We start from the raw sequence: 72,089 nt of genomic DNA, 5'->3' as shown, positions 1-72,089 counted from the left end.
ATCAGGTTGCAAATTAAAAATAATTTTTATCTGCATCCAGCTCTGAAAAAATATTTGGCCTTCTAGCAGTGTGTGGGACTTTCTCTATTAGTCCATCTATACTGACCTCCATCAGGTTGCAAATGAAAAATAATTTTTTGTCTGCATCTAGCTCTGAAACAATATTTGGCCTTCTAGCAGTGTGTGGGACTTTCTCTATTAATCCATCTATACAGACCTCCTTCAGGTTGCAAATTAAAAATAATTTTTTGTCTGCATCTAGCTCTGAAACAATATTTGGCCTTCTAGCAGTGTGTGGGACTTTCTCTATTAATCCATCTATACAGACCTCCATCAGGTTGCAAACTGAATATAATTTTTTTCTGCATCTACCTCTGAAAAAATATTTGGGCTTCTAGCTGTGTGTGGGACTTGTTCTATTAGTCCATCTATACTGACCTCCATCAGGGTGCAAACTGAATATAATTTTTTTCTGCATCTAGCTCTGAAAAAATATTTGGCATTCTAGCAGTGTGTGGGACTTTCTCTATTAGTCCATCTATACTGACCTCCATCAGGTTGCAAACTGAATATATATTTTTTCTGCATCTACCTCTGAAAAAATATTGGGCTTCTAGCTGTGTGTGGGACTTGTTCTATTAATCCATCTATACAGACCTCCATCAGGTTGCAAACTGAATATAATTTTTTTCTGCATCTACCTCTGAAAAAATATTTGGGCTTCTAGCTGTGTGTGGGACTTGTTCTAATAGTCCATCTATACTGACCTCCATCAGGTTGCAAACTGAAAATAATTTTTTGTCTGCATCTAGCTCTGAAAAAATATTTGGCCTTCTAGCAGTGTGTGGGACTTTCTCTATTAGTCCATCTATACTGACCTCCATCAGGTTGCAAATTAAAAATAATTTTTATCTGCATCTACCTCTGAAAAAATATTTGGGCTTCTAGCTGTGTGTGGGACTTGTTCTATTAGTCCATCTATACTGACCTCCATCAGGTTGCAAACTGAATATAATTTTTTTCTGCATCTAGCTCTGAGAAAATATTTGGCCTTCTAGCAGTGTGTGGGACTTTCTCTATTAGTCCATCTATACTGACCTCCATCAGGTTGCAAATTAAAAATAATTTTTATCTGCATCTACCTCTGAAAAAATATTTGGGCTTCTAGCTGTGTGTGGGACTTGTTCTATTAGTCCATCTATACTGACCTCCATCAGGTTGCAAACTGAATATAATTTTTTTCTGCATCTACATCTGAAAAAATATTTGGCCTTCTAGCAGTGTGTGGGACTTTCTCTATTAGTCCATCTATACTGACCTCCATCAGGTTGCAAACCGAATATATTTTTTTTCTGCATCTACCTCTGAAAAAATATTTGGGCTTCTAGCTGTGTGTGGGACTTTCTCTATTAGTCCATCTATACTGACCTCCATCAGGTTGCAAATTGAATATAATTTTTTTCTGCATCTAACCCAGCCAATAGTTTTGGCCTAATACCACAGTTTGGCCACTCAGCTCTGCTCGGTTCCCATCCATTGTTTTTTTGTGCAAACAACTCCAGAGTTGTGAATTAGTTAACCACCAAAATGAGTGGAAAAAGGCCTGCTGCTGGTGGAAAGGGGAATAGGCGTGTTGGGAAGGGGAAAAAAGGTTGTGTCCGTGGGGTAGGTGTTAAAGCAACAGTAACATCTGCAGAAGAAAGACCATCTTCCAGCCAAACTAAAATGTCTACTTCTTTTAGCGGACAATGTGATAAGATCCCTTTCTTACGGCCACGCCAATCGCTACAAATTCCAGATGAGGCACAAAAACATCAGGTGCTTCAACGGATATCAAGTGCTCCTTTAAGTGGGCTCTCCTCCACATCAACTTCAACATCACAAATACTCCAGTCCTCAAAGGTGTCACCCCAATCGCACTTGCTTCCTCACAGCTCCCAAATCTCCAGCTGCCCGTCTGAGTATGAGGTAGAACAGATGGTTGATTCTGCAGAGCTGTTTACTCATACTATAGCCTGGGAATCAGAGGTCGACTCCAGCGCTTCTGTGAATCCAGACGAGGAAATGATCTGCACTGATGCCCAGAATCTTTATGAATCGGATCCAGGACCAGACGCAGAAGGTTCTGACCATAATGTAGACCCTCATTCCCAAACTGTAACTCCTGTTGGTGGAGACAATGAGGAAGACGATGATGAGACTCAAATACCTGATTGGAGCGACAACTTTAGTTTTTTGTCAGGGCAGGAACAGGTTGGCTCTGAGGACGACGGGTGTGATAACGCACAGGGTGATGATGATGAGGTTGGAGATCCCACTTACTGTCAACCCACAGTCAGCCAAGAGATGAGGTCAGCAGAGGAGGTGGAGGAAGATGCTAGTGACGACGAGGTCAGGTTGCGCCTTCCTGGACAGAGACGTAGTACTGGAAGCACGTCAACAACTGCATCCTCAAACACAACTCTGCCTCTCACCACAAGTCGTGGTGGCTCTTCAGGTCGCATGTGTGCTAAGCCTTGCATAGCCTGGGCATTTTTTCAGATTGATAAAGATGACCCAACTCGTGTTATCTGTAACATTTGTCAGCAAAAGCTAAGTAGAGGCCAAAAAATATATAGTTTGAGTACTTCATGCATGAACCGGCACATGGACATGAAGCATAAGTTGCAGTGGGAAGCTCAGTGTGCTACAATGCGGCCTAGCCGGCCGGGCCAACCACCGTCTGCCATATCTTGTGCATCCGCGGCCTCTTCATCCTCTGTGACTGGGGGGACAGCAGTCACACCTGTTTTGGGGCGCAGACCTGCCACCTCTTTACCCGCAACAGCCAGCGTGATTGGCAGGTCATCATTTTCTTTGGAGGTGGTAACACCAGCTGGTGTTGAGCGCTGTCCGACATCGATAGCACCACCTTTGGATCAAGGCAACCTAACATGTCCGCCTGCATCTTCCTCACAGACCGGCAGTTTGCCAGGGACACCCTTATCAACCCCGTCTAAGCACAATAGCCAGCCCTCGGTCCCTCAGATGTGGACAAGTAAAAGACCATTTCCTCCTAGCCATGAGAAAGCTAAGAGGTTGAATTTCACCATCTGCAAGCTCTTGGCTACAGAAATGCTGCCTTTCCGCCTGGTGGACACAGAGGATTTTCGAGACCTTATGTCTGTCGCAGTGCCCCAGTACCAGATGCCCAGTCGGCACTACTTCTCAAAGAAAGGTGTGCCTGCGCTCCACCAGCATGTCGCACACAACATCACCGCTTCTTTGAGAAACTCTGTGTGTGACAGGGTGCATTTCACCACAGACACTTGGACGAGTAGGAATGGACAGGGGCGTTACATGTCGCTGACTGGGCACTGGGTAACTATGGTGACAGCAGGACAAGGGGCTGCTGTCCAAGTCTTGCCGTCCCCACGAGTTGTGCGTCAATCCTCTTTATGTCAAAGTTCCTCCACTGCTTCTGCCTCCTCAACCTCCTCTCGGTCTTCCACCTGCACCCAAAGCCTGTCTGGTCATGCCACAAGCTTTCTAACTGCGCAGAAGGGATCCTGCACACCTCCTTACTATGCTGGCAGTAGGGCTCAACGTCATCAGGCGGTTTTTACTTTGAAATGTCTGGGAAATGTGAGTCACACAGCTGAGGAGTTGTGGTCAGCTCTGGAGAACCAATTTCATGAATGGTTGTCTCCACTGGACCTGAAACCAGGGAAGGCCATGTGCGACAATGCTGCAAACCTAGGTGCGGCCCTTCGCCGGGGCAATGTCACACACGTGCCTTGTATGGCTCACGTGTTGAAACTGGTTGTCCAGCAATTTTTAGCCCACTATCCCAGACTAGATGGCCTTCTGCAGAGGGCACGGTCGCTGTGTGCTCACTTCCGCCGTTCGCATCCCGCAGCTCAGCGACTTACATCCCTACAGAATTCGTTGGGCCTGCCACTTCACCGGCTAAAATGCGATGTGCCTACCCGGTGGAATTCAACTCTGCACATGTTGCAGCGACTGTGGCAGCACCGACAAGCCCTGGTGCAATACGTTCTGACGTATAGCCTGGGCCAACGAGATCCGGAGGTGGGGCAAATCACGCTGGAGGAGTGGTCTCAGATCAGGGACCTATGCACCCTTCTGCACAGTTTTGAAATGGCGACGAAGATGTTTAGTGCTGACGATGCCATTATCAGCATGACTATTCCGGTGATTTACATGCTGGAGCACATGTTAAATAGAATTCGGAGTCAGGTGGTGGCACAAGAGGAGGTGGAGGAAGTAGAGGAGGAGGAGTTGTATGCGGAAGGGCTAACATCTGCAAGGTCCAGAAGGTCGGCAGCACCAAGGCGGCAGGCATGTGAGGGTGGGGGAGATGGATTTGACGCGCCCCCTGGGCCATGTTGTTAGGGATACCCGGAGCCGGATCAGATGGGGGTTGTAGTGTCCGAGTGGCTGTGACCCGGTCCGTGCCCAGGGTGTCAAGCTCAGTGTGTGGCAGTCCTACAGATGTTATTAGAGTTCTTTGTGTCGACTACGCCACCCGTTGATTTGCGGTCAAAACGGCCGCCGCTGCAGCAGGGTCCACTGAGGCTGATGATGTGAGTGCAGCTTAGGTAGTATAACCCCCAACGGGAGGGGTATAGCCTCAGGGGGTCAGCCGTGGAGGATGGTGGTTGTGAAGGTGCAGCAAGGAGACTCAGAGGCATAAAATGCAGTTCCAGGGTTTTACTTACTGGTGTTGCTCGGGTCACTGTGTACAGCAGTGACCACCCAAGCCGTGCTGCGTCCACCAGGTCCTGGACTCGGTCAACTCCCAGGCAACTCCGGAGTGTGGTCCTGAGCTCCTTTCTGTCTCTCCCTTCTTCTGGCCGTTCCCACCAGGGATCCACCTAAGTCCGGCTCCCTCGGGCCTCTTGTTGGTCAAGCCTCCTCTGGGCTCCCTGACCCTATTCTTGGTCTGCCTTCCGGGTGGATTTAGTGGGTGATCGTGGCAGGTCCTGCCCACGACCTCCGGTTCCTGGCTAAGGTGTGCTGTAGCCTCTGCCAGCTTGGGATCCGGTACCCTGTTGCCGACCCTTCACCCTATTAGCTCTCTTATGGGCTCTTGGGGTCCCCTCTGCGCCTCTGGGTCTCTCTCTCTTCTCCTCTGCTCTGCTTCTCAGGTTACACTCTGACAGACTGACTGACTGACCCTGATCTAAGATGGTTCCCACCTTATATACTCCCTCTATGTGTGAGCTCAGGTGACCAGCACCCAATGAGCTCCTAACTTTACCCAGGCTGCTCCCCCTATCTGCCCCTACACTACTGGGATGTTCCACCCCCCTCCCACTCCAGCCAGGAACAGACACTGTCGTACCTGCACATTTCTCTAGTGGGAGTACCATCGGTCTGTTCCCCGGAAATGGGATGTGTGTAGTGCATGCAGCCTACTAGCTCAGTTCCACACTCCATCCTTACCCGGGAGTGGAATATCACACCTCTGGGTTGAGGTGCAATACCCCTGTAGCAGCCGAATCCTCAGGGTGCTACATTCCCCCCTGGTAAATCACAGCACGTCCTCGGGCTGTAAAATATAAACATCCAAAACATACAAAAAATTTTTTTTTTTTCATAAACATATAAAACATATAAAACATCATACACATCATCAGCAGCAATAAACTCTTCATATAAAAACTTTTCATAAATAACATTCTTGTTTCTGGTTCCTCCGGTCACGGTGCAACTTGTGACCGGGTAAAGTGCGACAGTCTCTTGAAGAAAACAGTTTCCTATAAGACCGGTAGGGGGCGCTTTAGGAAGCGCAACTATATACAAGGGGATATGGCCGCTCTCAGTCCTCGGCCAGGTATTAGGAACTAGGGACACACGGACATCAGTTCAATTGGCTGGTCCCAACGGGGACTATATTTTAACTAGAACAGTTCTTATACCCTGACGGGTAACTATGTACAGTCTCTCTCTACCGTACTTTAACGACGGCGTCCTCCTGCTCCTTCTTTAGATTCTTCAGACCCGTCCGGGTCCTCTTGCTCCTCCTCACACCGCAGCTCCTCCTCCGTCAGGCGATGTACATGGAGGGCGTAGGGTCCTTTGGCACACTTGTGCCGGGTGAAGGTGACCTCGTCCCCTACATACAGGTCACGACCTCTGTGTCCCTCCGGCAGATGGCTTTCTACGTCTCTGCGGGTTACAAAGACGTCGCCGGGGGTCTGATGGTCTCTAATAAAGCCCCATCCGTGCTGCATGTTGAATTTTATCACAGTCCCGGTGGCACGGGGACCATGAGCTGCACGGGGTTTCCTCCTGGTCCGGCTCTTCTGCTCCGCGCTCCTTATCTGTGCTTGCTGTTCCCGGACCCGCCTCTCTCTCCGCTCCCTCTCGAAGACCTAGAGCTGCTGCCGGCAGCACTCTGCACGCTCCGCTGCGGCCGCCCGAGTCTCCTGAGTGAACCCCATGAGGTCTTCTCCGGTGGGGTCCCACTCAAACTGTGCCTCCTCCAGCGGGGGTGAGGTCCTCTTTACAGGCTTCGGAGCCGGAATCAGGGGCTCGCACATGGGCCTTGCTCTCTGGAGTTCCAGCTGAATGTACTCCTGGGGCCATACAAAGGGCTGCCCATCCGGGCACGTATGCTGGGCGAACATTTCTTCACCCAGGTGCGGCACTCTAGATGTTGAGGGCGCGTTGATGGTAGCGGCGCCCGGGTCGACCAGGCCTTGCGACCAGGCTCGGGGCACCCTAAAGGCAAAGGGCACCGTAAGAACGGCGGTGCCCTGGGTTACTCGGCCCTGCGACCTGGCCGGTGGCTCTGCAGAGGTAGGGGGCGCTGTTGGAATTGCGGCGCCCGGGGGTACTAGGCCTTGCGACCAGGCCGGTGGTATTTCCTGCTTGGCCACGCTCGAGGTCGAGGCGTGTGACGTCACAGGGGTCGCGGCCGCGGTTTCCGGTTGAGGCCTAGTCGGCGGCGGTGACGATGCAGCGACGGGCACGGCAGGGGGAATTTCGGGCTCTGCGACGGGGAGCTGGGGCAGGCACGCGGTTTCCCGGCTCGGGGTAGAGACGTCCCCTTTACCTGCCTCCGTCCGTTCAGCTCCCTTCTCGGCGCCGTCTCCTGCCTTCATTCCTCCTGCGCCATCCTCAGAGGCGGTCTGTCTCCTCGTCTCAGGTGGCGTGCTCCGCTGACGGGTTTCGGTCCGCTGGGCCATCTCTCGGCTCCACTCCGCCAACGTCTCTCGCTGTACCCGGGCCATCCTCCGTGCGAGGCCCTCCAACGCGGTCTGTGCACACTCCCGGTCTCGGGGGAGCTGTGCTAGGATCTCCAGCAGGCCTTCTGGAGTGGCGACCTGCAACAGGCTCCTGACCACTGGGTCGGTGCTGCCTGACTCTCCCTCCATCTCCGGGTAGGCTCTCTCTGGACTCTCTTCCAGACGTCTTGTCTCCGGGTGCGCTCTCTCCAGACTGCTCCAGGCGACACCCATCTTTGCTCTCTTGTTCTGTCTCCGCCCACATTGTGGGTGGTCCCGGGGCAACTTCAGTTCCAGGGGCAGTTCTCTTACGCTGATGGACACTTCCAGCATCATAGTCTCTGTTGGTGGGCGCGGTTTCCGCTTTTGGCGCCATTCTTCGACCTGGCCCACGATGGGAGGTGGCCTTTTGCCACCCTCTGGCACGCCCATAATGGCGTCCGCTCTTCCAAGGCGGGAAATCTTTGGAAATGGCGGGAATCGTCTCCCAGTGGCAGGAAACTCCATGGATGGCGGGAAAAAGCTGCAAATGGCGGATAACCGGCGGGAAACGACCTGTGATGGGGCCCGATGGCGGGGACCCTCCGGAACCGGCGGGAGACTTCTTTTTAAGGTAACGGTGTACTTTTCTTCAGGCACGCAGTACCCGGTTGTTGCGGGCACGTGATCCTGCCGACTACGCCAAAGTTGACGCGCCCCCTGGGCCATGTTGTTAGGGATACCCGGAGCCGGATCAGATGGGGGTTGTAGTCTCCGAGTGGCTGTGACCCGGTCCGTGCCCAGGGTGTCAAGCTCAGTGTGTGGCAGTCCTACAGATGTTATTAGAGTTCTTTGTGTCGACTACGCCACCCGTTGATTTGCGGTCAAAACGGCCGCCGCTGCAGCAGAGTCCACTGAGGCTGATGATGTGAGTGCAGCTTAGGTAGTATAACCCCCAACGAGAGGGGTATAGCCTCAGGGGGTCAGCCGTGGAGGATGGTGGTTGTGAAGGTGCAGCAAGGAGACTCAGAGGCATAAAATGCAGTTCCAGGGTTTTACTTACTGGTGTTGCTCGGGTCACTGTGTACAGCAGTGACCACCCAAGCCGTGCTGCGTCCACCAGGTCCTGGACTCGGTCAACTCCCAGGCAACTCCGGAGTGTGGTCCTGAGCTCCTTTCTGTCTCTCCCTTCTTCTGGCCGTTCCCACCAGGGATCCACCTAAGTCCGGCTCCCTCGGGCCTCTTGTTGGTCAAGCCTCCTCTGGGCTCCCTGACCCTATTCTTGGTCTGCCTTCCGGGTGGATTTAGTGGGTGATCGTGGCAGATCCTGCCCACGACCTCCGGTTCCTGGCTAAGGTGTGCTGTAGCCTCTGCCAGCTTGGGATCCGGTACCCTGTTGCCGACCCTTCACCCTATTAGCTCTCTTATGGGCTCTTGGGGTCCCCTCTGCGCCTCTGGGTCTCTCTCTCTTCTCCTCTGCTCTGCTTCTCAGGTTACACTCTGACAGACTGACTGACTGACCCTGATCTAAGATGGTTCCCACCTTATATACTCCCTCTATGTGTGAGCTCAGGTGACCAGCACCCAATGAGCTCCTAACTTTACCCAGGCTGCTCCCCCTATCTGCCCCTACACTACTGGGATGTTCCACCCCCCTCCCACTCCAGCCAGGAACAGACACTGTCGTACCTGCACATTTCTCTAGTGGGAGTACCATCGGTCTGTTCCCCGGAAATGGGATGTGTGTAGTGCATGCAGCCTACTAGCTCAGTTCCACACTCCATCCTTACCCGGGAGTGGAATATCACACCTCTGGGTTGAGGTGCAATACCCCTGTAGCAGCCGAATCCTCAGGGTGCTACAGATTTACCAGGGCGCATGGTAGCAGCCAAACTAGTGAGGAAGGTGCAGGAGCCCAGGAAGAAGTGGAGGATGAACTGATGGAAGACTCATCAGATGAGGGAGACCTTGATCACATTTCTGTTGTGCGAGGTTGGGGGGAGAGGACAGAGGAAGGAAGCATGATTGTTACCTCGCCACCAACACAACAGGGACTTGGTGCTCCTGGAAGCGCAACACACATGAGTGCCTTCTTGCTGCACTACCTGCAACATGTCCCTCGAATTGTGAGAATTAGAAATAATCCTGACTACTGGGTTGCCACACTGTTAGATCCCCGGTACAAAAGTAAATTTGCAGAAATTATTCCTGCCATAGAAAGGGATGCACGCATGCAGGAGTATCAGCAGAGACTGTTGCAGAATCTTACATGTGCTTTTCCACAAAACACCAGTGGTGCACGTAGTGAATCTCAGAGTTCCAACTTGCCAACCGTGGGACCGTCAAGTGTTCAGCACTCAAACCGTAACAGAACCACAGTATCTGCTGGTAACATCAATTTTGCGGAATCATTTCACCACTTTTTAGCCCATCCTTTGCAAGGCCACAGGAGACAAGAAGTCTGACACATAGTCAACGCCTAGAGACGATGGTACAGGAGTATCTCCAAGTAAACATTGAAGCCATGACTGTGTCACTGGACCCTTGCTCTTTTTGGGCTTCCAATCTGGATAAATGGCCGGAGCTAGCCACTTACGCCTTGGAGATCTTGTCATGCCCCGCAGCCAGCGTTCTGTCTGAACGTGTGTTCAGCGCTGCTGGTGGTGTGCTGACAGATAAGCGCACGCGGCTCTCCACTGATAATGTAGACAGACTCACGTTCATAAAGATGAACAAATCATGGATCCGAAACGACTTTTCTACCCCTGTGTCATCCTGGGGAGAGTAAAAGCTTGATGATTGGTTAAAATCACCCTACCAACCGTTTTAAGCTTTCAAATTACTAATCATGTTTATCTGTATCTTGACTGGAAAATTATTTGGGCTTTGTAGCAGTGTGCAGCACTGATCCTATTAGCCCATCTATACTAAGCTCCACCAGATTTAAAATTAATAATAATTTGTAGCTGCATCTAGCCCGGAAAATAATTTTGGGGCTCCGAGATGCGCAAGACACATAAGTGCCTTCTTGCTGCACTGCCTGCAACATGACCCTCATATTGTCAGAATTCGAAGTAATCATGACTACTGGGTTGCCACACTCTTAGATCCCCCAAACTTTTCGATCAACCTTTTCATTTTAATAAAGACCAAAAAAATGGTCATTTTTGAAATTATAAGCATTAGCAGGTTATTAGAAACTGAAATCAAACAGTTTTCAACTCAAAACTTTATTCTAGGTGATGTTACATTTTCACATAGGACCCCTTGTTCGAAAGGAGCTTCTGAACTCTCTCGTCCATTGAATTTGTCAGGTTTTGGATGGTTTCTGCTTCAATTGTTTTGCATGAGGACAGAATACCCTCCCAGAGCTGTTGCTTAGATGTGAACTGCCTCCCGCCATCATAGACACTCCTTTTGATGATGCTCCAGAGGTTCTGAATGGGGTAGAGGTCAGGGGAGCATGGGGGTCACACCATAAGTTTGTCCCCTTTTATGCCCATATCAGCCAGAGATGCAGATGTTTTATGTGCAGCATGAGATGGTGCATTATCATGCAAAAAAATGATCTTGCTGTGAAATACATGGTTCTTCTTCTTGAACCATGGCAGGAAGTGCTGTTTGAGAAAATCCACATACATTATGGAGTTCATCTTTAGCGCCTTCAGGGATCCTAAAGGGGCCAACAATCTCTCTCCCCATGATTCCAGCCCAAAACATTACTCCACCTCCTCCTTGTTGGCGCTGTAGCCGTGTTTGCGTGGGGTGTCCATCAACCAGCCATCCTCCACTCCATCCATCTGGACCATCGAGCGCTGCACGGCACTCATCCGTGAACAAAACAGTTTTGAAATCAGTCTTCATGTAATGTTTGGCCCACTGGAGCCGTTTCTGCTTGTGTGAAGTGGATAGAGGAGGTCGACAGGATGGCATATGCACAGCTGCAAACCTCTGAAGGACCCTGCATCTTGTTGTTCGGGGGACGTTGGAGGCACCAGCAGCTTCAAAAACTTGTCTGCTGCTATGACAAGGCTTTTTTGCCGCTGCTCTTTTAACCTGACGTAATTGCCTGTAGGAAAGAGTCCTCAATTTGCCCTTATCAGCACGCACACGTGTGTACTGTGAATCAGCTACATACTTCTTGATTGCCAAGACACTTCATCCTGATCATCGCACAATGTTGATTATAGTCATGCCTTGACGTAAACACTCCACAATTTGTTGCTTCTCAGCAGCCGACACATCCTTTTTCTTTCCCATTTTGGCAGAAATTGTAGGCTGCTTAATAATGTGAGACAGCCTTCTTAAGTAGTCTTGCCTTTCATTGGACACACCTGCCAAACTAATTAGCACAGGTGTCTGCAATTGCTTACAGTGATATAAAGAGCCCTGACACACATCACCATCAATGAGTTTAACTGACAAACAAACAAATTCTTCCCTTATCACTCCTAAACACTTTTTGCATAATAATTTGGAACACAGTGTACATGTGCTTTTCCACAATACACCAGTGGTTCACGTAGTGAATCTTACAGTTCTAACTTGCCAACCGTGGTCTGTATGGAGTTGTTCAATAAAGGGACCAAAATTAAGATAACATAGATGGGAGAGGTCTCTATGAATAGGAATTCCTAAGTATTTGATACCCTGTGAGGGCCAGGCAAAGGGAAAGTTGGACTGGATGGGATCCTATATGGATTTGGGGAGGGAGACATTGAGGGCCTCAGACTTCGCTGCATTGATTTTAAAATTTGACCATGTAACAAAGTGATCTATTTCAGCCATAACAGCATGGATGGATATATGTGATTGAGTGATATATACTAGTACAACATCAGCAAATAGAGAGCACTTGTACTCGGTGCCTCCCACCTCAATCCACCTAATATTGGGGTTATGGCGAATTGATGAGAGCAGGTGCTCCGTCACTAGGATGTATAAGAGAGGGGACAGAGGACATCCCTGCCTTGTCCCATTGGTGATTGTGAAAGGTGATGAAAATGTTCTGATGCACCCCCTGGGACTTGGGACACCCGGAGCCGGACCCTTTTTGGTGGATGCTGGTGGTTGTAGTCTTCGTGGCGGCGACCCGGTTCCGTGGCTCAGGGTGGTCAAACCAGTGGCGGAACTATTTATGTGGTTTTGATGTTTAAATGTCCGACTACGCCACCCGTGGATTGCGGTCAGAGTGAACCGCCGCTGCAGGGCAGACCGCTGAGGCTGGTGTTGTGGGTGCAGCAGAGCGTAGCATAACTCCCCACGGGAGGAGTATAGCCTCAGGGCAGCGTATGCGGAGGATGGGGGTGATGGTGCAGGGCAGCAGCAGTAACGACACGGAGTCAGTGATGCAGTCCAGAGCCTTTACTCACAGTTCTTATGATCTAGACCACGTCTGCAGGTAACGGCTGCCCACGTCGTACTGTGATCACCAGGTGAGGGGCTCAGACAACTCCCAGATAACTTTGGAGCGCTTCACAGGACCCCCTTTGTGTGTCCTTTGTCTGGCCTTTCTTACCAACCCTTCTGTCCGGCTGCCTCGGGCCTCCTCTTGGTAAACTTGGCGCCAGTTTCCCTGACCCTATATGCTGCCCTCCTAGTGGGTGTAGCGAGGGGCTGCGCCACATAAAATGTCACAGCCTCCGGTTTCTAGCTGAGGGTCGTTTCCTGCCTCCACTAGTTTCAGGGACCGGTCTCCCCCTTTGGCCTGACCCCTCCATGCAGGTGGATTCGGGCGTGCGGTGGCGACTCGCCCGTCCGCACCCCTGGGATCCCTTCTTTCCTCATTCCTGGAGCCTTCTCCGCTCCTCTTCCTTCCTTCTCCCTCTTCCAGGCCTGGGCCTCTGTTACTAGGCCCGCCTCCGGAGCAGAGCTCATGCAGAGCCCCTGCTCCCTGCCACTTCTGCTCAGACTTCTCTGCACTGAACTAAGATGGTGCCCACCTTTTATACTCCCTTCTCAATGCACCCAGGAACTGCTTCCTCCCTGCTCCTGCACTACAGGGTTCCCCTTCCTCAGTGTTCCCTCCCCCCACTCCAGCCAGGGACAGGGACTGTCGTGCCCATCTCAGGGGCATATTGGTCGCCCTGCCCCACGGCAATGTGGTGTAATGCATGCAGGTGTCGGATCCTGATCCACACTCCATCCTTACCTGAGAGTGAGATATCACACCTCTGGGTGAGGTGCAATACCTCTGTAGCAACCGAGCCCTCAGGGTGCTACAGTTCCATTTATCTTCAGCCTAGGTGACGTATTGCGATACAGGGCCGTGATTTTGGCTATAAAAGGGTCCCCTAGACCCCTACCCCAAGCTTTTTAAGAGAATCATATATGGCGTGCCAGGAAACTCTATAGAATGCTTTCTCAGCATCCAACGAGAGTATCTAATTACAAATTTTTAACTGCATCTAGCCCAGGAAATACTTTGTGCCTAGTAGCAGTGTCTGCTAGTCAGCGGATTATCCCGGCTGTTAAGCAAGCTACACCACCTGTAGTTTGGACACTTAATTTTTTCAAAGGAAATGCTTCGGGACCACGGGATACTCAGTGAAGAGCATCAGGAGGCACCCCAAGGCATAGGGGCTGGGACTGGCAGTAGGATGCCTTGCAGTGGACAGCCGAGCTCGATCCTTATAAAAGCTTTTTAACTGCAGCAGCTTTAGTGGACGCTACTGGAGCTGGAATTACGCAGCTGCTGGCATGAGACTTGCCCTCCAATAGATCCTTGTAAATGGATTTAAAGTGTATTCATTCAAATTAGAGAGACAATTTAAATTAAAAAGCTTAGAGCTGCCTCCACCACAGGGGGGCTCGCTCGACCCACCAGCGGACAGGCACCAGTATTGGGAGAGGGGGGCTGGCCGTCAGGGTTCACCGCGGCTCTGGCACAAACCCGGCGACACGGAGGTGGCACGGGCAGGAGCGGACTGAACGTGTCGGCTTCTCACTTTTTGGATTTTAGAAGGGCATGACATGCCTATATCTGTGTCTCCCCCTCCTTTTACTCCTCCACCTCTTTTCTTTTCTCATGACTATATTGTCACTTTTCCATGTGTTAGTTGTGTCTTCTGAGCAGTTTGTCAGCTTTTGGACACCTTTGAAGGTGTTTTCTATATGTTTCTATGTGTTTTTGTTTGCCTGCCATTCGTTTTAACGGTGTTCGAAGGTGTTCGACGAACAGTTCGACGAACAGTTCGGCGAACACACGGGTGTTCGACGAACCGAACCGAACTCGAACACTACGGGGGTGGCTCAACACTACTCTTCACCCCTTGAAAAAAAATGTCATGAACTAAAAAGATCAACCTCTGCAATTATACTGATATCTAGGCTCTAGATTACCTGCTATTATACAAGTGTAGCATCGCTGAAATGGTGCTGTTTCTTTGTGAGATAACGAAGTCTAGCAGACAGTCACTTTGCACATGATGTCAGGCTGAATAGCTGTTTCTTTTAGCCATTTAATCGTTATCTTTATAGGACTGTGGAATTTTAGTTCTTGTAATAGTTATGTTAATTGATGATATCATGATTTTAGTCTGTTTCTCTTCTGTAGTGCTGATGTCACAAATAACTGGAGTAGGGTCAAAGAGTTGTGGATGTCACTCAATAGCCTCTACCCAGCCAATCTGCCCTTCTAAAGCCATGAGTTGGACATGCACATTAAAGCTGGTCAGGTCATACACATTAAATGTCTGTTGGCCGAACGATTCGTTGGCCGTTCATATGGCCAGCAGCCAACTCAGCCAACTCCCCAATACACAGGAATGCTAATTCTGCCGAGCGCTCCTGTGCTTTCTATGAGAAAGCTGCAGACATGTTGGCCAGCGCCTTATATCCGGGAGAAAAATGTGATCGGCTGTCCAAAATCTGACATGCACGATTGACAACTCCCCCGACCAAAAGTTTCTCTACCTTCTCCTTTCTGGCAGTCCATGAAAATTGCATCACACTCAAATGTCATCTGAGTGTGGCCTGATTTTTTTTTCATGGACTCGTAGACTCGCATTGCCAACTTTGATCCGATGATGGGATCAAAACATTTCTCCAATATTTTAAGCAGTCTACTCGGTCCCACGAAAAAATCGAACATGTGCACAGTCCCAAAGAATATCACAGATACGAGTGCTATCCGTGAAGCGCATGGATAGCACTCGTAAGAGAAAATCAGACGTATGAATGAGCCCTAACTGTGTGAATCCATTTATCTTGCAACTTTGGATCCATTACAAAGCAACTGTACTGTGTAATAGCAAAGTTAGACACACATTTAGATTGCTGGAGTTGAAGTGTTGATCTAGGGCTAATTCTAAAATGTATTTTTGGATTCAAGAAGGGATTTTTCCTTTTAAGTGGTATGTACACAATCAGTCTTTTTGCGGAGTTTTTGGAGCAGAAACGCGAAGTTTTTAAGGAGATTTGGGTGAATTTCTGTTCAGTTTCTGCTCCAAAAAACTTCTCAAAAAACTCTGTGTGCAGAAGCCTTGATGTCACATCTGTGTCTGAACACACTGCTGCAACCTCTGCCCTGGTCGGAAGGTGGCACCGCGCTACTACCATGGTTTCTGCTGGAGGATGGCAACGTGTGGTAATTTATCTTTTAGATTGCTGAGACTAGTTGTCTATTTTCTGTTCTCCTGTGTTTTGCAGTAGTGAGCTGTTAATGTAATTTCTTCTGTACTGGGAGCCATAAGGGGTCACTTTGATCCATTGCTTCTGTTGTGCTACTCTGTATAGTCTGTATTTTTTTTTTACCTTGGCTTGTGTTTTGATCATCCGCTTGATCCCTTGTTGCTCCTGATGCAACCTCTTGGTATCATCGCCGTATAACGATCTCTCTTGCTCCTAGTTTGCTCCACCGGTAAGTAGGTGACTCAGTGGCCCCTACATAGGGGTACCTGTGTACGTGTAAGGAGGGTGAGAGGAAGACGTTGAGTCAAGAAAAGTTAATGTGAACAGTAATGAGCATTAATGTTTTTATGGTTGTGTTTTATATAAAGATTTGCAATTTATCCTTATGGCAGGTTTGTGTTTTGGTTCTCCTGAGGGTTTTACCTCAAGGCCGTCCCCGGGGATTGGGAAGGACTGTCCATAGGGGAACCAGTGGAAGGCATAGGGATATAGTTTTCAGCACTCCCCATGGATGGTGAGATAACTAGGGCTCCTGTACGACAAGTGAGTACAGAATTAATCCCACAACACATCACACACATGCTAGATTCCTGTTTAGAAGAGAGGTTTATGGGCGAAGAAAAGTCAGTACCGGCACACAGCACTGTGCCCCCTTCATAAGTGCAGATCCCTGTGCAGTGGTTAAAGGATGACTGCCAGGGCAAACCCTGGTATTTATTAAAAAGAGTGGCTTGCACGAAAAATTGTTTGTGGAAGCCCTATTTACAGCAGGCAGGCTTCCACGAACAGTGCACCTGTGACACTTAGGGTATGTGCACATGGCGTCATTGAGATACCAATGCAGCCACCGAATGTTCTCAAAGCATCTTCAAGAAAACTCCAGCGGTCATATTCCTTAGGCGGCTTTCGTAAACGGCTTTGTCGTCATTCTTGCACTGACGCAGCGGCTGATATCTTTCTCTCTATAATGTGAATTATAGAGAGGAGACGACTTCTGAGCTGAAGCTGCCTGAAGATTCATCATGTTGCTTTTTTTAAACACTTCAAGGTTTCCAAACCCTAAAAGAAGTGACAAAACATGTGAACAGCAATATCGTTTTGACGTTGCTGTGCACTATGTTCTTTTGGGGTGCATTTTCACTTGGTTTTCAGGTGGAACCCGCCTGAAAAACGCACCATGTGCACATACACTTAATGAAGAAAATTAAAACTCCCTCTCGAGGTATTCTGCTTTTCTCTGGATCAACATTAGATTACACTTGTGTGAACTTGTATTTTTTTTACTTTACAATCTTTCCATGGTAACACTGGATTCTGCTGATTTTGGGAAGATCCACTGACAAAATAATATGTCATAAGGCAGCGTAATGGTTAAGGTAAGCAAGAATTGGACATGTTGGAATTTCCCCAACATGGCCATTACCCCCACTCCATATTACAATTAAAAGGGTTATTTGATTTCATAAAAACAATTACCTGCAATTCACAGTACAGGTGATACATGTCTGATTGCTGTAGGCGCCATTGCTGGGTCCCCTACCAATCGCAAGATGAGGGGTCTGAAGTGCCCAGTTTTTTCTCACTACACAACTGCTCTACTTTGCTTACTTTGAATGGCGTGACATGTCTCATACGCCAACACCGATTTATTCAGATTCCTCATCACTCTGGTTGTGGCGTTGGGCCTCAAGGCAATCATACATTTACCAACCAGCCTTTGAATAGCTGATAAATGTTTTTTTTTTTTGTGGGGGTAACCCCTTTTACAAGCATGGTTAGACAGGGTATCTGTCCTCGTCCATCTTGTTGCCCGTCTCTATCCTCTTAATTCCTATTTAACTATTATAAGCATAATTGTGTTTTTGCATTTTTGCTGAGAACGAACTTATTTAATATGCTGCTGTATTTATTGTTGGAAGTTATAGTAATTAGCAGGCTGAATGCTGATAGGGAGCGCAGACATAAAATATCTATACAATAATTACTGAATAATTCATAAAAGGAAGGTTGCTTTGGAGGAGATTTCAAGCAGTTCTATCATCCTATAAAGGCTGTATCCTATAATTAGAGATATAGGAGACAAAGCGAAATCATGCCAAGTGGAATTTCTTATTTTCCTTCATTTAAGTAAACAACAATATTCTTGATGTCGTACTACACGTATTGCTTGTAGAAGATCTAATTATTAACCTCCGATATACACTGTGTGCAGAATTATTAGGCAAGTTGTATTTTAGAGGATTATTTTTATTATTGATCAACAACTATGTTCTCAATCAACCGAAAAAACTCATAAATATGCAAGCTTAATATTTTTGGAAGTTGGAGTGTTTTTTTTTAGATTTGGCTATCTTAGGAGGATATCTGTTTGTGCAGGTAACTATTACTGTGCAGAATTATTAGGCAACTTAATAAAAACCAAATATGATCCCATCTCACTTGTTTATTTTCACCAGGTAAACCAATATCAGTGCACAAAATTTAGAAATAAACATTTCTGGCATGCAAAAACAAAAACCAAAAAAATTAGTGATCAATATAGCCACCTTTCTTTATGATGACACTCAACAGCCTTCCATCCATAGATTCTGTCAGTTGCTTGATCTGTTTTCAATCAACATTGCGTGCAGCAGTCACCACAGCCTCCCAGACACTGCTCCGAGAGGTGTACTGTTTTCCCTCCCTGTAGATCTTACATTTTATGATGGACCACAGGTTCTCTATGGGGTTCAGATCAGGTGAACAAGGGGGCCATGTCATTATTTTTTCTTCTTTCAGACATTTACTGGCCAGCTACGCTGTGGAGTAGTTGGATGCATGTGATGGAGCATTGTCCTGCATGAAAATCATGTTTTTCTTGAACGATACAGACTTCTTCCTGTACCACTGCTTGAAGAAGTTGTCTTCCAGAAACGGGCAGTAGATCTGGGAGTTGAGCTTCACTCCATTCTCAACCCGAAAAGGTCCCACAAGTTCATCTTTGATGATACCAGCCCATACAAGTACCCCACCTCCACCTTGCTGGCGTCTGAGTCAGAGTGGAGCTCTCTGCCCTTTACTGATACAGCCTCTGGTCCATCCATCTGGCCCATCAAGAGTCACTCTCATTTCATCAGTCCATAAAACTTTTGAAAAATCAGTCTTAAGATATTTCTTGGCCCATTCTTGATGTTTTATCTTATGTTTCTTGTTCAAAGGTGGTCGTTTTTCAGCCTTCCTTACCTTGGCCATGTCCCTGAGTATCGCACACCTTGTGCTTTTTGATACTCCAGTAACGTTGCAGCTCTGAAATATGGCAAAACTGGTGGTGAATGGCATCTTGGCAGCTTCATGCTTGATTTTCCTCAATTCATGGGCAGTTATTTTGCGCCTTTTTTGGCCAACATGCGTCTTGCGACCCTGTTGGCTACTTGCCATGAAACGCTTGATTGTTCGGTGATCACGCTTCAAAAGTTTGGAAATTTTAAGACTGCTAGATCCCTCTGCAAGACATCTCACAATTTTGGACTTTTCAGAGCCCATCAAATCTCTCTTCTGACCCATTTTGCGAAAGGAAAGGAAGTTGCCTAATAATTAAGCACACCCTATATAGAGTGTTGATGTCATTAGTCAACACCCCTCCTCATTACGGAGATGCACATCACCAGATTTACTTAATTGGTAGTTGGCTCTCAAGCCTATGCAGCTTGGAGAAGGACAACATGTATAAAAAGTATCAAAGTGATCAAAATACGCATTTGCCTAATAATTCTGCACGCGGTGTATATTTATCAGGTAATGTGTATTTGTAGAGCAGGGCAGGGCGGTAGCCGCAGGCGAGGCACAGATCTTCTCTGACGCCTCGGAGTGCTATCTTAAAGTGTGGGTCCTGGCTGGGTGTTGGTGCTGTGAGGGCCTTGCATCACTGCAACGCGATTGTTGTCTTCAGAGGAAGGAATGCAACAGTCCAGTCCCACATATTTGTGTAACACCCTTCATCAAACTGTGCAGAATGATTAGGCAGCTTGTTTTCCTCAGGCTAAACTTGCAGGGATGCATCACTCTGGAAATTGCTAAGATATTGGGACGCTATCACAGAAACATCAAAAGTTTTGTTGCTAATAGTCAACCTGGTTGAAAAAACCTGTTGAGAAAAAAAGTCACACATTAACTTCCAAAGATTTAAGTAGAATAAAACTTGAAATGACCAGGAAGCCATTATCCTCCAGTGCTATTATATTCCAGAACTACAACCTCCCTGAAGGCCCAGAAGTACAAGGTGTTCAGTGCCCAGAGACATGACCGAGGTGAGGAGGCTGAGCCCGACCACCAATGAACATGACACAGAAGTACAAGGTATTCAGTGCTCAGAGACATGACCGAGGTGAGGAGGTTGAACCTGACCACCACTGACCAAGACACAGAAATACATTGTCTTTAGTGCTCAGAGACATGACCGAAGTAAGGAGACACAGATTTTTCTTAGGTTTTATGGACTGATGAGATGAGAGTGACTCTTGACGGACTAGATGGATGAGCCTGTGACTGGACTTAAAATCAGCTCCCAAACCTACTGCAAGTTTTTAGAAGACACTTTCTTCAAGCAGTGATACAGGAAAAATTCTGCATCTATCAAAAAAACAAACATGATTTTTATGCAAGACAATTCTCCGTTGCATGCATCCATGTTCTTGGCATGGTCTAACAGGCCACCTTAGCGGGCAGATCAGGATGTCATTACGGGACTTCCGGTTACGATCACTAACCATTGACAGCTCACAATTATGTCACGTGGGTGCTGATCAGGTGGCAGAGGGAGCCAACTCCCACTTCTAGCCTTTAAATGCTGCAATCACTATTGATCGTGGCATCTAGGGCGTTAAACAGCCAGGGACGGCGCCGGAGCTTGGCTATCACTTATGTCGAGCTCCTGGTGGATGTATTCAGAAAGGGGACAAAATGTGAGCCTGGAAATTATAGGCTTGTAAGTTTATCCTCTACTCCCGCAGTAGTAATATTTGAGGGTTTTCTATTCTATTGTGGAGCAACTAAATAAGAATAATCTTATGACCCAATATAAGCATATGTTTATTAGGGATTAGTCCTTTCAAACTAATCTGATCAGCTTCTATGAGGAGATAAGTTTCAGACAGGAACAGGGAATTATTAATGGAACTCACTAAGATTGATTCACAGTTAACAATGGGATACCACAGGGGTCAGTATTAGGCCCTCTTCTTTTAACATATTTATTAATGAACCTTTAGGGGACATACAGAGTAGAATTACAATATTTGCAGATGATACTAAACTATGCAAGGTAATCAAAACAAAGGAGTATAAATTAATATTACAGAAGGATTTATGTAAACTGGAGGCTTGGGCAGAGAAATTGCAAATTAAATTTAATTTAGATACAGTAAATGTAAGGTTATGCACAAGGGTAAACAAAATGAAATGTATAATTATGTACTAAATGATAAATCACTGGGTAAAACGGTCACTGATAAAGGACTTGGGTGTATAGTTGAAGGCAAACTAAACTTTAGTGACCAGTGTCAGGCATCTATTGCCAGGGCTAATAAAATAATGGGATGTATTAAAAGAGGCATAGATGCTCATGATGAGAACATAGCTTACCTGTTCAAGTCACTAATGTTGCCACACTTGGATACTGTGTACAGTTTTGGTCTCCGGTGTATGAGAGTATGATAGCTGAGGTAGAGCAGGTGCAGAGAAAAGTGACCGAAATTACCCGCTTCTGGGAGCTATAGATTCTATAAGCAAGTGGTCCCATTTGATAAGGGTCCAATTGGGGCTCCTCCCCTCCAGCCAGACTGAATTATCTCTGCGATCTGTCGAGTAAGTTCTTCTTTAATCCCATTTATTTTGTGTAACTGTATATTCTGTACTGTATTGTCTCCATTTGTAAAATCTTTGTATATTTTTCATAAGCACTGCCTCCCTTTTGGATTAAATATAAAATTTAATAGTTCGGTTTCTTTTGCTCTGTAATCGTTACCTCCCCCAAAGCCATACACGCTACCAGAAAGCAGGTGCCAACCAGATCTGTATTATATTTCAAATTTGGTCGGTGATGGCAGTGAATAATATTAATTGGGCTATCGTGAAGCTGGCAGTGATTGTACAGGGGCATATACACATATTCCATGCATTGGAATTTGGAAATGTGTACGCCATACGCTCACTGTTGGCTTGCCGATAGCTACGTAGTGAGTAATCGGGATTGTGTGCTCGCGAATCCCTGACAAATCCTGACAAAGTGCGGCAGCGGTGGGATATTGTGTGATCTCCTCGGTGTCGTCCCTGTCTGTCCTGACAAATTGTCCTGAAACGTTACTCCTTACTTCTCAGTCCAGAGCCTCTCATCTAGCCAAATCAGTTCTCATACTTTGCACTGATGAGGGCCAGCAGCCTGAAACATCGTGTCTGAAAATTGAGATTCTGATTTGGCTTTTATCCTAAGTCATATTGCACGACTCGTTAAAGGGTTGATTGTGACTTGTAGGATTGCTGCTTCCAATAGGTGGCACTATAGAGTTCAAGTCCTCTTTTTCTCTGAAGAGGCAATTTGCATATTAAATTTCCCATAGGAGCATTGCACGGTGAATAAGCTTCCTTACCTTGACATCCCAGAGCCGGTATGTCACTCTCCACAAGGAGAAATGTTACCCCTCAGACCTCAGTCCAGAGCCTCTCATCTAGCCAAATCAGTTCTCATACTTTTCACTGATGAGGGCCAAAAGCCTGAAACACTGTGTCTGCAAATTGAGATTCTGATTTGGCTTTTATCCTAAGTCATACTGCACGACTCATTAAAGGCAGGGTTGATTGTGACTTGTAGGATTGCTGCTTCCAATAGGTGACACTATAGAGATCAAGTCCTCTTTTACTCTGAAGAGGCAATTTGCATACAAAGTTATTAAAGGAATGGATGAACTGCACTACCAAGATGGGTTATCAAACTTAGAATTATTAAGTTTATAGAAACAGAGGCTTAGTGGTGATCTTAATACAATGTACAAATACAGTATACAGTATGAAGGGACAGTACAGAGATCTTCCTAATGAACTTTTTATACCTTGTCTCCCGAGATCTTGTCTGCCGAGATCTCGGTCTGCGCATGCTCCGGTGGCCATTTTGCCGAAGCACAGAGCTAGCTATGCAAGGGACAGTGGACTTTTACAATGCTCATCCCCGGCTTCTGGAGGACAGGGGCCTCAGCGTGTCACCGCCACTGCCACCGGCCCCCTCAGCATGTCACTCCTGCTGCCCGCAGCCTGTCACCGCCTCTGCCTGCAGCCTGTCACTGCCACCACTGGCCCGCTTAGCATGTCACCTCCACCGCCGTTGCCCGCAGCATGTTACATCCACCGCCGCTGCCCACAGCATGTCACCGCCGATGCCCGCAGCATTTCACTGCCGGGGCCCGCAGCATGTCACCGCCACCACGGGGCCCACAGTATTCCCCGACTCATGCCTCCGCCATCAATCTCAGGTATGTGTGACCCCGCTTCACCACCGCTGCCCCCCAGGATTATAAGGTGCACCATTATATTTATAAAAACATTTTTTCCTATTTTGCACCCCAAAATTTCAGGTGCGTCTTATAATCCGATGCGTCTTATAATTCGCAAAATACGGTACATTTTTTATTTTTATTTTAAGAGCCAACATTCTGGTTGATATTTTGCTGTCTTTGTGTCTTGATTATTATTATTATCATTTTTATTTTTCAATGTAAGTTTATTCCATGTTATGTTTTTTTCCATTATATTTATTTCATTAAATATTTTAAATACTTAATTAAAACATAAATGCAGTTTATTTTATTTTCAAATTACAGTACAAAAAAATAAAAGCAAAAAGATTAAACAAGTAATCTTATTTGCTATTTATAGGTAATAATTTTCTTTTTGGCATTGCTTTAATATTAAAATTAAAAATATATTCTTATGAATCATTTATTAATGCTATCAAATATACAGGTCAGGAAACTACAATATGCCCTTCTTCACTACTGAATTTCCGGTTTTAAATTGCTATGAGTCAACCTGTTTACATGCTCTCGAATATAGTCAAATTATGAATAACTCTACATTAAAAAGGTATTTTCACCAATTTTTTTCATTTTGAACTGGACACTCGATGTAATAGTAGCTACAGAGCGGAATAAAATGTTTTTGTTTTATTTTTGTTTATTTGTTTCTTTTTTCTATTTTGCCTCTGTTGCAGAGTTATTAGCAATCAAAGTATTGCCCACTTAATGAGTTAACTTTAGTTAAGTGGGTGTTATCAGATAGCATCTCATACAGGGAGAGGAAGTACACGCCCCCAGTAAAAACTATCTGATAATACCCACTTAATTAAGGTTAACTCATTTTGTACCAAATACTTTGACGATTGTCCTGAAATCATGAGCACCAATATATTAAGGCAGTATTCAGATGTATCATTAAAAGGACACTGTAGTGAGTTATTAATTAGACATTATATATTTATAGTGACGTTACATGGGAACCTCAAGGTGCATTGTTTGGATAATGCACTCGAACTGCTATATTCTACTGTACTTTTGTAAAACTACCATCATCCTTTTGTTTGTCAGTTTTTAATATATAGGTCTGCCTATATCATTTTCATCTTTATCTTGGAACCTAATCTTTCAGCATTAACTTACTTTTTCTTCTATCACAATGGAGAAACCTTCACAAAGTTATGACTTTGTGCCATTCACAGATTTTTTTCCCATTAATAATATTTTTTATTAAACAAAATATATAAATATATGCAAAACATTTTGTTATATAAAAATATTTTAGCATTTTGTAAAAAAAAAATAAATAAAAAATAAAGGTTATAGGATAGTTTATCCAAATATATATACATATATACAGTCATGGACAAAATTGTTGGCACCCTTGAAATTGTTCCAGAAAATGAAGTATTTCTGCTGGAAACGTATTGCAATTACAAATGTTTTATTATACACATGTTTATTTCCTTTGTGTCCAGCAATGGAAATAAGCAAAATATATATAATGCCGCTCACCATTATTGGAACCCCTTCATTTTTTTATAGACTGTACAATAACATTGTTTTTCAACTTCCATGTTGCAATTTCAAAGAAGAAACAGAATAAACAGCATGTGCAGCTATAAAGGCACTCCTAATTAATACTTGCACACATGTACAGTATATGTCTTCACGTGTACCGGATGTATACCACCAAGGGTCCATACATTCCAGGCTAAACCACATATCAGACAGACAGACACACACACGTCCAATTCACACCATTGTGCTGTCTGTGTCATACAGGATGGCTCCTCCAGAGAGAGATACTCTTTGCAACCACGTATTATCAGGTCAAGAGATGGTGATTCTAAACACAGGACTCCTTATATTAATTAAGAATGACCTAAAAATGTTTAATAAAATACGTTTTACAAACATTTTGGGGTCACTAGTGGAAATGTTGAACTTATTGCATTGTAAGTTCTGCCTGATAACTGTATACACATTTATTTTTTTTAGTTTGTTAGTAAACCAGGGTGCGTTCGTGCTGCTATTAAATGGCTATTACAAGGATTTTAACCCTTCACATACGGCAATTTGTTGTTTTGTTTTTTTCATTTTTGTGTTTTTCTCCCCTTCTTCCAAGAGCCATAACTTTTTTTATATTTATATCCACATAACCATATGAGGGCTTGTTTTTTTGCAGGACAAGCTGTAATTTTTAATGACATCATTCATTTACCACATAGTCACATAGTGTACTGGAAAGCTGGAAATAAATTCCAAGAGCGTTCAAATTGCAAAAAAGTGCAATTCCACAATTGTTTTTGGGGCTTTTTATTTACCATGTTCAGTATACTGTAAAACTAACCTGGCAGTATAATTCCACATGTCAGTACGAGTTTGCAGATACCAAATATGTGCATTTTTTATTTTAGAGGTAAAAAACAATTCTGAAATTTGTAAAATACAATTTTTTTGCTTTTGTCGCCATTTTTCCAAAACCCGTAACATTTTCATTTTTTCAGTATATTGGGCTGAGTGACGGTTTATTTTTTGCATCCTAAGCTGATGATTTTACTGATACTATTTTGGAGAAGATATGGTGTTTTCATCACCTATTATTGCATTTTATTGCAATCTTGCGTAATTCTGGCGTTTTTATATTTTTTTCTCGTTACAGCATTTACCGATTGGATTAATTTACTTTATATTTTGATAGATCAAACTTTTATGAATACAGTGATACCAAATATGTGTATTTTTTTCTTTCTTAATTGTTTTAATGCTATTATCAGTATAACTCCTGCTGTAGAGGCTAGGGGCTCCCAAGGACGTGGGGGCCCTGGGCAATTGCCAAGTTTTTTTCCTCTAACGTCAGCCCTGCTTATGATCTAAGAATGCATTATAAAGTTTAAGCACGTCTAGTTCTCTGTTAGTTTAGATCCATTTGTAAAAAGTAAAAAATCCCTATAGGTGCAAAGTTTGTAATCTAAAAGTTTAATACAAATGTATACAGGAGGGTATTATCCCAGGGGCCTCCACTGGATATATGTCTGCTGTTGTAACAATTAGATTTTGGAGAATTATGGCTCAGCTTGTCTGTATTATAGAAGGCAAGATATAACACTTAACAATTGATAACCATATGATTTTTCAGAACTGTATTGTTGCGGTAAAGTCATATTAAACCATATATCTTATGCTATGTATGGTAATGGGATGCATAATGAAAACGTACGAGGAAGGACTCTTATCCTTTACATCATGTACGACCTGCACCACAAATGTGTTTACTATGTAAATGTAAGATAAATGACACCGGGAAGATGTTCAAAATCAGGATCTGGAATATTGAAATATAAACGGAAATATACAGAATATCATTATTGTGTTTCAGATTGTATTTCCAAGAGAGGGCAAGATAAAGTAGATGAAATTGACCCGAAATGCATGGAGGCACAGCTGGAGAACTGGTAATATCATACATTTCTGAATTGTCATCATTGTTTCAAAACCGTGTAAAACTAAAGAGAAAATAGCTTTGTTAAAGTTTGCATAACTTCTAAAAGTTCTGTAAAACTCATTAATAGAAAGAAGTGAATTCATTTATTATATAGAATGGAAAATTTCCCTTCCTTAAAGGGAACCTGTCAGTGTGTTTTAACTTATGCATGTATTGGTATGGCCAGGGTTGGCTGGGGTGTCTTGGGCCCTACAGCTACATGCAAATACCTCTTAGTCATTATCTCTGTTATAGTGGAGCGTTGGCTGTAAAACACAGGCAGCTCCCGCACATCTACTGTGTGCACACCATAACTGGGATGTACAATTATGATCGTTTGCATTAAAGGGGATATTTTATGAAAATAAGTTATAACCAATTCACAGGTTAGGTAGGTGATAACTTATTGATCAGTGGAATCCGACCATTGGAAACCGCACCGATCTGAAGAATGGGGAACTTTTATCCTTGACAGGGCACTTTTATGTCCATTTCAATGTCGACCCAGCGTGGGAGAATTCTCCTGCTCAAGCGGTGACGTCATTTGCCGGCACCGCATGCGCTGGACAATTCTCCCACGCTGTCAGTGACGTGCATGAGGTGAGCTGAGTTCATTGGACATGAACTCGGTTCATCTGGATGCCGTCACAGCCAGACACTGAGGAGCTTCACTGAGAAGCTTCTCAGTGTCTGCGGCATGGCAAGCTGGATGGCAGCGTTCTGCTGCGCTCCAGCCTGTCATGTCAATGTAGCAGAGCTGAAGCTGTCCTGGGAACCATGGTAAGGTAAGGATGAGGTTGGTTTATTATTTTACTTTTATTGCAGAAGACATTGGCTTCAGCTGGAATGGGCGTGATGGTAAGTATGGTTTAATTTAGAACAATAAAGAATTGTGTGTTTATTTCAATTAAAGGACTATGGATGCGCCATTTCTGGGGGCGGCTGATGGCTGGTGTTTCTAGCCTGGGAGGGGGCCAATATTCATGGCACCCTTCCTGGGCTACTAATATCAGCCCCCAGCTGTCTGCCTAGCCTTTGCTAGCTATTAAAATAGGGGGAACTCCATGTAATTTTTTTGGGGGGTCCCCCATTTTAATAGCTAGTAAAGGCTAGGTATTCAGCTAGGGGCTGATATTAGTAGCCTGGGAAGTTCCGTGGGTATTACCCCCTTCCCCGGCTTCAAACATCTGCCCTAGCCGTCTGCTTAACCTCCGCTAGAGACTAAAATTACGGGGAACCCCAACACTATCACTGTACTTATTATATATGTGACTGACATGTTTCTATCTATCTAATCTATGTGTGATGCTCTATTCTTTCTATTAGAAATTGTCGGGTACCGATGCTGAATTGCCGGCAGGCTTTTTTAAAGAGACAGGTGCATGAAAACACTATTATTTTTTTTAAATAAATCCTTTAACAGTAAATGACAAGTACAGTAACCAACACTGTCACTGTACTTATTATATATGTGACTGACATGTTTCTATCTATCTAATCTATGTGTGATACTCTATTCTTTCTGTTCTAAATTGTCGGGTACCGGTGTATGCCGCTGCTGAATTGCCGGCTTTTCATGTTTCACTGTGAGCACTGTTCCCATCGATTTGGGCAATCACTGTAATGCCACAACCACCATGGCTGTGACATTACAGTGAGTGGCAGACAATCCCTGCATGATTGGTGCTCTAAATAGTGCCAAACATGCAGGACGGGGACCCGAGCTCCCGCCCGAGCATCTCGAAAGTACTCGGCGAGCTCCGAGCAACTCGAGTACTGAGATGCTCGGGCGAGTACCGAGCAGTGGCGAGCATGCTCGCTCATCACTACTAATAACACTAATATTGCCACTGGTAACATTATACACAGGAGCTCTGTATATAGTATATAGTGTACAGGTAATACAGGGATCACCAGTGGCATTGTACACAGGAGCTCTGTATATAGTGTATAGGTAATACAGTGATCACCTGTGATATTATACACAGGGGATCTGTATATGATTTTTAATGTACAGATAATACAGTTATTACCAGTGACATTATACACAGGAGCTCTGTATATAATGTATAGCTTACAGATAATACAGCGATCGCCAGTGACATTACATTATGCAGAGAGCTCCTGTGTATAATGTTAGTGGTTATCACTGTATTACCTGTACACTGACTATGAGTTTCACTTTTTGTAACTGAAATAAATTAACTTTTTGATGATATTCTAATTTAATGAGAAGCACTTGTAGTATACAGGTAATACATTGACTCACCAGTGATATTCTACACAGTAGCCCTGTATATGATATAATACAGGGATCAAAAACATATAAGGGGTAGTAAATAACTGTCTGCAAACATTTAACCCTCTAAAATTTAACCTTTATTCATTGATTAAACAAAAAAATATGTACCAAACTTATTGATGACTAGATACTAAAATTTAAATATTTGATATATATTTTTGATTTTAATCAATAAATAATCAATAAATAAAGGTTACATTTTAGAGGATTAATTGTAAGCTAATACAGGGATCACCAGTGAATAATACACAGGAGCTCTGTATATAGCTTATAATGTACAGATAGTACAGTGATCACCAGTGATATTATACACCGGAGCTCGGTATATCATGTATAATGTACAGGTAATACAGGGATAATGTCACGGATGTGTTAGAGGTGACATACAGTCACCCTGCAGTGGGTTGCAGGAGATCTCTACGTTTAGCATTGCAGACAGCTGCTTAGATAAGAGGCTGTCTTTAGGACTGAGCGGCTACCTCTCTATTGCTAATTTGCTCTCTGGCCTGGGTGTATATATACCGGGTGTGTTTGAGAGGGAGCCACCGGCTATATTCATTTCTATTTTTGAAGCTTAGCAGGAGCAGTACTTTGTCCTCTCTGGAACTTGAGGCCGTATGCTTATTTGGAGTTCATCTAAAGCTAAGCCATTTCCCCCTGTTTTGTCTACCCTTGTTGTCTATAGAGTTTAGTGGAGGTTGACTAGTGCTCATCTCCTCTCATCCCTAGCCATAGATATACGCCAGGGAGAGTAGGGTAAGACACGCGTGCTGCGATTGCTGAAGAGGCAATATAGGGATGGTAGTTGAGACAGGGTGACGCCAGATCAGACTAGGAGGTCTTCACTTCCCCCTTTCCCTAGTGTTTGGGCTCCCTTTCCCTTTTCCCTCTGTGTTGCACTAAGTCTTTTCCACACCTGGCGTGACAGATAATTAGTGACATTATACACAAGAGCTCTGTATATAGTGTCAGAGTACAGATAATACAGGGATCACCAGTGACATTATACACAGGAGATCTGTATATAGTGTCAGTCTACAGGTAATACAGTAATTACCGGTGATATTATACACAGGAGATCTGTATATGATGTATAATGTACAGGTAATACAGGGATCACTAGTGACATTATACACCGGAGCTCTGTATACAGTGTCAGTGTACAGGTAATATAGGAATCACCGGTGACATTATACTCAGGAGCTCTGTAAATTGTATAGTGTACAGGTAATACAGTGGTCATCAGTTCCATTATACACAGGAGCTCTGTATATAGGGTCAGTGTACAGGTAATACTGTGATCATGAGTGACATTATACACAGGAGCTCTGTATGTGATGTATAATGTACATGTAATACAGGGATCACCAGTGACATTATACAAAGAAGCTCTGTATATAGTATATAGTGTATAGTGTACGTGTACATGTAATACAGTAACTTACAACTGATGTCTCTAGTTGAAGTGATTCATCTTCGCTTTTTTTCTTCATCTAACACAGACCGCTATCACTTCCTCCAGCCAGTCTTTGCAGAAAATAACACACAGACATCTATAACTGATCGCTTCTAGAGCACAATACTAACTTTTCCCCCTACTTCTACACTGTCAGATGAAGAAAAAGGAGACATAGTGCCACATTGCACAGTAACAGAGCCTCCGTTTTGTTCCCCTTTAGGGGAGATAGTCTCTTAAAAAGTAAATTATATTACAGCAGTAATAATTCCCCTGATTGACCCTTACCATAATTATGTCCCCCACTTGACATCATAAACCAATAATGTATGTTCCTCTTTCTGACCCCCATACAATAATTATAGTATGTCACCCATCCTGGCCCCCACATTAATTATGTCACCTATCCTAGCACCCTTTTATTTAATTATGTCCTAGATCCTGGGCCCGTTTGTTAATAATGTTCCCATCCTGTGCCCCTTTATTTAATAATGTCCCAGATCGTGGACCCCTTTATTTAATAAGGTCACAGATCGTGGGCCCCTTTATTTAATAATATCCCCATCCTAAGTCCTTTTGTTTATTAATGTCTCCCATACAAGGTCCCTATGTTCCCCCATCCTGGGCTCCTTTGTTTCTCCATCCCGGGCCCCTATTTTCCTCCATCTCGGGCCCCTATGTTCCTCGGTCCCAGTCACCTATGTTCCTCTGTCCCGGGCTGCTATGTCACCCCATCCTGGGCCCCTATGTCACCTTTCCTTGGCCCATATGTTTTCTCATCCCTGCACCCTATACTCCTCCATCCCGGGCCCTTATGTCTTCCCACCCTGGGCCCCTATTCTGCCCCATCGTAAGCCCTTATGTCCACTACTCTGCCCATTCGTAGAGGGAAAAAAAAAAGAATCTCTTCACCTTCCTGTGGTCCCCTGGCATCCTCTTGCGGCTTTATATCCAGAGTGATTGTTAAAATGGCCACCAACTTATCAGAGACTGCGCGCTGACATGGCTGCACAGCACATTGCAGTGATAGGCCAATGGCCATTCAATGTTACTGCTATGCGTCCCAGACTGACATAAACACCCGGAACATAACAGTGACGTTCAATGGTCACCAGCCTATCAGAGGCCGCAGGTTGACGCACACGGCCTTTGATAGGCTGGCGGCCATTCTAACATTAATACTATGTAGTGTATGAGTGTACGGCCTCTGATAGGCACACGGTCATTCTAACAACCGCGGTTACCAGCGGGCCCCCTCTATATCCAGCACGGGCGCCCACTGAGGACCCAAGGCCCACCAGAGGATCTTCCAATGTCCCGCTGGACCAGGTGGATGATGTGTATGGCATTGCTTGTTATTGTCCTCCATGAAAAATGTAGAGATCCAATGTACCAGTAATTATAAATCTAGTGCAAAGCCATAATCAAATCAGGTTGAAAGCCCACTTGGGATGTAACAATTCACTTGTCCTGCTTTTTCCAAGTGCACTGACACACACTCAGTGTTCTTCCAGTCTACTGTACATATGTCTTCTTCGCACATTGGATCTCTACAAAAAATATATACATTTTATTGGGGGACATGCACTTGCATAGCCATACAACTACTCTCATATGTAAAAACTTGCTGTTTACTTCTCTTTCAAGGGGTTATCTTGGCTTGCAAAACCTTTTTCAATACTTGGTTAAAGAAATCTGGAATAGTAGATAGGATAACTTGTATTCCTCCAACTATTAGCCAAAGGGATTAAAAATAGCTCTTCAAAAGAGGAGGGGCAACCCCCCTAAACATGTTTCTGCAAATGGAGCTCTATGACATCACATGATTAAAAACTGACTCGCTGAATCCTTCTAAGGTCTATGTAGAAACAGGAGTAAGAAGCTTTCAAAAACTGAAATGTTAATAGTTTATTTTTATCATTTCACAAAATGAAAAGTGAATGAACAAAAGAAAATCAAATCATATCAATATTTGATGACTGCCCTTTGCCTTCATTAATTCTTCTAGGTGCATGTCACTTGCACACAGTTTTTGATGGAATTTGGCAGGAGGTTGTTCCAAACATCTTGAAGAACTAACCACAGATCTTCTGTAGATGTCGCTTGTGCAAATCCTTCTTGCTCTTCATGAGATCCCAGACAGACTTGGTGATGTTGAGATGGCCAAAAGGGTCAGATGACTGTAAGGACAGAATGTCATAATTTCATATATTTCTGGGATTTTGGAGAGGTGATTAAAACTACTTCCTCTATTTTATAGTGATCTCTTTTCTCTGGCCCATTGGATGTTTGGATATTATTACTTCGGTTCCCAGCAGAGACCACAAATGATCTCATACTCCAGGCCATCTTGGAAAATGGGCAAAAAACCTCTTTAGCTTCTTTTTTTGTTTAACTTTTTTTTTTTCAACTGCACCATTCTTAAAAGAATAATCGACCAGCTATATATAAATGAAAAATTCAGAAGCCCCCCTGAGCCATGACTTAGACTTCAAAATAGAGTTCTAGTCAACACGTTCTAGTTATTTTGAAATCGCCATTTTCAGAATGCAGCCTATGGATTTTTCAATGGAAACAGCTTTGCAATAAAATACATTTAACATCAAATATATTGCATTCGACAATCTCTTTGATAACGAGCTTTCTTGTAAGAAAATATTCTAAAATGTAAAACTTGTATTTTGAGAATATTGCTATAAATACACTTCAAATAATGGATCCGCCGATCTGCATTAAATATGATAACATGGGCTATAAACTCTGCAGACCACCACGATGAGGGATATTAATGCCGGTTTGTGAAGGAAGAAAATGACTTTATTTTTCTTGGAAAGATGCTGTGTTTCTTTTAAATATAATAGTTGCTTACTGCTGTCACCGGCTCCAGGCACCCTACTTTTAGCACATCTGTTCTCAGCATGCCTATATTTTACAGTTCGACTAATAAGAAATACAGATATTTTTCTCTTGAAAATCATTTCACATCCCTAAAAGAAGCTATTCCAAAAATCTAATGCAGAAAATTGCTGAGCTGCGTGGCAGCGTAGATTCAACAGGAGGCCTGAGAATTACTTTTCGGGGCAATTAAATAGTCCATGGACTGCTTATTGTAAAAGCCAGATACATATATAATATATATATATATATATACATATATATACATATATACATATATATATATATTTCATATTTATCATTAGCCTATCTATTTGTCTATTCATGTCTTGTCTATTTGTCCCATAGAAAAATTACAAAAATTGTGGAACATTTTAAACAATTTAAAATGCACAACATCACAAAAAGAATTTACTCATTATCCTGAAATTAATAGCCGAGTTGTCTGTTGTCATAAACAACGAAGATGAATTTGGTTTTTACAAATTATGAAATGAAGATTTGACAGAATCTGTAGCGGGTAAACATTAGAGAATTAGCTGTTTATAGATTTTATAAATTACTTCTGTTCTCAGGCTTCCGGAAGTATAATTTATGTAGCAGGTGCAAATCCATAAAAAAAACAAAACAACCTAAAGGACTGGAATTCTAATGTGGGAAATAAAAAGAGTAAATATATAGACATCTGTCTCTACTTAAAGGGAATATTTCATCCCCCAATTTTTTTTTTCAACAATTGAAAAAAATATCAATATATTTTTTTAAAACATTATTTTTTTTTTAAATGGTTTAAAATGTGAATAATGATTTAAAAAGTTTTATTACTTCAAACACAGTTGCATTACGACTGCAGTAAATGTGGGCAGGATCTGCTCCATGTGTCTTATGTCATGCCTCTCCTCCCCTTCTACGTCTTTGCAAAAGAATAATGGAGAATGAAGTTTAGGATTGCAGTGCTATTTTGTTGGTGACTGCAAAGTGACGCTGAGATTTTAATACCCATCTCAGCAGACTGTATCACAAATGAAAGGATTATATATATGGCTCATAGGACAATTACTGTGATATGAGGGGAGTAGTCATGTCATTGTGGTACTCAGATCACAGTAATGAATAGTGAGCACATCTATAAGCACCAGCACTGTGGCTGGTGCCCAGACCTGATGAATGCTCACTGTTAATTACTGCGATGTAAATGCTGCAGCGGTAATGACTGCTCTGCTCAGATCACTGTAGTTACTGGTGAGTGCTCATCAGGTTCGGGCACCAGGGCTGCATTGGTGACATCATCCAATGGTGAGTACATGTCACTGGATGAAATCACAACCATGGTCCTGGTGCCTGGACCTCTGCTCAATAGGGATTACTGTGATCTGAGTACCGCAATGATGTGACTGCTTTGCTCAGATCACAGTAATTACGGCGGCACGGTGGCTCAGTGGTTAGCACTGCAGCCTTGCAGCGCTGGGGTCCTGAGTTCAAATCCCACCAAAGACAACATCTGCAAGGAGTTTGTATGTTCTCTCTGTGTTTGCGTGGGTTTCCTCCCACACTCCAAAGACATACTGATAGGGAATCTGGATTGTGAGCCCTGATGGGGACAGCGACGATAATGTATGTAAAGCGCTGCAGAATATGTTAGCACTATATAAAAATAAAGATTATTATTAATTACAAGAAAAGAGGGAACAGCACACAACACTGGGCTACAATAAAATGGAGCTGAGCTCCACCTACAGCCGTGAACTTGGCATGCCAGAAGGCTTGTCCTACCTTAATCTTCCTGTCATGGTTACACACATGGAACACTTTGTTATCTGCTCATTGTCAAGAGACCATCTAAAAATTACAGAGTTCACATCAAAATATTATTTCGTAATCCACACTAATTATGACGCGCCCCCTGGGCTGTGGGATACTCGGTAGCCGGGCCGGTCGATACTGGGGGATTTCATGGTGGCAGTGACCCAGTTCGGTCAATTAAAGGGAAAGTAAAAGGGGAATAAAGTTTTTAGAGCTAATGTTCATGACGCCACCTGTGGTATGTGGCTATATGGGGCCACTGCTGCGGTGCAGATCCCCTGGAGCTGATGGTGACGCAGCAGAGTTGGTTCAGCTCTCCACAGGCAGAGCTAAGCTCCGGAGTAGTGTAGATGATTTGAAGAGTAGATGTTGTCGGCTGGGACAGTGTCGTGCAGGGCCGAGGGCGCAGGTAATGAACAGACAACACATTAATGGCGGTTTCCTCTTAGCTTTACTTGCTGTTTGGAAGAGCAGATCGGGGCACGGGTACTAGCTGGTAGTGGAGGTCCTGGCGGCGTGGAAGCAAGTTGGGGATCCACCTCGCCAGGTGGAGTTGTAGACCTTCCCTCTGTGCTATTCTCTTTGGCCCTGCTGCTTGAAGCTATGCTGCGTCCCTCGTCCCTGAGTAAAACGTCTTTTTCCTCACCCTTATGGCAGGCAGTCCGGGCCTTCCTCAAGTGTCACTCCCACTTGGCGGTACTGGGCTCTATGGTGCTGCTGTGCCGCCGGGTGTCTGGTGGGGCCAGGAGACATGCAGTCTCCTGCCCTCCGGATTTAGTTGCTGGGCCTTCAGTGCCCCACAACCACGGGCTCCGGTGTCTGGTTCACTTGTGCTTCTCTCCTCTAGGGCGAGCTTGTACACAGCTCCCTTCCCCAGGTCCTTCCTCATCGCTGCCTGACTCCAACTCCTCTCCACTCACTCTTACTAACCCCACCTCCAGATTCCAGTTGTTAAGGGGAGGAGCTCCCCTTTCTGGTCTGGAGCCAGGAAAGTGTTGTATGCTGGTATACCTGATTAGGGGACCCCTCCTTGCTTCCAGGCATGGCATCACCCCTGGTGAGGGAGGCAATGCCACTGTGGCAACCGGACTCCTAGGGTGCCACAATTACCTATGTAATGATGAATAAGTGCATTAGAATACTTACCAATTGCCATCTTCTCTGGTTCTCAGCATAGCTCCAGTCCTGTTCTAGCCCACTTGACCTGCAAACAGACTAACCGGCTCACATAGGCATTTATGTATGGAGTAGAAATTGCTTTCTCAAGGTAAGTCTCCGTAGCCTCATTTTGAAGCTCCATACACTTGCATTGAAAGATGGACGGACACAACGGTCCCTATGCGAGCCAAAAAAGAAGAGGAGCAGTCACGTGAGATCGGTACAGCGCTGGAAACCAGAGAAGATGGTGATCGGCAAGCATTGCACTTAAACATTATTACATACTGTAGGTAGTTAGGATGGTTTATGAAATAAAATTTTAATGGGACATCTTCTTTAAGAATTGTTCTCCCTAATTACCAACACATTTTTCACTAACCGATGAAGAACCTTTATCTCTGAACATTAAACTGTCTTCTTTGGGATTGGAAACCCCAAGCTAGGATAGAAAGGATTGGCCTTTTGCATATTAGTGCCTGGGAATTTCAATGTTTTAGCTGAAAATTAAATAAAAACTAGTCCTTGAGGGAGATTTCATTTTTAAAAGCTTGTGCCTAAATGATTGCATTCATTGAACACAGCATATTCAGATCTTTTTCACCCTCCTTGGATCAAGCACTCTGTCTCCGCAGATGCCCTGTTCTCTGTATTTTGTCTGCAGACTGGCGCAGCGGTAGGCAGCCGATACTGAATCCGGGGACGGGGAGTACTCTCTGAATTAGTTGTTTTATAAGTATGCAATTATTTGGGCATAAGTTTCGGGCATAAGTAGACGACCCATCTAACCACATTTAACCACTCCTTTGCATACCAAGCTTAAGAACATCATGTTCAAAACGCTTCTGGTAATTTAACAGCAAATACTGTAACCCCTGTACCCCCTCTGCTTTTGTATGGATTGTGATTGATTTTCATTATGTTTTATCCAAGTATAAAATAAAAAATTTTTTTGGATTTTATACGTCAATTTCCGGTGAGCTGAGTCATCTTGATCTTTCAATCTACATTGCCAAGCTCCGGCAGAGCGCTGACTGCGTGCTCCTGGATCCATCGACTTCATGGAGGGTGAGCTGTTCTGTTCTCTTTTTTTCAACATGTGAATGATGCCAATTAATAGGATAATATAATTAGTTCAAAAATATTTTGGTTTATATATTATACCAAATGGCTTTTTCACATTGCTTTTCTTCCCCATGCTCCCCACGATTCAGTCATATGTGTCATTGACTATAATGTTGCCAAAAAAGTCAATTTCTACTTTATCATGCATCATTTTTTGACATATATACCTACTAGAGGCATATGTCCCAATCCTGTTTTGCAGGGGAAATTTTGCTCTCTTTTATCAGTTTTTGTCTTTTTTTAAATTATTTTATCTTTACATAATTATGAGAGCAGCCATTTTTCCATAGCTATAGTAACAATAGTTCAACAGATTTGCTTCATAGCAGGTGTCAAAATATTAGAAAATCATGTTAAAAAACAACTGTTTTACTTCTATGGATGAGCATACAAAGTTGTAGTATGTATCTCTTTATCCGCAGCTATGTTTCTGTGTAACGCTACCCCATACCCCATAAAAAGTAAATTAATATATATAATACCTCTATAACACAAACTTATAGTACTGCTGTATGATGCAGACATCATATATACATAAAACACAAACAGATACACTTATATGCTGTAGTTACATACATTACACACAAACGTATACACATGAAATGCACATGCTGTTACATATATTTTTCATTTCCTGCAGACCTACCCAATCCCAGCAGTGCCGAGCAATGTCACGCCTGATTCCTGCCAGATCTACTTTCCTGATATCCTTTCCAACAGATCTGCTGCATTTTTCAAGTTACAACAACTGGTAAAGAGCTCTGGCTGTTGTAACTTTCTGCAATACTGACAGAAGATAGAGCAGAAAAGCAGGGCTTCCAGAGATGCATGTCATTTACCCTCTTCCACATCTTCTGAAATAAGTGCCCTGGCTGTTCCCATCACCCTGACTCTAGGGGGCATACTTTGTGACATTTGCACATGTGGAGTGGGGGGGGGGGGGGGGGGAAGCAAATTGGGTGCCTGAATGTAAGCTATGTCCATCAACTACTGTCAAAAGTAAATATTTTATTATTTGCCTCCAGCTTTAGAACAAAAGTTTTTTTCTTTTCATTGTAATCTTGCCAGTGATGATAATGAGATGACTCCCAGGTGTGAGTTAACTAATTACTGTACCTGACAACTGTTATTGTCCATTTAAGTGGAAATAGTGACTTTCCTAATGGCATTGAATATCTGTCATAGGGACGGCAAGACTCCTGCCTGGGTGATTTATTATGTAGGAAGGAACTGAAAATCACCGCTAAACAGACAGAGGAGACATCATTCTTTTTGCAGGTCACCTTATTATCTCTGTTATTTTGTGACTACATATTATGATGAGCTAGAAATTCAGAAGATCATATAAATATTCCATCAGCCCCAGGACTTGATAAAAGTGAAGCTGTGCATAAAGAACTGACCCACAAGGGCCATGCAATAGGATTCACTTCTACTATAACTATTGATATTTGATCACTAATAGATGCAATGTCAGAATCAGTTTTGGACCCTAAAGGGGAAATATTTTAGGAAGAAATCCAAATTTGCATTTAAATAAAAGTGCAGTTGACTATGTATGACCTTAATTATATTGATTAATGCATAGTATCTTCTATTGCAATGCATCCAAATTCTGCTTGGCACCGCGGAGGAGGACATGTCATTGGTGCAACCTGTGCAGCTGCACAAGGGCCCAAAAAGGTAAGGGGGCCACATCCACCCCCAAAGCAGCAAGCAGGTTCTCTCATAGACAATAGTAATGAGTGCAAGTGGTCATTACTCGAGTTTGCTGAGTGTGCTCGGGTATGCACCGAGTATCACGGGTGTGTAAGGAGATGGACCAGCTGCCGTGTCACCTCTGAAGACATCAATGCTGCTGTGGTAATGAATTTGAATAATGTTTTGTTCCTGATATGTTTCCTTGTGATAACAATTGTTAACTCCCCTGTAGGCTGCTGTGCTGACTCAAGGGCACAAGATGTCACTGTCTAGAACTAGGTGAAAGGTTAAGTTTTGCCAGCAGCAGTGGAACAGAGACAGCTATGTGAGAGTTAACTTAGTGTGAGGACAGCCCATAGTTGGTGGGAGCTTTGGGAATGTCTAGGTAGTTTTCAGGAACAGGAAGAAGTGAGATCAGTTAGTAAGTAGGTAGGACAAGGAGAGAAGAAAGGGCACCACTCTGGTCTAAGTGAACCTCACTGGAGTGTGTGTGTGTGTGTGTGAAAAAGGAGAACAGAGAAGCAGATGACTCGCCCCCTGGGCAGTGGGGCACTCGGATCCGGGCAATAGGGGAACGATGGGGGTAGTAGTGGCGACCCGGTCCGTGGCTCAGGGTGGTCAGACCAGTGGTAGTCCCTTTATAAGTTTTAAGTGATGTCCGACTATGCCACCCGTTATTAGGAACCGCCGCTGCAAGGCAGACCGCTGGGGCTGATGATGTATGCAGCTGGGATAGTGTGACTCCCCACGGGAAGAGTGCGGCCCCAGGGCAGTATAATGGAAGATGGGGGTGATGGTGTAGGGTGTCCCAGTACCGTTAGTGCTGGAGGAGCAAGGAGCACACAGACAACAGATTGCAGTCCAGGGTCTTTACTAGAACAGGTGAACTGACCCACAAACAGTCCCGGCTAGGAGGGGACCTGGATGTCTGAGAGCAATTGGGAAATTGGCCCTGGTCAGGGTGAGGGTGTAGGCCTACCGTTCTCTCTGCACTCCTTCTGGCTATCTCCTCCTGATAGGGTAACAGCCCACGGTCCGAGCTCACCGTGTATTCTCGCCTGTATGGCCTGCAACGTGGGTCCCTTTCTACTCCCGGCCTGGTATGGCTTTGCTGGTCCCTTCTGTTGTGGCAGAGCCTCCGGGCTTCTTAGGCCAAGGAACATGCAGTCCCCTGCGGACTGGTTATCTGCTGCAGGACGAGGAATCCTCACAGCCTCAGACACCAAAGTCTGGTAAAATGGAGTTCTTTGTCTGCCAAGACAGGCTCACTTCGCCTCTTATCTCTGGCTTGTGGCTCTCCTACTACAACACTTCCTCTTAGGGTGCAATACAACTGTCCCTCTCTGCTCTGGGACACATCTCAGTCCAGAGACAGGTCGTCCAGTTCTCTCTAACCCTGCCCCCAGTTCCAGCTTTTATAGGGGCAGCCTGCTCCCCCTACTGGCCTGAGACAGGAGGTATTGCATGCTAATGTTCCCCTGACCGGAGAACCTCCCCCTTGCTCTCAGATACAGCTTTATTATATTTGTGGCATCCAGGCCAGGGTGACACATTCCCCGCTAGTAAAATTTGGTACTCCGGGACTAAACAGTAAACAAAGATAATATACATGACTATAAAACATTAGTAGACAAACGACGCACAGATTGAGTTCTTAAGGTCACAGTGTGGTCTGTGACCGGGTGTCCATATCACCAACACAACGGGGAGCCTTAACCAGGTGGGGGTCTGTCCTACCCCAAGTCCTTCACAGTCTTAGTTCATTCCTTGGTTAGGCTCCGAACGCAGTCCATACAAAGTCCCGGTTATTAAAAGTCCATAACCTTTGAGTCCGTACGGTAACTGCAAGAAACTGAAATGCACTATTAATAATCATGCAGGTAACTTGGCAAAGATTTCAACATTTGGCAACATGGTTATTTACCATCTTAGTGCACCCTATATTCTCCAGCGAGCGGGTATCTGCCCCTTTGTGCTCCTGGTTGACCTCCTTAACCCACTGTCTGGTGATGGACCGACCTGGCTTTCCCCACTAGCATTAGGGGTACAGCTACCAGCTGGGTGTACAGGTAGGGCAGGCAGCTGTCTGCGGGTCCTTTGGCTTACCGCAGGCATGGCAGGCTCACTGTCAGCAGAGGGTTGACTCTCCTGGGCTGCTGGTACAGGCTCTTCTTCCTCTGGAACTGCTTGCTACTCTTTGTCTTCCGGCTCCAGTGTAGGTTGCTGCTGAACCGGTTGCAGGAAATGCAGGACGGGTACCACTATTGCATCGTTTATTCGAGTCCAGGACTGAGGGAACTCCCCGAGAATGGTGCTGATCATTTTTTTCTTGTCCTCTGCGGGTTTAAGGTCACTTTGATCCTCTTCTGCACTACGGAGTTGCTCGGGGCACCTTTTTAAGTGGTCTCTGGAGACAGTACTAGTGGTTTCTCCTCCGTCCTTGGTGATCACGCACACCTTCGGGTTGTCGTGGTCAGACTGCAGTACGGTGTAGGGTTCCCTTTCCCACTGGTCGTCCAACTTATGTAGCCTTCTCTTCCGCTTCAGGACCTGCTCACCAGGTTCTAGGGGATCAGCAGGGGCGTGTTGGTTGAAGAGTCTTTCTTGCCTCTCTCTCACCTGGGCCAAGCTCTTCTCCACACTCTCCTGTACCTTCTTGTACTGAAATTGCCTTTCCGTATCCCAGTCCGCATCTGTGGAGGTGTCCTCAGGTGTTAGGACTCCCATCTCCAGGTCTACGGGCAGCTTATCTGGTCTGGCTCGCATCAGGTAAGCCGGGGTGCAGTTTGTAGCATTCACCGGGATATGGTTGTATAAGTCTATCAGGTCCGGCAGTTTTTCTGGCCACAGGCTGCGCTCCTCCAGGGGCAATGTCTTCAGGAGATCAATGACTATGTTGTTCATTTTCTCACACATCTCGTTGGTTTGTGGGTGGTAAGGCGTTGTCCGAATCTTCTTACAGCCATAGAGGTTGCAGAATTCTTGGAAGATTTCAGCTTCGAACGCTGGACCCTGGTCCGTCAGGACCTGTTCTGGATACCCGTGTGGACGGCAGAAGTATTGCTGGAAGGCTCTGGCCGCCGTTTGGGCTGTCAAGTCTTTCACCGGGACCACCACTAGAAAACAGGAATAGTGGTCCACAATTGTCAGGGCGTAGATGTATCCTGACCGGCTTGGAGCCAATTTGACGTGGTCTAGGGCTACCAGCTCAAGAGGTTGCTGGGTGACGATGGGCTTCAAGGGTGTCATCTGGCTGGTGCGGACTTTTCTCCTTAAGTTACAAGGGCCACAGTCCCGGCACCACTTCTCTACAGCACCTCTCATGCCGACCCAAAAGAACTGTCCTCTTAGCAGGAACTCCAGTTTCTTCCAACCGAAGTGCCCCGCTCTGTCATGGTAAGCCCCCAGGACCATAGCTTCATCCCGCCTTGGGACCACGACTTGCCAGGTCAGCTCGTGTGTCCGGTGGTTGACAAGTCGTCTACACAGCTTACCTTCATAGAGGAACCGCTTGCTCTTCTCTTTCCATAGCTGCTTGGCTTCCTCTGGAGCATCAGGACCTAAGCGGGCGTCTTCCTGGGTCAGCAGATCTTTCACCAGGCTGACTGCAGGGTCACTATCTTGGGTCTCGGCCCAGCTGTGGTGAGGTAGGGGATTGATCATAACGGTGGTTAAATCTTCCTTCTTCACGCGGTGGGAGTATTGAGCGGCTCCGTACCGGTGAAACGCGGGGAGTTCTACCTCCTCCAGCTCTTCTGGGTCTTCGTCACCTTCAGGTAGGTGAGGCATTCTCGATAGGGCATCAGTGTTGGCATTGGTTTTGACTGCCCGGTAGTGTTGAGCCACCCCCGTAGTGTTCGGGTTCGGTTCGGTTCGTCGAACACCGGGATGTTCGAGGAACTGTTCGTCGAACTGTTCGTCGAACACCTTAGAACACCGTCGAACACCGTTAAAACCAATGGCAGGCAAACAAAAACACATAGAAACACATAGAAAACACCTGCAAAGGTGTCCAAAAGCTGACAAACTGCTCAGAAGACACTCTCTTTAAAAAAGCCGGCCGGCAAATTCAGCAGCGGCATACACCGGTACCCGACAATTTAGACAAGAAGGAATAGAGCATCACACATAGATTAGATAGATAGAAACATGTCAGTCACACATATAAGAAGCACAGTGACAGTGTTGGTTACTGCACTTGTCATTTAGTGTAAAGGATTTATTAAAAAAAATATTAGTGTTTTCATGCACCGTCTCTTTAAAAAAGCCGGCCGGCAATTCAGCATCTGTACCCGACAATTTAGAACAGAAAGAATAGAGCTTCACACATAGATTAGATAGATAGAAACATGTCAGTCACATATATAATAAGTACAGTGATAGTGTTGCTTACTGTACTTGTCATTTAGTGTAAAGGATTTATTTAAAAAAATAATAGTGTTTTCATGCACTGTCTCTTTAAAAAAGCCGGCCGGCAATTCAGCAGCGGTACCCGACAATTTAGAACAGAAAGATAGAGCATCACACATAGATTAGATAGATAGAAACATGTCAGTCACATATATATGAAGTACAGTGATAGTGTTGGTTACTGTACTTGTCATTTAGTATTAAAATAAAGGATTTATTATTAAAAAAATTGGCGTGGGGTTCCCCTTAATTTTAGGCTCTAGCGGAGGTTAAGCAGACGGCTGGGGCAGATGTTTGAAGCCTGGGAAGGGGGTAATACCCACGGAGCTTCCCAGGCTACTAATATCAGCCCCCAGCTGAATACATAGCCTTTACTAGCTATTAAAATGGGGGACCCCCCAAAAAAAATGACGTGGGGTCCCCCCTAATTTAATAGCTAGCAAAGGCTAGGCAGACAGCTGGGGGCTGATATTAATAGCCCAGGAAGGGAGCCATGAATATTGGCCCCCTCCCAGGCTAGAAACACCAGCCGTCAGCCGCCCCAGAAATGGCGCATTCATAGGATGCGCCAATTCTGGCACTTAGCCTCGCTCTTCCACGCTGCCCTGGTGCGGTGGCAGGGGGTAATAGGGTTGGGGTTGATGTCAGCTTATAATGCCAGCTGACATCAAGCCCAGGTTAGTAATGGAGAGGCGTCTATAAGACACCCCCATTACTAACCCCATAGTCAAAGTTAAAAAAAACACAAACACCCAGAATAAAGTCCTTTAATTGAAATAAAGACACAATCCTTTATTGTTCTAAATTAAACCATACTTACCATCACGCCCATTCCAGCTGAAGCCAACGATCTCCTGCAATAAAAGAAAAATAATAAAGCAACCTCATCCTTACCTTTCCATGGTTCCCACGACAGCTTCAGCTCTGCTACATCGAGATGACAGGCTCTACCGCAGCAGAACGCTGCCATCCAGCCTGTCATCCCGCAGACACTGAGAAGCTCAGGCTTGCTTGCGCTGCTCAGCGTCTCTCTGTGACGACATCCAGATGAGCCGAGTTCATGTCCAATGAGCTCGGCTCACCTCATGCACGTCACTGACACCGTGGGAAAATTCTCACGCTGAAGCGCTGATTGCAGGAGAATTTTCCCACGCTGTCAGTGACGTGCAGGAGGTGAGCTGAGTTCATTGGACATGAGCTCACCTCATGCACATCACTGACAGCGTGGGAGAATTCTCCTGCACTCAGCACTTCAGCGTGAGAATTTTCCCACGCTGTCAGTGACGTGCATGAGGTGAGCCGAGTTCATTGGACATGACCTCGGCTCATCTGGATGCCGTCACAGCGAGACAGTGAGGAGCGCAAGCATGCCTGCGCTTCTCAGTGTCTGCGGGATGACAGACTGGATGGCAGCGTTCTGCTGCGGTCCAGCCAGTCATCTCGATGTAGCAGAGCTGAAGCTGTCGTGGGAACCATGGAAAGGTAAGGATGAGGTTGGTTTATTATTTTTCTTTTATTGCAGGAGATCGTTGGCTTCAGCTGGAATGGGTGTGATGGTAAGTATGGTTTAATTTAGAACAATAAAGAATTGTGTCTTTATTTCAATTAAAGGACTTTATTCTGGGTGTTGTGTTTTTTTTAAATACTTTACTAGAAATTCATGGCGGTCATGTATAATACTGGCGTGACCCCATGAATTTTGGGCTTGGGGCCAGCTGATAATACCAAGCTGGCCCTAACCCCTTTATTACCCAGTGAGCCACCGCACCAGGGCCCTGGATGAGTTGGGTACAGCGCCAGAAGATGGCGCTTCTATGAACGCGCCATTTTCCGGGGTGGCTGCGGACTGCAATTTGTAGCGGGGGGGGGGGCCCAGAAAGCTTGGGCCTCCCTGCGCTGCAGATTCCAGCCCCCAGCTGCCTAGTTGTACCTGGCTGGACACAAAAATAGGGCGAAGCCCCACGTACTTTTTTTTAAATTATTTCATGAAATTCATGAAATAATTAAGAAAAAAAGGGCTTCCCTATATTGTTGTGTCCGGCCCGGTACAAATAGGCAGCTGGTGGATGGGGGCAGCCCGTTCCTGCCTGCTGTACCTGGCTGGACACAAATATAGTGCGAAGCCCCACTTCAATTTTTTTAAATTATTTCAGGAAATTCATGAAATAATTTAAAAAAAATTGACGTGGGGCTTCGCACTATATTTGTGTCCAGCCAGGTACAGCAGGCAGGAACGGGCTGCCCCCAACCACCAGCTGCCTATTTGTACCTGGCCGGACACAACAATATAGGGAAGCCCTTTTTTTCTTAATTATTTCATGAAATAATTTAAAGAAAATTGACGTGGGGCTTCGCCCTGTTTTTGTGTCCAGCCAGGTACAACTAGGCAGCTGGGGGCTGGAATCCGCAGCGCAGGGAGGCCCAAGCTTTCTGGGCCACCCCCGCTGCAAATTGCAGTCCGCAGCCACCCCGGAAAATGGCGCGTTCATAGAAGCGCCATCTTCTGGCGCTGTATCCAACTCATCCAGGGCCCTGATGCGGTGGCTCACTGGGTAATAAAGGGGTTAGGGCCAGCTTGGCATTATCAGCTGGCCCTAAGCCCGAAATTCATGGGGTCACGCCAATATTAGACATGACCACCATGAATTTCTAGTAAAGTATTTAAAAAAAACACAACACCCAGAAAAAAGTCCTTTAATTGAAATAAACACACAATTCTTTATTGTTCTAAATTAAACCATACTTACCATCGCGCCCATTCCAGCTGAAGCCAACGATCTCCTGAAATAAAAGAAAAATAATAAAGCAACATCATCCTTACCTTTCCATGGTTCCCATGACAGCTTCAGCTCTGCTACATCGAGATGACAGGCTGGACCGCAGCAGAACGCTGCCATCCAGCCTGTCATCCCGCAGACACTGAGAAGCGCAGGCTTGCTTGCGCTCCACAGTGTCTCTCTGTGAGGGCATCCAGATGAGCCGAGTTAATGTCCAATGAACTCGGCTCACCTCATGCACGTCACTGACAGCGTGGGAAAATTCTCCTGCACTCAGCGCTTCAGCGTGGGAGAATTCTCACACTGAAGCGCTGAGTGCAGGAGAATTCTCCCACGCTGTCAGTGACGTGCAGGAGGTGAGCTGAGTTCATTGGACATGAGCTCACCTTATGCACGTCACTGACAGCGTGGGAAAATTCTCCTGCACTCAGCGCTTCAGCGTGGGAGAATTCTCACGCTGAAGCGCTGAGTGCAGGAGAATTCTCCCACGCTGTCAGTGACGTGCAGGAGGTGAGCTGAGTTCATTGGACATGAGCTCACCTTATGCACGTCACTGACAGCGTGGGAGAATTCTCCTGCACTCACCGCTTCAGCGTGAGAATTTTCCCACGCTGTCAGTGACGTGCATGAGGTGAGCCGAGTTCATTGGACATGAACTCGGCTCATCTGGATGTCGTCACAGAGAGACGCTGAGCAGCGCAAGCAAGCCTGCGCTTCTCAGTGTCTGTGGGTTGAGAGGCTGGATGGCAGCGTTCTGCTGCGGTCCAGCCTGTCATCTCGATGTAGCAGAGCTGAAGCTGTCGTGGGAACCATGGAAAGGTAAGGATGAGGTTGCTTTATTATTTTTCTTTTATTGCAGGAGATCGTTGGCTTCAGCTGGAATGGGCGTGACGGTAAGTATGGTTTAATTTAGAACAATAAAGGATTGTGTCTTTATTTCAATTAAAGGACTTTATTCTGGGTGTTTGTGTTTTTTTTAACTTTGACTATGGGGTTAGTAATGGGGGTGTCTTATAGACGCCTCTCCATTACTAACCTGGGCTTGATGTCAGCTGGCATTATAAGCTGACATCAACCCCAACCCTATTACCCCCTGCCACCGCACCAGGGCAGCGTGGAAGAGCGAGGCTAAGTGCCAGAATTGGCGCATCCTATGAATGCGCCATTTCTGGGGCGGCTGACGGCTGGTGTTTCTAGCCTGGGAGGGGGCCAATATTCATGGCTCCCTTCCTGGGCTATTAATATCAGCCCCCAGCTGTCTGCCTAGCCTTTGCTAGCTATTAAATTAGGGGGGACCCCACGTCATTTTTTTTGGGGGGTCCCCCATTTTAATAGCTAGTAAAGGCTATGTATTCAGCTGGGGGCTGATATTAGTAGCCTGGGAAGCTCCGTGGGTATTACCCCCTTCCCAGGCTTCAAACATCTGCCCCAGCCGTCTGCTTAACCTCCGCTAGAGCCTAAAATTAAGGGGAACCCCACGCCAATTTTTTTAATAATAAATCCTTTATTTTAATACTAAATGACAAGTACAGTAACCAACACTATCACTGTACTTCATATATATGTGACTGACATGTTTCTATCTATCTAATCTATGTGTGAAGCTCTATTCTGTCTGTTATAAATTGTCGGGTACCGCTGCTGAATTGCCGGCCGGCTTTTTTAAAGAGACGGTGCATGAAAACACTATTATTTTTTTTGATAAATCCTTTACGCTAAATGACAAGTACAGTAAGCAGCACTGTCACTGTACTTCATATATATGTGACTGACATGTTTCTATCTATCTAATCTATGTGTGATTCTCTATTCTTTCTATTCTAAATTGTCGGGTACCGCTGCTGAATTGCCGGCGGCTTTTTTAAAGAGACGGTGCATGAAAACACTATTATTTTTTTTGATAAATCCTTTACGCTAAATGACAAGTACAGTAAGCAGCACTTTCACTGTACTTCGTATATATGTGGCTGACATGTTTATATCTATCTAATCTATGTGTGAAGCTCTATTCTTTCAGTTCTAAATTGTCGGGTACCGGTGTATGCCGCTGCTGAATTGCCGGCTTTTCATGTTTCACTGTTGGCACTGTTCCCATCGATTTGGGCAATCACTGTAATGCCACAACCACCATGGCTGTGGCATTACAGTGAGTGGCAGACAATCCCTGCATGATTGGTGCTCTAAATAGCGCCAGACATGCAGGACACGCTTTTGGTGCACGAACAGTTATCGAACATAACCTCGAACAGCCGAATTTTTTGCAAATCGTTCGGGTTCGTCGAACAACTCGAACACCGCCCAAAACAGCTCGAATTTGAGATTGGCGAACAGTTCTAGTCGAACACCGCTCATCTCTACTGCCCGGTACTTGATCACAAAGTCATAATTGGAGAGGCGGGCCATCCACCGCTGTTCCAGGGCACCAAGTCTTGCATTGTCTAGGTGTGTTAACGGGTTGTTGTCCGTGTACACCATGAACTTTGCGGAGGCCAGGTAATGTTTGAAGCGTTCCGTCACGGCCCACACAACCGCCAAGAATTCTAGCTTGAAAGAGCTGTAATTCTCCGGGTTCCTCTCGGTGGGTCTCAGCTTCCGGCTGGCGTACGCGATCACTCTTTCTCTGCCCTGTTGGTTTTGGGACAGAACGGCTCCCAGTCCTACATTACTGGCGTCTGTGTGGAGAATAAAAGGCCAGGATCTCATCCCCCGTGAGGGCCATCTTCAACTGGCGGAAGGACTCCTCTTCCGGTTGATCCCACTTGAAGGGTGGCTTTTGACTTCTGGACTTAGACTGTCCTATCAGGAGGTCCTGCATAGGAGCTGCCATCTTAGTGAACCCGGGGATGAACCTTCGGTAGTAGCCTACCAACCCGAGGAACTGCCTTACTTCTTAAATGTTCGAGGGACTGGGCCAGCTCTTGATGGCCGTGACCTTGTCAGGGTCGGGGGCTACTCCTTCCGCACTTACCACGTGCCCTAGGTACTGGACCTTTGGTTTCAGCAGGTGACACTTCAATGTTTTCACCTTCAGGCCATAGCCTGCCAGGGCTTCGAACACCTCAGCCAGGTGCTTTAGATGATCCTCGTAAGTCTTTGAATAGATGATCACGTCGTCCAGGTAATGGAGGACCGTCTCGAAGTTTCGGTGCCCTAGACAGCATTCCATCAGCCTCTGGAAGGTCCCTGGTGCGTTGCAGAGCCCTGTAGCGCTGGCGTCCCTGCCCTCTGCTAGGCAGGGACGCTGCTCCCCTCACCGCTCTGCTCCGTGCCCGGCGTCCTCTCCCCGCTTTGCTATTAGCGCGCGCTCCTTCCCGGCGTCCTCTCCCCGCTCTGCTCTCAGCGCGCGCTCCTTCCCGGCCCCTGTGCTTAGGGCGCGCGCGCGCGCGCTCCCCTCCTCTTAAAGGGGCCGCGCGCGCCGTCCTAAGGAGTCCCCGGCCAATGGCCGGAGGACTTCATCATATATAAGGCACCTCCTCCAAAATGGAGGTGCCCGAGCAATGTTGTTTGCACCTGTGTCTCACCTGTGCTTCAGCCCTCAGGTCCCGTTGCCAGTTACCTGCCAGTTACCTGCCAGTTTCCTGCCAGTTTCCTGCTAGTTACCTGCCTGATTCCTGCCTGAATACTTGTTACCTGCCTGCCTGCCTGAGGTCCGACGGTCTGCCTTACAACTCCGGTCAGTCTGTCTAAGGACCAACTTGTCCGCTCACCTGGGAGCGCACATCAGCTACCTGCCTGCTTGCCTGAGGTCCGACGGTCCGCCTTACAACTCCGGTCAGTCTGTCTATGGACCAGCTTGCCCGCTCACCTGGGAGCGCTTCTCCGCTACCTGCCTGCTTGCCAGCCCGGAGGTCCCGTTGTCACGTGCGGTGACCACCAGCTATTCCAGAGACTCTTGCCCGCTCACCTGGGAGCGCTTCTCCGTTACCTACCTGCCTGCCAGCCCGGAGGTTCCGCCGTCACGTGCCGTGACCACCTGCTATTCCAGAGACTCTCGCTTGCTCACCTGGGAGCACACATCTACCATCTGCCTGCTAGCCTACCCGGAGGCTCCGCCATCACAGGTCGTACCTACCCCTTACCCAGAGACTGCCCTGATCACTTGCCGTAACTCCCTGTCCGTTCACCCAGAGACTGCCACCCGCTCCCTTACAAGGGCCGCCCCCTTGTATAGTAGCTCAGAGGTTCCGCCTCCCGGACCCGTTACAGTGTGTCGGATCGTGGGGTACAGTTCACTTCCCGTTTCTGGAGAGCCACTTGTAAATTGCTGGACGTCACCCTGGACTTCTCCTCCGCTTACCACCCACAGTCTAATGGTCAAGTGGAGCGGATCAATCAGAACCTGACCAGTTACCTTCGGCACTTCGTTAATGCCCACCATTCTGACTGGGTGGATCTCCTGCCATGGGCCGAATTCTCGTACAACAATCACGAGAGCGAGTCTTCCTCCAAATCCCCGTTTTTTGTAGTCTACGGTCAGCATCCTCGGATCCCGTTTCCCGTCTCCACCTCGGCGGACAATCCGGCTGCGGAATCTCTTGTTAACAAATTTTCCTCCATATGGGAGAGTACCCGGTCCGCACTCCTTCTGTCATCCGAGCGTATGAAAAGACACGCTGACAAAAAACGTCTGGACCCTCCTCAATTCCGCCCTGGGGATAAAGTCTGGCTCTCGTCCAAATATGTCCGGCTCAAGATCCCTTCCTATAAGTTAGGGCCTCGGTTCATCGGCCCACTGGAGGTCATCAGTCAGATCAACCCGGTGGCCTATAAATTGAAACTCCCGGCCAACTTACGGATCCCTAACTCCTTCCATGTGTCTCTCCTCAAACCTGTGGTGCTTAACTCTTTTTCCAAGTCTACAGGTACGCCTCCTGCTCCGGTTTCTGCTGAGGACGAGTTTGAGGTAGAGAACATTCTTGCCACCAAAAGGGTAAGAGGAAAGACCTTTTTTCTGGTAGATTGGAAGGGGTTTGGTCCTGAGGAGAGAACGTGGGAGCCCCGGGAGAACATCCATGCCCCTCTCATCCTAGCTAAATTTCTGTCTGGCCTAAAAAAGGGGGGGCCTAAAGGGGGGGGTACTGTAGCGCTGGCGTCCCTGCCCTCTGCTAGGCAGGGACGCTGCTCCCCTCACCGCTCTGCTCCGTGCCCGGCGTCCTCTCCCCGCTTTGCTATCAGCGCGCGCTCCTTCCCGGCGTCCTCTCCCCGCTCTGCTCTCAGCGCGCTCCTTCCCGGCCCCTGTGCTTAGGGCGCGCACGCGCGCGCTCCCCTCCTCTTAAAGGGGCCGCGCGCGCCGTCCTAAGGAGTCCCCGGCCAATGGCCGGAGGACTTCATCATATATAAGGCACCTCCTCCAAAATGGAGGTGCCCGAGCAATGTTGTTTGCACCTGTGTCTCACCTGTGCTTCAGCCCTCAGGTCCTGTTGCCAGTTACCTGCCAGTTACCTGCCAGTTTCCTGCCAGTTTCCTGCTAGTTACCTGCCTGATTCCTGCCTGAATACTTGTTACCTGCCTGCCTGCCTGAGGTCCGACGGTCTGCCTTACAACTCCGGTCAGTCTGTCTAAGGACCAACTTGTCCGCTCACCTGGGAGCGCACATCAGCTACCTGCCTGCTTGCCTGAGGTCCGACGGTCCGCCTTACAACTCCGGTCAGTCTGTCTATGGACCAGCTTGCCCGCTCACCTGGGAGCGCTTCTCCGCTACCTGCCTGCTTGCCAGCCCGGAGGCTCCGTTGTCACGTGCTGTGACCACCAGCTATCTCAGAGACTCTTGCCCGCTCACCTGGGAGCGCATCTCCGTTACCTGCCTGCTTGCCAGCCCGGAGGTCCCGTTGTCACGTGCGGTGACCACCAGCTATTCCAGAGACTCTTGCCCGCTCACCTGGGAGCGCTTCTCCGTTACCTACCTGCCTGCCAGCCCGGAGGTTCCGCCGTCACGTGCCGTGACCACCTGCTATTCCAGAGACTCTCGCTTGCTCACCTGGGAGCACACATCTACCATCTGCCTGCTAGCCTACCCGGAGGCTCCGCCATCACAGGTCGTACCTACCCCTTACCCAGAGACTGCCCTGATCACTTGCCGTAACTCCCTGTCCGTTCACCCAGAGACTGCCACCCGCTCCCTTACAAGGGCCGCCCCCTTGTATAGTAGCTCAGAGGTTCCGCCTCCCGGACCCGTTACAAGCCCGAAGGGCATACAGTTGAACTCGCTCAGTCCCATCGGGGTGGTGAAGGCGGTCTTCTCCTTGTCAGCCTCTGCCACAGGAGCCTGCCAGTACCCGCTAGTAAGGTCCAAAGTAGAAAAGAAGTTAGCTGATTTTAGTGCGGCTAAAGACTCCTTTATTCTAGGCAGTGGATAAGCGTCTTTGTGGGTGATACGGTTGATTTGTCTATAGTCCACGCACATTCTCATGGTGCCGTCTTTCTTTTTTACCAGAACCAGGGGGGCTGCCCAGGGGCTACAGCTATCTCTAATGACCCCAGCTTCTTTCATTTCCCTCAGCATACCCTTGGCGTTCTGATAATGTGCAGGGGGTACAGGTCTGTGTCTCTCTTTTATTGGTGGGTGGCTCCCTGTGGGGATGTGGTGTTCTACCCCTTTTACTCTGCCGAAGTCTAGCGGGTGCTTACTAAAGACTCTCTCGTACTCCTGTACCACCCGGTAGACTCCATGTTTTTGGTGCAGGGGAGTGGAGTCAGCATCCACATGGAGTTTCTGGCACCAGTCCTCCTTTTGTTTCTGGGAGCCATTACCCTACGCCTGTGGAGATGGAGGCAAAGGCTCCACGGCCCTGATAGCTTTGTGTTCGACAACAAACAGTTTGGCAAGTGTAGCGTACCTGAGTAAGTGTACCTCTCTCTCCCCCATGACGGACATCAACCACCCCCCGGGCTGTCAAAATGGTGGGCCTGCTGTCCGAGTACACGGGTTCTACCATGGCTTGGTAGTCTCTACCTCTCAACCCGATTGCAGTCCGACACCAGATCATCATTTCACTTTTGGGAGGCATGGAAATGGGGAATGGGTCACTCAGTCTTACGCTACCGATCTCACCACCAGACAGTTCTACCTGCTGCTGTCTCATCAGGGCTTTTATCTCCTTGTTGAGGACTCTCTGTTGGCTGGAACTAGCATTCACCGCCACCTGTTGTAGAATTACAATTACCTCTGTAAGACAATTTTCAATCACGTTAGTACCCACAGTTATTTTAGGGTGACTCTCACGACGGTCAATGTCCACAATAATTACTCCCTGTGCCGGTAGTTCAACTTTACCAATTTTAATGGTCATCTCCTTGAACCCCATCTGCGGCACGGGTAAGCCATTACTGGCGATGATGCTCAAGTTACTGTCTGGATACCGTGTGATATCAGCATCAGTCCAATACAGCTTAAAAAGTACATAAGGGATAGTGGTTACTTGCGACCCAGTATCCAGCAAGGCGCTCATGGGGATACCGTCCAGCACCACGGGTAAAACCGGGCGCCCCCCAACGTACTTATTACGCCAATTGTAAGGGCCTGGTGATCTTATGCCTGGGGGTTGGCCCTCTGCCCCAGGTTGGACCCATTTAAATTACAGTACCTGGAAATGTGTCCGGGCTGGTTGCATCGACGGCAAATGGGCTGTCCATCCTCTGCGTAGTGGTCTGTGGGCCTCCCTCGGAACGACGGGATCCTCCTCTGTCGACGCCATGGGACATCCTCCGGACTTGAAGCCAGCTCGATGGGTCTTGACGGGTCCACTTGTAACGCCTGGACGGTCCTGGTCAACACCGCGATGCTCCTGGTCAGCTCCTGGACTTGGTGATGCAGATATTTCGACGGGGCTTGGTTCAGGGCCTGTGCGTCAGCCCCCATGGAGTCCATAGTGGAGGGCGCCGCCTCCTGGTGGTAGGTGAGAGCAGGGCGCCGGGGGTTTATAGCGCCACTTGTTGCGGGTTCACGGAGCACCCTTATGGCCCTGTCCTTGAATTGGGCAAAGGTCAGGTTAGGGTTCTGGAAGAACATGAGGCGCAGCTGGGTCCTGTGGGCGCTAGACACCAGAGCTTCTATAAACTGTTCTGTTAGTAGCTTATCCGTATCCTGCTCGCTGCCGGGGTCAGCTTGTTTAATGGCTCTCAAGGCTTCCTGCAAATTTAGGGCATAGTCTCTGATGCTGTCCTGTGCCCACTGCTTACATCCATAGAACCGCATTTTAATTTCATCGGAGGTATGGGTATCAAAGGTACCTCGCAGCCGGGCCAGAATGTCCTTCACAGTCCTTTTCTCCTCAGCGGGCCACGACTTTACCTCCCGCTGGGCCGCGCCAGTTAACTGCCCCGTCAGTATGCTGACCTTCTGTTCCTCTGTCAGGGGGTGAACTTGGAACAAACTGTACAGCCTTTCCTTAAAATCAGTCAGGGCATGGGGCTCCCCTGAGTACTTAGGCAGCCAGGCCGCTCCAGGGATGTAGGGCAGGGAAAATGACATCACCGCTGCTGCAGCTGCGCTGGTGATAGTGGGCGCCTCTGTGTCCGACATCTTCCTCCCCCCTTGTCAAGCGCGGCCTACCTTCCGACGATCCTCTTCTGTAGGCCGCGGCTCCCCTGATGCTGCTCCAGACGAGGACCTTGCGTCGCGTCCTGGTGACGTCAGCGTCGCTCTCTCTCCCTTCCAGGACCTTGCGCAGCGTCGGTGCGTGGGGCGGAGCTTCGGGTCTCGCGCGGTTTGGACGTCCACGCCCCTCTTCTTCCCGGGCGGCGTCCTGAAGATGGCGTCCGATGGCGGGAAAACGGCTGAAGATGGCGGGAACCGACAGAAGATGGCGGGAGACTGCTGAAAATGGCGGGAAACGGCTCCGGATGGCGGGAAACCTCTTTTCAGGTAGGTGCACAGCCTCTTTCAGGCACGCAATACCCGTTTGTAGCGGGTTGGTTACTATCCTGCCGACTACGCCAAAGCTGACTCGCCCCCTGGGCCGTGGGGCACTCGGATCCGGGTAATAGGGGAACGATGGGGGTAGTAGTGGCGACCCGGTCCGTGGCTCAGGGTGGTCAGACCAGTGGTAGTCCCTTTATAAGTTTTAAGTGATGTCCGACTACGCCACCCGTGGATTGCGGTTATTAGGAACCGCCGCTGCAAGGCAGACCACTGGGGCTGATGATGTATGCAGCTGGGATAGTGTGACTCCCCACGGGAAGAGTGCGGCCCCAGGGCAGTATAATGGAAGATGGGGGTGATGGTGTAGGGCGTCCCAGTACCGTTAGTGCTGGAGGAGCAAGGAGCACACAGACAACAGATTGCAGTCCAGGGTCTTTACTAGAACAGGTGAACTGACCCACAAACAGTCCCGGCTAGGAGGGGACCTGGATGTCTGAGAGCAATTGGGAAATTGGCCCTGGTCAGGGTGAGGGTGTAGGCCTACCGTGCTCTCTGCGCTCCTTCTGGCTATCTCCTCCTGATAGGGTAACAGCCCACGGTCCAAGCTCACCGTGTATTCTCGCCTGCATGGCCTGCAACGTGGGTCCCTTTCTACTCCCGGCCTGGTACGGCTTTGCTGGTCCCTTCTGTTGTGGCAGAGCCTCCGGGCTTCTTAGGCCAAGGAACATGCAGTCCCCTGCGGACTGGTTATCTGCTGCAGAACGAGGAATCCTCACAGCCTCAGACACCAAAGTCTGGTAAAATGGAGTTCTTTGTCTGCCAAGACAGGCTCACTTCGCCTCTTGTCTCTGGCTTGTGGCTCTCCTACTGCCACACTTCATCTTAGGGTGCAATACAACTGTCCCTCTCTGCTCTGGGACACGTCTCAGTCCAGAGACAGGTCGTCCAGTTCTCTCTAACCCTGCCCCCAGTTCCAGCTTTTATAGGGGCAGCCTGCTCCCCCTACTGGCCTGAGACAGGAGGTATTGCATGCTAATGTTCCCCTGACCAGAGATCCTCCCCCTTGCTCTCAGACACAGTTTATTATATTTGTGGCATCCAGGCCAGGGTGACACACAGACAGTCAGAAAAAGAAAACCACTAAAGAAAGGAGCTCCTGTGGTGATCGTGAAATACCTCTAGCAGGCGAGTTGGAGAAGGGAATTTTGGTCCAGCAACTTCGGGCCTTCGGAAATATCAAGTGTCAGCCAAGTCCTGGGAGCTGTGGGTCCGAGAAGAGACAATGCAGCGAGGCTGAGGGCACATGCACTAAAGAAGTTAGTCATAGGCTCTTCCTTTACATCGTCCTGAAAAGAGGGTTGAAGATAGCGAGCACTGGAAAAGAGCAGGTAAAGTGTCATAACTGTCTAGGAAGCTTGCAAGTCCCTAACGCAGCTAGTGAGAAGTTTCTTCAACTGTGTTAAAAATGTTTGTTGAAGACATGCCACGGCTCTGTCACACAAAGAAAGATGTCTGCATCTCCTGTTGTACATTGTTGATCACTAAAATGGACAGTAAAGTTGAACTTGTTTTTATGCTCTGCTGTGGTTTCCCATTCGTAGGGTCGTGGGGAATCATGGCCACGCTAAGCGCGGCGAATCAGAGGAGCCAGGGGGTGTCCAAAGTCACAACAGCAACACACAAACCCGAAGCAGGCTCCTGTTTTCTGAAATGTGCCAGGGTGTCGGATTCAGGACACTCGCCTACGGCTACCACCCTGAGCACCGTTACAGATGCTTGAGTGACATGTTCGCATCACCGCAGCTGCATGTTTTGCGGCTGTTAGTCACAAAACATGACAACTTGGGCAATCCCCGCATGCTTTGTGGCTCTCTGACTGCCGCGTAACATGCGGGCCATGGGGATGTGAACATCTCACTACAGCACCCGTGATAGTGCATACCCAAGCACACTCTGCAAACTCGAGTAATTAGCACTTGTGCTCATCACTAATAGACAAGATTATGGTACTGCAAAGAGCCCATATACTGCTCTTGCACACAATCACTTTTCTATGGGTGTCCACCACTGTGGCACTGTGTTCTCTTGACAAGTCCACAGTTAGGGTATGTTCACACATTACATTTTTGCAGCTTTTTTAATGCTGTTTTATGCAAATTAAAAGCTGCTTTTTAGAATACCAACGAAAGCTATGAGATTTCAGAAATCTTATGTACACAATTGTTTTTTTTTCTTGACTTAATTGGAATACTGCTGCTTTTTTTGAAAACTGAAGCATGTCAATTCTTTCAGCATTTTTGCAGCATTTTTGCAACAATTTTTCACCCTAGAAAGCAATGAGAAAGTGCAAAAATTGTGCAAAAACACAACTATGCGTTTTCGCTACTTTTTTGCTGAATGAAACTACGGTAACTTTATTAAACGTTCTGTAGCAAATCACACATATAATGTGCACCAAAAACACAGCAAAAAAAACACAGCGTAAAAAGCAACAAAACCTGCTTTTTCTAAGCAGTTTTTTTTACTGCCAAGAGAGCAAGTTTTGACTGTAGAAAAAAAAAAGCAGCTAGTAAGCAAAATATGAACATAGCCTTAATTATGCCATCTAAGAGTATTTGAAAGGAATATCCAAAATTAGAATTCCACCATAGTAATGCATCTCAACCCCTTTTTGATGTAAAGTAAAGAACCCATCAATCCACATGTGATTAAAAGTTAATTCGACTTGAAATGTCTTGACTTGGGATCCATTGGTATGATACAGTAAATTATGTCAATTGCAGTTGGTAGTGAGCAGAGATATAACTTCTGCATTAAACTCCAAAAGTTTAAAATTATGCCCTCTGAAATAAAGTAATTAATAATAGTAATATAATCATAATAATAGTGTTCAAAATAAACGGAAAAATAATTTGCCATAAATCATTTTTATAGCTTGAGAGAACAACTGGAGTCTACGCATAGTAAGACAGCATTAAGCAGACTTTTCAAGTTGTAGCATTAAAAAAATGGTATTAAGTGGTCACGGTCGTTTCTACAAATTTTGCATAAGTCAATAGTACAAGCGAATAAGGTTAAGTTCACACGTAGCGTTCTTTGAAGCGTTTCTGCGGCGTTTTTCCGGCCGCAAAAATGCTTGTTAATCGGTCTGCCATGCATAGCAATACATTTCATTACCTTGCAAAACACAGCATGGCCATTTCTAGCGTGATCATGTTGTGAATTCAAGGCCATTGAGTTACATTGAAACGCTGCTAACCCGCAGGTAAATGTGGATTTGCTGTGTTTCAATTAAATTCAATGGCTGCAAATTCGCGGTATGATCGTGGTGCGGATGGTACCCGGGATGAAGAGGAGACTACAGGTCACGTGACCATCAGCCGATCTGTGACATCAGCACAGGTCCTGAAGGTCACGTGACCATCAGCTGAGCGGTGACGTCAGTGCAGGTCCTGATGGTCACGTGACCATCAGCTGAGCGGTGACGTCACCGCAGGTCCTGGTGGTCACGTGATCGTCAGGACCTGCGCTGACCTCACAGATCGGCTGATGGTCACGTGACCAGCTGATTTACCTCAGTGACCTCATGCAGAATGTATACTGTCAGTATACATTGCTGTATTCTACAGCAGTGACATCAGTGATGGCTGATGTCACTGCTGTAGAAGTGACATGAATCGTCGTGGGACACTCGGTGGTATGTGGACTGCGTCGTTGACGGCGGACAGGTGAGGAATATGGTTGTTTTTTATTTTACGTTTTTTTCAGGAGATCGAGGGCTTTGCGAAGGCATGTAATAAAAAAAACTTGTAGAACCGTGTGTTTTTTATTTCATTAAAATACTTTATTCTGGCCGTGTCTTTTATTGAAACAGCGGCGACCATTTTACTACGCAGTTAGTAATGGGGCGTCTTATAGATACCCTCTATTACTAACCTGGGCTTCACGTCAGCCGCCAATACAAGGCTGACGTGAACCCTAACCCCATTACCCCTTGCCACTGCTACAGGGCAGCGTGGAAGAGCAAGGCTAAGCACCAGATTTGGCGCATCTTATGGATGCACCATTTCTGGGACTGCTGAGGGGTGATATTAATAGCTTTGGAGGGGGCTAGTATCCATGGCCCCTTTCTTGGCTATTAATATCAGCCCACAGCTGTCTAGTTTAGCCTTTGCTGGTTAGATTTTATAGGGGAACCCTACGTCAATTTTTTTCTGGGGTCCCCCTGTAATCTAGCCAGTAAAGGCTAAACAAACAGCTGTGGGCAGATATTAATAGCCTGGGAACATTGTTGGCGAATGGCCCCTTTCCCGGCTACTAATATCAGCCCCCAGCGGACGGCTTTCCCTCTACTGGTTATAAAAATGACGCAAGAGCCCACGCCATTTTTTTTTTAATTTTCAGCTCTGTTCCCACGATCCGGACGTAGCAGCGCTTTGGACGCATATTTTTTGCTGCATCCAAAATGTTGCATTCTATTGAATGCAGGTAAATCCACATGTGTTCACTGAACCATGCAGATTTACCGCATGCAATACTTTCTAGTGGTCAAATTTCTGTTGCGGAGACTAGCGACTCCGCACGAAAATTTGACATGCTGTGGTCCTGAAAGACGCGCCGCATGTCATTGTCCACGGGTGATTCACAGCCTATGATGCATGCATAGTGGACATGCGATTTCTAGAGATCCCATCCACTATGCTGTAACATCTGGACGCTGTGGGTTTGACGCTGTATAAACATGCAGCGTCAGACCTGCAGCAGCTAATGATCGTGGCCAAGTACCCAAACTCACCGACAGCATTGAAAATTTCTGTAAAAGACACACCAGTCTCCGCTACAGATTTTGACCCATTGAAGTGTCATTATATGCGGTGGATTCACATTTACTGACAACAAAAGTGCGGCATTAGAACACCGTGTTTTGGACACAGCAAAGGTAAGCTGTGTCCAAAGCGCTGCTGAGTGCTTGCACAAACCCAGCACAACCATCTATCTATAGCTCTTCGACAATGTACTGTCTTGAACCCCTCCACTCTGCTTCCTCTATCAAGGGGGAACTGCCCTGAAGACTTAGGGGGGTCCTCAGAAGACCATGAATACCCTGATTTGAGTGACCATGATTGCCTGGAGGCCATGAAGGCAGAAACCTCTCACCTACCTACTGTCTCTGAGCAGCCACTGCCTGAAGTGGATCTGATACTGTATACTGACGGGTCCAGATACGCAGATGAATATGGAACTTACCATACCGGATATGCAGTGGTGTCCCCACAAATAGTTGTTTCTGCTGGACCACTGCCATTTTATATGTCAGCTCAAAAGGCCGAACTGTATGCTCTGACCGAAGCATGCAAATCTGCAGAGAGTTGAGTGGCCAATATCTACATGGATTTGAGGTTCGGATTCGGGATTGCCCATCACTTTGGCCCGATATGGGCCCTGAGGGGCTAACAAGACAGCCAGTGGAGCTCCAATCCTGAATGCAGCGGCAGTGAGAAGTCTGCTAGAAGCTCTGAAGTTACCTAGATAAGTGGCTGTGATCAAAATTAAGGCTCATGGGAAACTGAATTCGGAGGAAGCCAAGGGGAATCATCTGGCTGACATTACAGCAAAAACGGCAGGTATGGAACCAATATTTCCAATATTTCCAGAGGAAGCAGAGGTGTCGGGAGGGGGGGGGGGGGTACGGAGGCATTTGTGCTCACCAGAAGTCAGAGACAACGAGGGGATGAGGAAGAAATGGGAATGAGAAATTTGGGGTTGGAAGGAGAAGAGGAGGAAGATGAAGAGGAGCAAAGACTGGAAGAGAATCCGACACACAGGACTTAAGTGGACCGGCAGAATGCGGTAACAGAAGAAGAAAAACAAGGATAGATCGGACGGGGAGGAACGTTTTGTAAGGACGGAATCCGGAGAGTGGGAAGAATATGTCAGCCAAGAGCACTGTATCCTGCAGTGGATCAGTGGGCTCATGGAAAGGTACATAGAGGGAAGAATCAGAGGATTTCAGCTATCAATAAACTCTATAATGCACCCGAGATCTCAGCTCTTGCTACAAACTATAGTATCCCGGAAGAACCGAACATGTGCCAAAGAAGAAACTGGCAAAGTCACAGTATCCTTTCCAGAGAATCCAAATTGATCATATGCAATTACCCAAGGGTGGAAGATATGAATATGTTCTGGTGGTGGTGGATATGTTTTCCGGCTGGACAGAAGCATACGCAGTAACCAACATGACTGCTAGAACTACAGTGAAAAGGCTTCTGGTAGAACTTATCTGCAGATTCGGGATTCCAGAAGTGATTGAAAGTGATCAAGGACTCGCCTTCACTGCAGAAGTTACCAAATCAATCTGGGAGATGATTGGGGTGGATGTGGGTGGGCCTGAATACTCCTTATCATCCTCAAAGTAACGGCAAAGTTGAAAGGATGAATGTCACTTTAAAAAACAAAATTCTTAAAGCCAGTAAAGAATTGTCACTTCCATGGCCAGAGGTGCTGCCTATTTCCCTACACTCAGTCCGAAATAGCCCGAGACAACCCATAGGGCTCACACCATATGAGATCTTGTTTGGGGGGCCACCTAGAATGGGTCGATATTACCCACAGCAGCTTAGTTCAGGGAATGACAAGCTTGTGAATTTTGTTGTCGGACTTGCTAAAGAGTTAAAACTAACAGATGCTCCAGTGTACTCTTCTATTCCAGACTCAGATCTTGAACCAGATACTCACAGCTTCCAGCCTGGAGATTTTGTCTGGATAAAGAATCATGTGTGAGGCACACTGGATGCCAGATTTGAAGGGCCCTACCAAGTGTTGCTTACATCGCCTACGGCTGTGAAGGTCGAAGGCCAAACATCATGGGTCCACACATCCCATTGCAAGAAGGCGGTCTCAGACCCACAACCCTGATGTTCCTTTGTCTGATGACAGTAGCTGGGGGCGAAGCCTTTGTTACGGTAACATGTGCATTCCAAGCAATTATTACTAAAGAGAATGATATTCCAGTTTTCTGGTACAACACTTCCTTGAATGTGGTGATATGAAGATTGGGATTAGACTGGAGGGCAAATAGACTGGGGAATGTGCCTTAACTAAAGCAATAATGTCTGCTTACCTTATATCTGAGTCCCAGGAATCCAAAGAGGAAATAGAGGCTGCGTTTGCAGGTACATACAGGGCCAAGAGAGAAGCTAACCCCAATGGCGGTTTTGACCCACATATATATATTGATGTTCTCGGAGTGCTAAGGGGGGTGCCAAATGAATTCAAGGCCCGAGACCAAGTGAAGGCGGGATTTGAGTCCATAATACCCATAATAACCATTAACAAGAACGTAGATTGGATAAATTACATTTATTATAACAAACAAAGATTTGTCAATTACACCAAAGATGCCTTGCAAGGAATAGCTGACCAACTAGAACCCACATCTACCATGGCTTTCCAAAACAGAATAGCTCTGGATATGTTACTTGCAGGGAAAGGAGGGGTATGCAAAATGATAGGTGAGCATTGTTGTACGTATATCCCAGACAATACCAGCCCCACAGGGAAAGTTACGAAGGCTCTCAAAATCTATGAACAAACAGTTCCCCTTAGAACAAAAGTGTTGTACCAGAGAGATTACCGGAAGTAAATGAGTTTGTAAAGTTAATATCCATATTTCTGTGTTAGGGGTGGCCCTCGATTACCCAGTCACTAGATCTTTTAGGGTCTCCAGCCCTTTCCTGTAGGTCTTCGTATGAGTTAGATTTAGGAACGTCGGTGGGTCCGTCTAAAAGGGACGGGGCGCCCGTCACATCGTAGGGTTCCAGAATAGCCTTAACATAGGGTCAATTCTTCTCCCCCTCTGATTTTTAGCATATGGATATTAAAAGCATATAATTGATTTTAGGGGGGTCTGTCAAGGTAAAATATATATTTTAGAAAATCAATAAGTTTCTTTTAATAGATTACCTAATCAGTGTGAATCAATATAGAGATGATGGAATAATCTATGTGTATGTATGTATGCAAATGTGTATATGCACATGGATTATGTTAATAGTTAATGAATATATAACTAACAGCTTCTGTTCTAATTTGTAGACATGAACAACTAAATCATTTCCCGGGAATGACGCATGCATGTGCATGGCTGATAACAGAGAGATTCATGTCAAGTTGGCAAAGATGGCGCTGAGAAACGAACTCACCCCCTCCCAGCACAATTCCTAAGGCGTTACTGAGGCCAAGAGATACATAGATGAACAAATTACAGTGTGCCGGGTTATCAGAAAAGAGCAATACATTTTCTAATCCCACCTAGAAGGAGAATACTATATAACCCCATGTCTACATAATAAAGTATGCCATTTGCGTGGTTCAGTCTCTGAGTGAAGTTTTTCAACCAGATTAGCAGATTTGGTTAATTAGCTTCTCAGCATGCACTCGGACATCTTTAATTTGGAGGAGAGCAGTTACCTGGTGTATCTTAAATTGGTGAAACCTCCACACATGCAGCTGAGTAACTCAGCAGAGGAGGTGGAGAAGGAGGAAGACGAGGAGATTACATTGCAGCTTCCCTCACAGACACAGAGTTATGCAATCATGACAAGCACTGCATCCTCAGTCCCAACTTTGGCAATGGCCAGCAGCGTTCCTGGGTCTTTAGTTGCCTAGACTGGGTCTTTTTTGAGAACTCAATCCACCGTAACATCTCCGTATGCACCACTCTCACAGTCCAGTAGCTTGTCGTGTTCACCCTACTCCACCCTCTCTCAGCACAGCAGCCAGCCCTGAATCCCACAGTTGTGATCACGTAAAAGATTGTTTTCCTCCTACACATGCTCCGCAAGTCTTGGAACCCCCCAAGGGTGCTTGGGGATGGAGGACTAAACCACTACCCACCAGAAGAAGGAGAACTAAACTACTAGACAACAGGGCTTGGAGAACTAAACTACTAAACAGCTAGGGTTGGAGAACGAAATAAATACACACCAGAACATGGAGAACTATACTAATAGACAACAGGGGTTGGAAAACTAAACTACTAAACAGCTAGGGTTGGAGAACTAAACTACTACACACCAGGGGATGGAGAACTAAACCACTAGACACCAAGGTGTCATTAGACAGTAAGTCTTAGAATCCCCAAGGCTTGCAGGACAAACCTCTGTATCTAAAACTTCCTCCATGCTTCTGCCTCCTCCACCTCCTCTAGGGCCTCAACCTCTGCCTTAATGAGACACATGTTTAAACAGTGCAGATAAAATCCCACACATCCGTACTGCGCAGCAAGGGCTCAGGACAATCATGCAGTGTTTCAATTAATATGCTTTGGATATCGCAGTCAAACTGATCAAGAGTTGTGGACAGCTATCCATGCCAAGTTTGAGCAATGGCTGTCTCCACTTAACCTGGCTGTGTGAGATAACAGTACAAACCTGGTGGCGGCCCTACGTCGGGGCAACCTCAGACACGTGCCTTACATGGCTCGTATCCTCAACCTGATGGTACAGTAAGTTCTCCGCCACTATCCCGGCCTTGATGCGATGCTGCAGAAACCATGGTCTCTGTGTGTTCACTTAAAACTATGAAAACACAGCAAGATCTTTAGTATAAAAACGAGACTCACCAATGTAACCTCTTAATGTTTGTGTCATGACTCTGTTGTCGGGTATCCTGGGGCCAGTGGCTCCTTCTCTGTCCCTAATGCTATGGGCACCCTAGCTGGCCCTGTTCCCCTGATTACTTATGTAGGTGAAGATGCCGGGGCCACGTATCTTGTCTGAGCTCCTCAATCTGCTCTCAGTCTGTTCCCTTCCCCACCCAAGGAAGTGGGGAGTAGTAGTGTATGGCAGTACACCAACCAGACTAACAAGGTAATACAAACAGGGCTAAAGGAAAATACCATACAAACATATGCACACAAACAACAGCGGTTAACACTGGGGAGTGGAGGATGGGGAAAAAATCAAATAGGAGAAGAAAGGGATTACACACAACCTAAACCACACAACAGTCTTAGTATTAATCCTCCAAATGCCTTCTCAAACAATAACTCTCCTCCACACTCCTAGCACCATGCAGCCTAAGCTAGCTCTGGCAAAGATAGCCTGTCAAAGCCCAGTATATATAGGTGGAGGGAATGGCTAACACTGGACAGCTGAGAGCCTAAATGAAGGTAAGCTTCCAGGAGCTCACAACTGAGCAGATTAACCCCTGCATTGCCAAACGAAACCGGCACCGATTAATATGAAAGCGAAAGGCTTCTAATGATTGCCAGAGTGGGAGGAATCAGACGCTGTGGTTTTCTGGCTCCTCTCTGTCATGGTAAACCCGTGACATCTTGCAAGCTTCAACACAATGTTCACAAAGTAGAGACCAGCGGTGGTCGGTCTCCTAGACAACGAGCTAACTCCTTCATGATGATAGAGGCCACCATCTCCTTAGCTTGTTGGTACTTTTCTGTGGGAATGAGCTTGTCTCCAACCAGCCCGGAATATCCAGTGAATTATGGCATGCTATGGTTTGGTATTATCACTCAGTGCCAGAAGTGAAGCCATCCACAATTTCCATCTCAGGAATTTTATTTGGTAGACTTGCTGCCCAAACATTAGTTTCTCACAAAGGAGCTGAAGACACTGAATGGCAGTAAGTGCAAGTTTCTCCCACAAGACCAGTTTGTTTGATATCAGAGGGAGAACAGAATTTGGATTTGCCAAGGTGTCAGATTGCAGATCTTAAGTCTTATAGATTGCTGCAGCCAGTCCATAGTAAAAAAGCAGTTATAGAGTGTCCGGGAATCTTCACACAGACTTTTCTTAGCCAGGGTTGCTTCGTTCTCGGTAAGAGTTGTATTTCACCACAGCCATATTCTTTAGGTCGGTGAAAAGACTGGCATAGAGGAAAACCATATCTACTCCGGCTGTCATTTCTCACAGGAAGTCTTCTAATGCAGCTTGTTCCATAAGCAATGGTAGCCTGTCCAATATCAGCTCACACTTCTCGCTGGTGCTTCGACACACAAAGATCTTTACACCTTGAATTTCATGACTACAGAGTCTGTCAATGGCCTAATCTTCAATGCATTTTCAGAAATAACGTGCATAAGGAAAGCCACGGTTTAGGCCACTGAAGGTCATTAAGCGAAACTCATGCACCTTTCCCACAGACTGAAAGAGGGGTATCAAGACTTCCAAGACAGCCAAGACTTCCCTATCCTCACCAAGAGGATGACTGTTCATGTTCTCCTCCTCCTCCTCCTCATTATCACCCAATCTGCAGTGAGATGAGATGAGGCTGGGCTGTGTAGCATCACCCTGTATAGTTCCTAACTCCGCCTGCAATGCCTCCTCTTTAATTGTGAGCAGTGAGCATCTCAGTAGACAAAGAAGTGGGATGGTGACTAGTGTTGAGCGAGCACTAAAATGCTCGGGTGCTCGAAGCTCGGGCCGAGCTCACCGTGATACTCGGGTGCTCGACCCGAGCAACGAGCCCAATGTTAGTCTATGGGTGACCTGAGCATTTTTGCGGCGGCCCCCCGGCAGTCTGTAGAAAGCCTAAAAACTGCCCAAAACTATAGTGACAGTACTCAAATGACATGGGGACATCATGGGCATCGCCCCAGGAAGCATTTCTGACCCCCAGGTCACTGCTGTCAACAACGTGGTCAGAGGTATTAAGCCACTTTTATGGGCTCACAATAAAACGTTCAAAACCGAAACTGAAACGGTTTTCCTGTGAAATATGTTAAGGAAGATCCTTTCCAGGGTAAAGACTTGTGTATAAGGTAAAATAAATAACCAAAAACAAGAATACTCCTCCACACCTTGGGCTATGTTCACATGTAGCATTTTTTATGTGTTTTTGCACTTTTGTATTGCTTTCAACCGTGACAAATGCATTCACCGGGAAATGTCATTTAAACATTTTACTATCTTATCTGGCCATGTGCTGTGTGACACATGCATACAGTGCTGAAAAGACATGGGAACAGCATGGGGAAGACCCCTGGAAGCATCTCGGACACCCAGGTCACTGCCTAAAAGTGTGCCCATCAGAACTGATCCTTGCCGCAGAAGATGCAGACTTGCAACTATTCCCGTGCAAGTCCTTGTCCCAGGGCAGTGTTCAATTGTACCTCCCCCATTCCTTGCAATGCAAGCGCAAGTATTCAGCCTGCCACCCACCCACCCCCAGGCTGCAACACCATACTGCTAGCTTGCTTGCACTTGAAATTGGGCCTTTTAGGCATGTGGAGGCAGATGCCGGCCACCATGTCATGGCTGCGTCAGCGGCCTGGTATCCATACTCAGTCCCCAGCCGCCCGGCGGCTGGGTGTCCATACTCGGTCCCCAGCCGCCTCGCGGCCAGGTGCCCACACACGGTCCCCAGCCACCTGGGGGCGGCCGGGTGTCCATAAACGGTCCCCAGCCACCCCTATTTCTCCTGGGAACTTCCCCCACACTTTTCTTAGCCTGGCCTGCTTTAGGGCAGCATTGGACGAGCCCACCAGAGAACCAGACTCCTTCAGTTGGCCCTGGCTTCTCCATCAGGGGAGTTGAGAGTGCCAAGGAGAGGAGCATGATAGTGATGATAGAAATTAGCATCTGCTTTGTTTTCTTGGAATGCAAGCGTAAGTGTGCAGCCTGCCACCCACCCACCCCCAGGCTGCAATACCATACTGCTAGCTTGCTTGCACTTGAAATTGGGCCTTTAAGGCATGTGGAGGCAGACGCCGGCCACCATGTCATGGCTGCGTTGGTGGCCTGCTATCCATACTCAGTCCCCAGCCGCCCGGCGGCCGGGTGTGCACGCTCGGTCCCCAGCCGCCAGGGGGTGGCCGGGTGTCCATGCTCGGTCCCTAGCCGCTACGCGGCCGGGTGCCCACACACGGTCCCCAGCCGCCTGGGGGCGGCCGGGTGTCCATAAACGGTCCCCAGGCGGCCCTATTTGAAGGTGAGCCTAACTACAAATACGTGGACAACTGAATGTGGCCAGGTATGGTCCATCTCACTGACGCTTTCACACTGGGTTAATATTGTGGAAGCCAGGACACAGTTGGACACTGGGATGCAAAACGTCCTCCAGACATAGAGGATTGCGGACCCTGGGTAAATCAGGCTTCAACACAAAGTTCAGAAGGTAGACAGCAGCTGTGGTCGGCCTCCTACACAACGAGTAAATTATTCATGATCATGAGGTCATCCATCTCCTTAGCTTTCTGTTCCTTGGAATGCAAGTGCATGTATGTAGTAGCGGCTAGGCCTGAGGTGGTCAGCGTTTTGGCGCATATCCTACCTCCTCCGAGGATTGCTGGATGTTTTCCTGCTACTATCCCAGTTCTATGATTCCCATTAATACAAAACTTCAGGTGATGAATGATGGCTGAGGTGGTGGCAAAGGAGAAAGAGCAGGAGGAACAGGGACCATTCACATCAATATCAGGCCAGTCAACCACACATGTCTTGTAGGATATGTTTCTGTACCAAAAGGAGCGGTTCGGCTACACAGTTATAGGGCATACAGTGAGTGCAATGCCTACCAAAAAATTCGAGGCACTCCAATGCCCCATGGAAGTGACATGGAGGTCAGAGGGCCTTAACTAAACCATTTTTTCCATTGATAGCAACTGGGTTTCCTGTACACTGATCGCCTAAGCAGTGAATGGAAGGCTTTCCAAAAATTATGAGGAACTGCAATGCCCCTTGAAACAGATGTGGATTACAGCATACTGAAAACCTTCTACCCATTATTGGGGAGTGGGTCTTCCTTAGTGTTCGCCTATGCACTGAAAAGCAAAAGCTGACTAAAATTAGGAGGAAATGCAATGCCCATTGGAAGAGTCGTGGAGGTTAGAGGTAATTAAAAACAACATTTCAATGCCCCTTGGAAGAGCTGTGGAGTTCAGAGTGATTTAACAAGACGGTTTTAATGCCCCTTGGAAGAGTGGTGGAGGTTACAGTGGAATAAAAAGACAATATCAATGCCCCTTAGAAGAGTGGTGGAGGTCGCTGTAGCTTAACAAGACGGTTTTAATGCCCCTTGGAAAAGTGGTGGAAGTCGCAGTAGCTTAACAAGACAATTTTAATGCCCCTTGGAAGAGACGTGGAGGTCGCAGTAGCTTAAAAAGATGGTGTTAATGCCCCTTGGAAGAGACATGGAGGTCAGAGTGGTTTAACAAGACGGTTTTAATGCCCCTTGGTAAAGTGGTGGAGGTCGCAGTAGCTTAACAAGATGGTTTTAATGCACCTTGGAAGAGACGTGGAGGTCGCAGTAGCTTAACAAGACGGTTTTAATGCCCCTTGGAAAAGTGGTGGAGGTCGCAGTAGCTTAACAAGACGGTTTTACTGCCCCTTGGAGAAGTGTTGGAGGTAGCAGTAGCTTAACATGACGGTTTTAATTCCCCTTGGAAGAGTGGTGGATATCACAGTAGCTTAACAAGATGGTTTTAATGCCCCTTGGAAGAGACGTGGAGGTCAAAGTGGTTTAACAAGATGGTTTTAATGCCCCTTTGAAAAGTGGTGGAGGTCACAGTAGCTTAACAAGACGGTTTTAATGCCCCTTGGAAGAGACATGGAGGTCACAGTAGGTTAACAAGACGGTTTTAATGCCCCTTGGAGAAGTGGTGGAGGTCGCAGTAGCTTAACAAGATGATTTTAATTTCCCTTGGAAGAGTTGTGGAGGTCACAGTAGCTTAACAAGACGGTTTTAATTCCCCTTGGAAGAGACGTGGAGGTCAGAGTGGTTTAACAAGATGGTTTTAATGCCCCTTTGAAAAGTGGTGAAGGTCGCAGTAGCTTAACAAGACGGTTTTAATACCCCTTGGAAGAGACGTGGAGGTCGCAGTAGGTTAACAAGACGGTTTTAATGCCCCTTGGAAAAGTGGTGGAGGTTGCAGTAGCTTAACAAGACGGTTTTAATGCCCCTTGGAAAAGTGGTGGAGATCGCAGTGGAATAAAATGACAATATCAATGCCCCTTGGAAGAGTGGTGGAAGTCGCAGTAGCTTAACAAGATGGTTTTAATGCCCCTTGGAAAAGTGGTGGAGGTCGCAGTAGCTTAACAAGATGGTTTAAATGCCCCTTGGAGAAGTGGTGGAGGTCGCAGTAGCTTAACAAGATGGTTTTAATGCCCCTTGGAAGAGACGTGGAGGTCGGAGTGGTTTAACAAGACGTTTTTAATGCCCCTTGGAAAAGTGGTGGAGGTCGCAGTAAGGGCCGTATTTGGAGTTTCTGCTGCCCTAGGCACTGTCATTAGTCTCCCCCCCTCGGTCACGCCCACCCTCACCCCCCGTCACGTCCCCCCACGTGCAGACACTGCAGCATTGCATAAGGGAATGGGGATGGGAGCAGCCCACACAGACCGCTGGGCTGCAACAGACACTGCAGCATTGCATATGGGGGTGGGGATGGGAGTGGGCCACACAGATCTGGGCTGCAGTGGGCACTGCAGCATTGCATATGGGCCATATGAAATGCTGCAGCCCGGGTCTGTGTGTGGGGGCCACTGTCATCCCTCAACCCCAACCCACATATCATATGGGGGTGCAGGGATGTAAGCAGCCCACATAGACCACAGGGCTGCAGCAGGCACTGCAGCATTTCATATGGGGGTGGGGGGATGGGAGCGGCCCACACAGACCACAGGGCTGCAGCATTGCATATGGGGGTGGGGGGGATGGGAGCGGCCCACACAGACCACAGGGCTGCAGCATTGCATATGGGGGTAGGGGGGGGAGCGGCCCACACAGACCACAGGGCTGCAGCATTGTTTATGGGGGTGGGAGCGGCCCACACAGACCACAGGGCTGCAGCATTGTATATGGGGGTGGGGGGGATGGGAGCAGCCCACACAGAACTGGGCTGCAGCAGGCACTGCAGCATTGCATATGGCCCATATGCAATGCTACAGTGCCTGATGCAGCCCATATCTGGGATTCATACCCCACTGTGTCCCTCCCTGCTGCTGCCTGCCATCATGTCTGACCAGTGACAACAGTCACAGACTAGTCAGACTCCTCAGAGTCTGAGACTAGTCAGAGACTCAGGCAGTCTGGGCTCTGTCAGGCTGGCACTGCTGCCCGCTGGCTGTACTGTCTGTGCACAGTACAGAACACAGTACCAGCGGCAGCTGCTGACTGCGCGTCGGTGCCTAAACTATGATCCCGCCGTCCTCCTCACCGCCTGCCATCATCAATTATGCTGCAGAGCAGACTGTCTGCAGAAGTGGCAGCTCCTCAGCCAGCATCATGCACCGGTACCACGGCCCGGGTGGCAGTGTCGGCGCAATGACACATCACAACAGGACACAATTACTGGCGCTGCCTGCTGAGATGAGCCATCGCCAGCGAGGTGCTGCCCGGGCCTCCACGGGAACTTCAAGTGCCCGGGCTCCTCCTCTTCTTTCCAGATCTCAGCAGCAGAGCAGACTAGAGAGGTGAGGTGGGTGGGTGTGACCAGAGGGCGAGAGGGCACGATAACAGGGGGGGGGGCACGAACCAAAAAAAAAAACATGCTCAGGCGCCGCCCTCCCCGAATTCCGACGCCCTAGGCATGTGCCTACAAGTGCCTAAGGGCAAATGCGGCCCTGGTCGCAGTAGCTTAACAAGACGGTTTTAATGCCCCTTGGAAGAGACGTGGAGGTCGCAGTAGCTTAACAAGACAGTTTTAATACCCCTTGGAAGAGACGTGGAGGTCGCAGTAGCTTAACAAGACAGTTTTAATGCACCTTGGATAAGTGGG

Source organism: Phyllobates terribilis, unplaced genomic scaffold (genome assembly GCF_046119375.1).
Source record: "Phyllobates terribilis strain yellow unplaced genomic scaffold, ASM4611937v1 Scaffold_2__4_contigs__length_985480577, whole genome shotgun sequence".
NCBI classification, from domain to species: Eukaryota; Metazoa; Chordata; class Amphibia; order Anura; family Dendrobatidae; genus Phyllobates; species Phyllobates terribilis.
The sequence above is the reverse complement of the archived record's forward strand: the minus strand, read 5'-3'. Positions refer to the sequence as shown.